The sequence below is a fragment of the Helicoverpa armigera genome, chromosome 4 (genome assembly GCF_030705265.1).
Source record: "Helicoverpa armigera isolate CAAS_96S chromosome 4, ASM3070526v1, whole genome shotgun sequence".
NCBI lineage: Eukaryota > Metazoa > Arthropoda > Insecta > Lepidoptera > Noctuidae > Helicoverpa > Helicoverpa armigera.
This window is the reverse complement of record NC_087123.1, coordinates 55,671-127,759: the sequence shown is the minus strand read 5'-3', so window position 1 is coordinate 127,759 and position 72,089 is coordinate 55,671. Positions and strand designations below refer to the sequence as shown.

The 72,089-nt window shown below is 42.4% G+C and overlaps 2 protein-coding genes and 1 long non-coding RNA gene across 3 annotated transcripts; all 3 read left to right on the top strand.

Annotated features, from left to right (window-relative positions):
* The first annotated feature begins 51,221 nt into the window (after positions 1-51,221).
* On the top strand, positions 51,222-68,745 carry LOC110377956 (radial spoke head protein 3 homolog). Its single transcript, XM_021337014.3, is given in 9 exon segments — positions 51,222-51,617; positions 60,354-60,444; positions 62,190-62,271; positions 62,274-62,344; positions 62,415-62,543; positions 62,627-62,993; positions 63,397-63,483; positions 63,559-63,690; positions 68,520-68,745. Coding segments are annotated over 9 exon segments (1,098 nt in total). The 5' UTR covers positions 51,222-51,489; the 3' UTR covers positions 68,531-68,745.
* On the top strand, positions 51,634-52,934 carry LOC135116692 (uncharacterized). The gene is made up of 2 exons (XR_010276375.1): positions 51,634-52,627; positions 52,695-52,934. It is a non-coding gene; the product is annotated as an uncharacterized LOC135116692 (long non-coding RNA).
* LOC126055999 (uncharacterized) lies at positions 55,000-58,680 on the top strand. Its single transcript, XM_049847282.2, has one exon. The coding sequence runs from the start codon at positions 56,810-56,812 to the stop codon at positions 57,629-57,631; it is 822 nt and encodes a 273-aa protein (XP_049703239.2). The 5' UTR covers positions 55,000-56,809; the 3' UTR covers positions 57,632-58,680.
* Positions 68,746-72,089: the final 3,344 nt, after the last annotated feature.

Here is a 72,089-nt window from a genome sequence, read left to right as displayed (position 1 = left end):
GAGGTACATACACTCGTGCAAGATATTTTCAATTTGCCGTTGTCCGCGCCGGATCAATTCGTTCCGTGGCCGCCGCGCCGCGCGCGCAGATAACATCACATCGCGCACACATTTTACCAAATCGCTCGTTCTTGAGAAATAATTTAATTGTTGACATTACAACAGAACCGAAGACTAATTTAATCATACATGCTCAAATTACACACATGCATAGTTCAATGGGTATTTGAATTTCAGTTTTCCAATAAGTTCTTCTGTAATTTTTATACCCACCTAATGCTTAGTTATTTTTAATGTTATTCTAATGAAGTTGCGTAAGTACCTAATTGTAAATTTTTTAATAAGAAAATCAAAAAATACCTTAAACACCCAAATCAAAAAGAAGGCAAGGTACTTAGTGAACATCTTCCGTTTGAAAAGCTATGTAAGGCCTCTAGCGATATTTATATTGGTACATCCCTGCCGATTTCGGCTATGTTTACTGTTTTCAATTATTATTTAGAATTTATTGTTTAAGCTTCATTTTGTAGTCAATACAACATGTTAAGTTCTCTCTAAAGGAAAGATACCTAACTAAAAGTAACAATACTTATCTGTTATTAAAGAGTTTTTTCGATAAAGGAGCCTATTTCCTAGTTGTTTCCTGTCGTTTCACGCAAATTACATGGTTTCATGTACAAATGAAATGCAGTCCTCGATTTTCTCCGATTGGTTCACCAGCCCATTTGCCAAGTAATGCGTTTTAAACTGAACCACCACAATATTTGTACATATAATATGTAGATGTTCAGATAAGGACATACATACAGATCAAAGGAAAGAAAGGCGCCAGGCTTCAATAATTATCACGCACCATCTAGAAGCACATTAGGAATGCATTTGACTACAATTCTTATTGGAAACAAACAGAATAATCTTCCATTGATCCAGGTACGAACTTATTCATTTGATTGTGGATTCTAAACAAAGCTTTATGAGTAGGTAATTATTTTAGTAACATTCCAGCAGTAGGTATGTATGTACACTTTATAAGTGCTAGTGTTAACGCTAGAAGCGACTACTAAGTTCTAGTAGGTACTTACTGAAGTCCACTCAGGTCTGCGTTTTGTTAAATATTTCCAAAATCCACAAACTGACACTTAAGTATTAGCTCGACTAAGGGGACGTATTTTTATTTCCTACTTTAAGCTTTACCTTAATTTAGTAACTACTTTATTAAATTTCTTAGTTCCTTCTAACTACAATTTAGCATTATCACCAGGACTTATATAAGATTATACTTAATAAAGTATGACGTCACCGCGTTGTTATTATTTTATGAAAGGTGCGTGCGCATGCGCAAAGGGAATCAATTTCATGTGACACGTCGACCTGAACACCACCGATATGAACAGGCGGTAATACAACTTCAGTAAACAACTAGCTAAGTACATATGTATAGCTTTCAGCACTAACATTATACCGGAAGCCTGAATATCTGTCCTCTATAGCTGCTTAGTCATGTGACACAAAAACCAAAAGATTAGGGTCTCAGTCTTCAGGTCTGATGCTGGCACGGTATTCCCTGCCGTCATTAGTTAGCAATACTTACCTCACGATATCTCAATATATTCCAATAAGATTGAAGCGTTACATGCGTATAAGTAGTAACAATAAGATGCATTTAAAAACCTGCAATGTTCTTCCATCTACCCTAAATTGTCATAGGTACAAAATAGCAATGAGAATTCAAGATGGAGGCTCAACGCGTTGAGTACCTGTGAAGTTTGCTTCTTACATGTAGTATTGGTAAAATTCCCATGGTGAATGTAAAGTGTAGGTGGGACATGTAGCAAGTTAGTGTGTCGAGCCGGGCAGCGTGTCCGGCGGGTCGCGAATCAATTGGCGAGGAGCGCGCGTCGCCGCCGGCGCTGACCCCACACGAAGCGCACTCAGTCAGCGTTGCCTAGCGATACATGTCCACCTCCAACTGCACTCAACCGTAACTAACTTAATTACCTACTTAACGGTGTGTTCGTTTTCGGAACAAAATTGTACAGTCATATCTAGGTATAAATTATAATTAAGCGATGAAGTCAGGCACAATTATTGGCCAAATGCTTGATCAAATACTGCAATAAGTGTCACTTTGGTTTATTTTTCTATTTATATAGTTACGCTATGCGTGTTGTTAAAGAATTGAAAGCCTACGAAGTAATTCCAAAGTTTTGAGTAACTTAATATTTCAAGTTCAGCTGCAAGTGTTCCTCACACAGTCGCACTCTGCCTCAGGATCATGAAAGTTTGTAGCGAGATCTGAAAGCTGAGAGATGTGGCCACTATTGGTGGAGTGTGAAGCCACACATAAGTACACTGAGTGTAATTACGCTACGCGCGCTAATGACAGCGCATCGCAGGCGGACATGCGCGCGCGCAGGGGCGGGGCCGGCGCCGCCCACGCGTCATCCATCTTGCGATTGTGTCGCGCTCCCGCCGGCTGCACTATGACCACTGCATCACTGGCGCACATACGGAAGTGTACTACAAGCTTGCCGTTTATCTGTGTCGTCCGGCTGTTGTGATAGACTGCAAGAGATTAGGCATGAGCTCGCTCTCTCAACAGATAAAGGCAGTCGTAGTGGATTTTCAGATTTAAAATTACAATTGTCATATAAGTAAATACATTAATTCAAAATGTGTACATGAAAACATTTTTTCCCCATAGGTATATGCCTGGAAAATTAAATTGTCTAAACTCTTTGAGTAAGTATAAAGTATCCTATCTATCAGTATCTACAAGTTCTATAACTGTGCATGTACTTACCTACATAATAAGGTACTTACTACTTACCTAGGTAGTGGTGAAGTGCTCATTAAACTATATCACATATGAAGGCTGCACGCATCACCGAGTCGTGCGTCTAAGTTTAGCGCAAGTAGCGAGCTATACTTAGCTGCGCCGGCGCCGCGCGACACCGCCGCCTCCCGATGAATTATAATTCATCCCAGTGCGCCTGCGCCCGGCTGCACTTGCCTCACGCTATATAAAAACACTCGCAAGCAGAACTGCCTATACCGGAGTGATAGCAACAACTTGGCATTTCCTTTAAGCTCCACTTGTGAGATTTATGAGCTGTCAACACGTTCGTTGTCATGGTTACGATTGAAAGTGATACTGGTTGTCGTTGACGAGTAACCCCGGCGTGCAGTCATATGACCACTATGTACGTACTGTGCACCGGATCCTGAAACGTGTTTTATCGGCAGTGACAAGAGATCAGCCGCGTCACATGATTAACTTTGTCAGGGGGGATTTGTAAGCATACTTTATAATAGTGGTAATGGACAATAACTGTATAGAGGTATAAACTGCAGAATGAGTATAAAACAAGTTATAAATCATATACCTATGTAAGTACGTAGTTAAGAAGGATGTTATAAAAACTGAATTGCACATATTTGTAGTGCAAGCGTCGTGTATAGTTCATATCTCACGGAGCGCTATTTCTTTCGACATTAGTAAAGGCACACATAGTTGCTGCGCTAAGAATGTCGTCACAGCTGCAGATTACTTTTGTATCATAACGAGCGGTTGCACTGATCTTATCGTACGGAGATTTTCTTGATCGTAATTGCGTGTAGGCATGTGTCCGCGTGGCCGCGCGCGCGCACCTCGTAATTAACCGAGCCCTGGCCGGGGCTGGGCGCCATTAGACGCTCTAATCAGCCGCGCTCACATCATGACCACTGTGCTGCCTTCATCTCATGCAGCTAACAGAGATTTATGTTCGACAGAGACTTCGTTAGGCAACCGTCCGCAGTCGCGTCATCTAGAGACGGTCACGTTGTATGACACATTGCATTGTATCTCGGTTCCCGTATCTGAGAAACCCTGCGCCATTCTTTATTTCAAACTAAATATTTTCGTACCCACTCATCGCACACATAATGATCTAGCACACATCGCGCGAATGTCATCCCGCCTCGTCTGAAGCGATGACCAGAAATGTTCCTTGCATCCGACAAGTAGGTATATTTTGGGACAAAATCGAATGACATCCTCGTGACGCAATCGTTTTCCGTGGACACATTTCCAACAATTTGTACCCGCAACAGTTGCCTCGTGCAGCACTGGAATTATAAGTGAATGAGAAATAATCTTACATTCCCGTCGGCAACTCGTACTTATGGAGATATATTATAGCTCATATGATCACTTGCTCAATTTTGAGCGATTGTCACCAACCTGCGACTGCTGATAGAATACCAATATGTCAGTGAGGCAGTCATCTGAAGTCGTTTTGTCACCTCACGAAAACAACTGCGACATTGGTTTAAATGACCCTAACTAATATGTTTGCAGGAGACTGTGGCGCATTGTAATGAGTGGTCGCGAGTACTGCGGGCTCGCTGGAGGGTAGTTGTGTCGTAATGTGTGTAAACACGATGTTTTTGCGGAGGAGTGTTGGGTAAGGGCATGCGCTGCCTGTCCGAGCATGACATTACGTCGATGCCTGTTCAGTGACATCAATTGCTGCCACTACTTTAATGTTAATTTGCGATATTTGCATCGCATGCGTGTATTGTAAGAAGCTCGCTAGTTTTTCACAATGGTGGCAGCAATATTTTATATTTGTGCAAATATTGTTGCTGTTAAGTTGTCCGTTGACAGGTGTCGCGTGAGTTCGTGCATGCTCGCCTCGGCCACCACTCGGGCCGGTACTCACTTATAATAACCATTTGCCAGTTTTTGTGCCATTCGGCTGTAATTCCAGGCTTGTCATAATAAATTTACCTTCGTAAAATTATTGATCTTGCATTTAATATTAAATGATAGCCTGTAATAAGTTGGTATAATTTACAATTCTTTTGGACTAAGTACAAAAAAATTAAATCAAATAAGTAATTCAGAAGGCTTATAATCCTGAATTAACATAAATAAATAAAAACAAAGTAAGTTAAGTGTGTAGAAGTGCATGTGGCACGCAATCACCGAAACTATTCAACCGATACAAAAGTTATTTGTACAAATACTTATTACTTAGTAACGTGATCCACAGGCGCTACAAGTTATGATCCATTCGCGTTATATCACAGAGGACAGCATTATGAGGAAAGCAATAGTTTATGAGCAATACGTAGACACTACAAATGTGTTAATACTCGAGTGTGTTCAGTTCATATTAGAATGAGGCGCGCATTGTGTCGCTCACTCGTTACTGAGCTAATGACAAGTTATTGGTTTGACCTCATCTCGCAGACACGTCCCGTCACCAATTCCTCACCATTGGAATACCGTGTCGATAGAGAACTGTGCACATCCTCGGCACTGCGGTATACATCTCAGTGTCGATGACAAGTCTCGCTGGTCTCCCGTGGAAACCTTAACATTTCTACACTTAGGTAATACATCTTAGTGTTGTTACCACCCATGGAACCTCCAGTGTTTTTCAGGTGCAGTCTAATTTCTGATAAAAATTAAGTGTGTAATTTTCGTGTCTATCGTCGACAGTTTTTAGAAATATGTCCAAACTCGTGTTACATCTGGAGTATGTTAGGAGACTTGCATTTTTAGCCTGGGTTTCTTCTCCTCATGAGGAATGAAATGTGTTTATGTTATTTATCTGAGCACCATTTGATGCAGGATTTACACGATGTTCATGGCTAAATGGCGACATTTTTTTAAATGATTTCGGTTTCGAGATGAAATAAATATGTTACAAACCTACATTCACATATAAGCTACCTATCTTTTTCTTCAACCTGCCCTGTTCCCAATTTTATTTGAAGACGGCGCAATATGTCTTCCGCTTGAAAGTTTCCCTGTCACTTGTAATACTGAAACTACTTCTTTATCATGTCATCTTTCAGGCGATACATCCATCATTTCTTAGGTCATCATATATCCTATTTATAATCTCCTAGATGTTGGTAGATTCGACCTTCTCGACATTATGTCGGTTTTAATAGGTTCCTATTAAATACCACTGTAATAATAAACCTACTACCTACTATACTTAATATAGGCAAGTTTTATGATTTGAAACTGTGTGCATAGCGACAATGCCTGAGAACTAAGCAGAGCCTTTTAAGCAGATGAGACAGACGAGGAAGCCTAAAGAATGTGTACTAACATTCATTTAATTAATGAGAGTCGTCTCACGCGCCGCATCTCGCACTATAACTTACATTACCTGTGACATGAGATTTACATTTACATGTTATTTGCATCCACATTTAGTACCGACGACACTTCTAATGCAACATCTAATGTCATTCCGTTTACAAGTACCTGCCTATATCCTGCACTCAATTGCAAAGTCGACCAGCAGGGTACAATTTTAAATGAGTTGTGTATACGATCATGTACTCTCATGTCATCGGATTCATTTTTAACTGAAAAAAGCTAAAAAAAAATTACCTATCTTAGTCTAAAAAAATGGCTTTAAAGTCATGATTGGTAGGTAAGTAGGAAAAAAAACAATTTTGAAAATTCTGTAGCGCTAGGTTTTCATATAATAACCCAGATCCTTGGTCCTGATGGCCGTTAACTAAGAGCTCAGGAAGGCTTGTTTAGAAGAACATGTTCCTCGTATAAAGGCAATGCCTGGAGCGGGCAGCAGCCAATAAATTGTGCGTCCGACACCATTACCCCGCGCGTCTGAGCTGATGAGTGTCGTGCGCGCCGAGGCGGGGCCGGCCGCCTCGCGCGGCGCATTCCCCACGACTTCCAACTGCCGGCACTGTGCCATCACAGCCGAACATTCGTGCTGCAAGCTCTGACACCACGAGACGCCGTGCTGCTGTGTGTAACCACGCTCTTATAAGATCTGGTATCAGATGAAGCGGCTAATGCAATACATATTGGGCATTAATATCGTGCATCGACGCATCGCGATTAATTGTCGCCATTTTGCAGTGTCGAGTAGTGTAGGCGTGCGCAAGCCGAATACTGGCGGTGTATAGCAAATTGTCGAAGACTGCACAATATGCACAGAATGCAGTTCAATACATACAGCTGTCAACAAACATGTCATTCATAGAACAAGCACGTATGTTTGGCGGGGTACCATTGCACCGTGAGGAACAGTGAAGTAGCTCGGGTATCTTATCTCCATGTTCAGAAAACGACAGCAAGCCAGCAGTAAAGACGATCATGTTCTAATGGAACATTTCTGTGGAATCTGTCTGCGCTACTCGTTATAATGCTACTGTATCATCTCCCGAGCCTGAATCGTTTAATAGAACGACAGTATAAATGCCACCTTATCACTCAAGAGTAGATTTCAATTTTCATTCTCCCCATAGCCAAGTTGTGACGTTTTGCCTTGGAACGTGTTCAAGTTAAATGCAGAGTTTATTTCATAAGAATATAATTAGTGGGTGGAGTTCAATCAAATAGTTGTTGTAGCGGCTGCCGACCGCAGAATAAATCGAGTCCCGCGTCGGCCGACGGGCCGCGGTGCGCCGACTGCGCACAACACAACATCTCACTACAAATAAGATGATCATATTATTTTAATAACACTGTTTGTGAATCTTACTAATAAATGCGGAAGCATCTATCTCTACCTGTCTGTTACACTTTCACGCCTATACTGCTACACCGATTTAAATACGTAGCAAAAAGTTGGGATACTTCCGGAAAACTACTGAAATGAGCTTACACTTGTCATGCATTAGGTATTCTTGCGATGAAGTATGACTATAATAAATCGGCCGTTATCAATTATCGCAATATGCAGTTAAGAGAACTCGGTAATTGAGCGGGCACGCGAAATGCAAATCTACCAACAAGCGGATATCACAGTTACCTAGAGAAGCCTTACGCAACACATGACAATAATATTGCTAAGAATATAAATTATATTCATTTGAAAACAGGAGCGACCAGAAAACTACCCATCGATGATAAATAATTATAGCTGCGTTTATCCTCTTAGAAGCAATCGGTGGAGCGGCGGCGGGCGGGTGGGAGGGGGAGGGCGACAGGAGGTAATCGGCGGTTCATTACGGCGGCGGTCGCGAGCATGTCGCGCTAAATTGGCCGCTACCCGTCTTACCCGCACTATGATTTAGGAATATTAAGGCTCATCCCACGCGCTGCGTAATTTCGAAGCGACACGACATCGGCACGACTCCGATATTACTCGTTTAGACGTTACGCGTTTTTGTTGCAAATCATTATCTATCATTTGTAATGGAACTGTATGAACAATGGAATGAATAGCTCATTACTGCGCTGTATCCGGCCGTGAGGTTTTTGTTAATGCCAGAAGCAATAAAACATCCGACACTCGTATACACGCTGTGTGGATGTTGCGCTGGAGAAGGTCGCGGCCGCACTCCGGTGACCGCTGCATGTCCACGATACCAGCTAGGTTCATCACTGTCATTTTATGCACAGCCTTACTGAAACAGTCAATAGATTTATGAGTATGCGTATGGCCAGATGTACCCGCAGACGCTATAGCTGCGCACACGTCAGCTCCTCGCCCGGCTGCTGGCTGCAAAAAGTGCGAGCACTGAGTTATGTCCCGCATGCACTAGCGCTGGAATTCGGAGACTATTGCCTCATGTCGCGGCAGTAGGGAGGCCCCGCCATGTGCCTCGTTACTGTCGATAAACGTAAGAGGTGAGATGAGAGCATTAACTACTCTATTCTCTATTCTTTATACTCCTTTTACACCTCCTTTTTTGTCATGCCACTTCCAGTTTTTGTGTTCTCAACATGCTAGAAATTTGCGTCCCTCAACAACCGTCTTCTCCAATGTCCCTCACATCGGACAGATTTCCTTCATTCCTCCTTTTTTGTCCAATCTATTCTAAATAGCCGATTCACTTTCAAATTGAAGCTTCGTGAGTATCTTCACCAGAGTTTGCAGAATTAACACAACTGTGCATTTAATTTTGTGTTATTTATATATGTATTAAAGTTTATTAAATATGATGTATATGTGTATGTATAATAATTATATGTACGTATATATTTTCGATTTTTCTTTTATATTTAGTGCACCTGCCATGAAATTGCTCCTCCACCTAAAGGTTGACTGGTAGAGAACGCCTAAAGCGTTAAGTCCGCCTTTGTACATTGTTTTTGTGTAAAATGTGTGCAAAAAGTGTAATAAATAAATAAATAAATAAACTGATAAGCAACATCTTAGGGTGTTACAACTCCCCCACACACTGTCTCCCAAGTGTTCATGTTTATGTAAAGCCGCGTACGCACGTACGAACAAATTTGTTGCGTTACATGATATGCAACAACTTGGTTCGCACGTGCGTACCACTATCGAACATCGAACACTCTGTTCGTCAAACATGTTCGCGGCGATCCTTGTAGTGTGTTCTGTATGGACGGCGTTCGAAGCGCTTTAATAACTTCACAATCGACCACTTCCAACGGCGCCGTCATGGCTACTGAGATAGAGTTCACGACTGTTGTTCGCGAACTCGACTCGAACTATGTTTGCGTTCGTGTTCGAATATGCCGTCCATACGTCCATACGTTTGAAGGGAGAACTCCAGAGGCGTGGAGTAGGAGTGTTGTCGTCCTGTTCTTCAAAAAGGGAGACAAAACCCAGTTGAAGAACTATCGACCCATTTCCCTCCTAAGCCACGTCTATAAGCTGTTCTCAAGAGTGATCACGAACCGACTTGCGCGAAGACTCGACGAATTCCAACCACCGGAGCAGGCTGGGTTTCGGAGCGGATACGGCACCATAGACCACATCCACACAGTGCGGCAGATTATACAGAAGACCGAAGAGTATAATCAGCCCCTGTGTCTAGCATTTGTGGACTATGAGAAGGCCTTTGACTCGGTTGAAATCTGGTCTGTTCTGGAGTCCCTGCAGCGTTGTCAAGTAGATTGGCGATACATCCAAGTGATGAGATGTCTCTACGAAGCCGCTACAATGTCCGTCCAAGTACAAAATCAGCAAACAAGGCCCATACCGTTGCATCGAGGAGTGAGACAAGGGGATGTTATTTCCCCGAAACTGTTCACTAATGCAATGGAGGATATGTTCAAGACGCTGAACTGGAAAGGACGTGGCATCAACATCAATGGCGAACACATCTCTCACTTGCGATTTGCTGACGATATCGTCATCATGGCAGAAACGCTGCAGGACCTACAACAAATGCTGAACGACCTGGCTGAATCTTCTCTACGCATCGGCCTACGGATGAACTTGGACAAAACCAAGGTCATGTTCAATGAACATGTTCTACCGGAACCGATTGCGATACACGGCGCCGTTCTCGAAGTTGTTCGGAAATATGTATACCTCGGGCAGACATTGCAGTTAGGTAGAAACAACTTTGAGGACGAGGTGAATAGGAGAATTCAGTTGGGTTGGGCTGCATTTGGGAAGCTACGTCGAGTCCTAACATCGTCGATCCCACAGTGCCTAAAGACGAAAGTCTTCAATCAGTGCGTCCTACCTGTCATGACTTACGGAGCCGAAACGTGGACACTGACGGTACGGCTGGTCCACAAGTTTAAAGTCGCTCAGCGGGCTATGGAAAGGGCTATGCTTGGCATTTCTCTGAGGGATCGCATCAGAAATGAGGTAATCCGTCAGAGAACCAAGGTCATCGACATAGCCCACCGAATCAGCAAGCTGAAGTGGCAGTGGGCTGGCCATATTAGCCGAAGAACCGATAACCGTTGGGGTAAACGAGTTCTAGAGTGGAGACCACGCCTCGGCAAGCGTAGTGTAGGACGTCCTCAGGCACGGTGGAGTGATGACTTGCGCAAGACGGCTGGCAGGAGCTGGATGCGAGTAGCCGAAAATCGATCTCAGTGGCGTGCACTTGGAGAGGCCTATGTCCAGCAGTGGACTGCGATAGGCTGATGATGATGATGAACGTACGAACCAAATGTTCGGGTCTGGTGTTTGTGTTCGCTATGTTCGTGTTCGTACGTGCGTACGCGCCTTTAAGCGTACGCGCGTACGCGCGAACATGTTTGACGAACAGAGTGTTCGATGTTCGATAGTGGTACGCACGTGCGAACCAAGTTGTTGCATATCATGTAACGCAACAAATTTGTTCGTACGTGCGTACGCGGCTTAACCATATAACCCTGTACTTATTTACGAGGAACACGATCAAACTATCGGCGAACTAAAAGTCTCAAAATGCAGATTAATTGTACTGTTAGAGATTCAGTTCAAAAATTATGATTTCGTATAAATTAGTATCATTAGTGTTGTAAAGCATTCAAGTCCAACATAGAAATTATCGATATTCGATAGGTACGTTTAAATTGTTTGTAAGTTCATGACGAATATTAGAGCACATGACATAGTTCGGCGCGCCTGCGCAGCGGGTTGCTACATATCAGCCGGATGATGTAGTGCCTAGTGTAGCTACACGTGTGTGTTGCACTTCGCTAAACTACATATATGTTCCAGTACTGACCAACAAGCTATAACAATTATCTTTGATTGCCACGAGGATCTAGAAAACAGTCTCTACTTCTTCTGGACACTCACAATAAAATCTTAAAAAAGAAATAAGCAAGAAATAAGTATTGAAAATACTAGTACCTATTGTTTAAAGAATCAGTTTAGTTAAAACAAGGGAAAACAAATGTATGTCGAAACTGATCAGCTCAACTTATCCTACCCAGATCCTTAATTACTCCAAAATATAACCGCTATGTTCCCGCAGCGGGCTCACAGGAATTACAATATAATGACATGATTACATGCACAATTTAGTGCAGAGCTGTGTCCGCTCCCGTCGCTCCGGATCGCTCCCAATCGCTCCTATTACAGGTCCGCTTCGGAAATTGATAGGAATTATAAAATGGCCGAGCGGAATGCGGCCACCATTAGCGATCACTTGCCATCGAGCCCCACTGCTAACAAGTCGATCCTAAAACATGAACTTAAAGCCTCCAATCCGTTCACAAAACATTGAGCAATCCATTTAGTAGCTGGTATCTTATGCCAGACGTGAAACGCCAACATGTCCAAATAAAACGTCAACAAACATTGTAAGAGCTGCAGCGCCTTCTGACATTGTAGCACGTCACGGCTGTAATCCAAGTTGTGTAGTCGAGCACACCAGAGATCACAGTACAGATCACTCGTCCTCGTACAGCGAGCACCCACTGCTGCACGTCCACGGAGGTTTTGTAAGAACAGTACCTACTCGCTTGCGGTGGATGTTGCAAAAAATATTTTCTAACTCATAAACATAGGGTACTGATGATCCACAAGGAACAACGAAACTTCAAAACAGCATATGCAGTATGATCCTTCCTTTTGAACAACTGTAATATAATAGCGTACATTAAAATATACATATATAAAATAAAAAAAGCTCAGACAAGCTACGCATACACAGGTAGGCAGTTGGGAAGGTAGGTGCGTATGCGCAATAGTAGATACAGGTGATCACGTCTCAACATACATCAGTCATGTCAAATTAGACGGATTCCGGCTACCGTAGCCACAGTGAACATAGCTATTGTATCGCGTCATACCGCAGAGGTACTTTCATTTATAAATTAGGCGAAAATGCTGGATGTCTGGGTGTTGACCAGTTCACTTAGATTTTTGCAGTATTCACTCGAGTCAGCAAATCGAGCACAGCTGTTGTGTCTGACAGCCTAGTCCCCGGTCCCAGGTAGTTACTTGGGCGTGTTCTTTGATGTAACTTCCTAAGCACAGCTTGCGTGCGGAGCTTTTGATTAAAATATATTTATCAGTAAGGTGAGCGTGTGATGCGGCCGACTGGTCGGAGTACTTGTGCGGTCTATATTCGCGCCGCCCCCGGCTCTATCGGATTGCCTCGCGGCTCCTGCGCTCGTAACGGTAATTACGTTATTAAAAAAATCATATTTTTCCACTCTTTGTTTTGCAGCGGCCGGCGGCCGCCACGCCACTACACTTTTGTATTTATTATTTATGAACTTAATTAACGGTTGACTGTACCGACACAACATGAAGTTTATTTATTACTTGCGATTAAACTTCGCAAATATGTGACCGAGTGGCTTGTAGGTACCGCTCCGGAGCAGCTTTCAGTAAAGTACGTGTAATTGAAAAGCCAAACATTATAATAATTTGAAATCGCTTTGAACAACATCGACCCATCAGAAGCCAGAGATTACTGAGAACAATCAAATTAGCGAGCTCGTAATCTCATCAGATGCAATTGTGGCAGCCGTAGTGCGGCATTAAGCGCGCATTAGCGGCGAGCGCGGCGCGCGTATTGTGCCGCGCGATACATATCGAGCCGCGCCGAGCCGCGCCGCGTGCCAGCGACTCGCGACCTTCTGCCTTCAGCTACACGAATTATTTAACTCGAGCACGGCCCGTTAATCTGCCGGATCACGGAGAAATGCGCCGGCGCTCGCCGCACGCGAATTTATTGTTTATGAAATTGTTTTTGCATGTTCCAGATTAGCCCCGTTTAATGTAATATTGTTGGTTAACGTACGCTGAGCACATTTTAAACAACTTCTGTGCTTGTGTAAGCGCGTATCGCTTAGTATACGTTTACAGAATCGTAGATCTCAAGTGTGAGACGCATGACAAGGTAGCATAATATGAAACACAATGTGAACAAAGAATATGCCAACTTCCTAAAGAAACATAGGGTGATTGATCTACCTACATCACATGATCAACCGCAGGTTAGTGGACAAGCGCTAGACGAACACGCAGCTTGCTCTCATACTGTGGTGTGGCCTGTTTTGTCCGTCTTCAGCATTATGTATGCAACATTATGTACAATGATAAATTGCTTGTACTACGGATACGTGCGATAACGCTTGAGAACGGAACGCAAAAATATATGTGAGTGTGTGAAGCGCTCAGATCTGTACTAACTTGAGGTAAACAACTCACGGAAACAAATCTAAATAAGCGCCGCGGCCGGCTCAAAGAGCTGACGACGCCAAAATACGGACACGTACGGTTCAATTACGTGGCACGCTATAAAAATATACAATTTGCATGAGGCTCGGTGCGGTGCGGCGGCGGCACGGCGGCGGTGCGGCGGCGTGGCGCCGGCGGCCGATGTGCAGCGATAACCCGCGACGTGCTCGCCCGCGCACACTCCGCCATGACAACACCACCAGTGTGGACATGCACGCACACACGCACACCCTGCCCAGCTACCAGCTCTACCAATGATAAATGACAAACAAGGAATTCTTTATCACGCTATTTGTCTCAATTTTAGGGTCCAGTTTTCATCACAATAGCTGCGAAAGCTGAAGTTGCGGATGGATCGATGATAAGGTCAAGCAACGCTTGGCACGGTCTGTTCGGGGATGGCAGACCATCTTATCATGACGAGTTCTTCCTTGTTTCGGAAGGCACGATAAACTGGTGGGCCCCGGCTGTCATTTCAACATCTTTGGCAGTCGGTACCGGTAGGCAGAAGCCAGAAAATCTTACCAAGTGATATTGGGCTGCCCAGGTAACCAGGTTGCGGAGGACAGTTAGCCAGTCGCTCCATGCAAAACACCGCTACCTACTCAGCTGCAACCGATTAATCTCGAAGTCGAACCCAACCCAACCGATGAAAGGTTTCTTCGTAAGGAGCTCTGACTTGTCACTTTTTTGAACTTAAAGATAAGTATGTACTTATCATTCCTAGACAATTAAAAAACAGTTGTTCATTAAACGAGCTCTGCACCAGGCAGACCGCTATTTTGGCATGTAATGCACGCCTATCTTTTCCAAAGAAAAATTGCTTCTCATGTGAACTAGACAAAGGAATATCCATTGGTGGTGGAGGCAGCACGCACGAGCCTGTCTGTCAATCATCACGGGCTATGGGAATCCATCACGTGACGCGCACGCAGACATTCGCATGCTCCACACCGCGCCGCGTGCCTAGACGAGCTGCCGCGTGCGTGTGAGTGTCATGTCCTACCCACACACACACACCTCGTGGTAACACAATGAACTCACCAGTTATAGCTAACAAGTGATTTGCCAGATTATATCATCAACATTTTAGAGTGACTTTACTGATGATCTAAGTCGTAAGTAAGTGACTGGACTGAGTTACGGTATTTGTCTGCAGTGAACGATGCGATGTAGAAAGTGGCTGCTGAGTGGAGCCACTAATGTGACACGACACACGAGATATGTGTGACTGGTCGTCACATTCTGCTAAAGTACGTACTTTGAATGCTTTTAACTTGATAGCACCAACATACGTATAAACTGTAGTTTTTGGCTCACCTACGCGACGCAGGAAAGATTGTATCTTTCAAAACATTGAACATCACCAACAGTGACTCACACCCTATTTATAGCATAGATATATGAAAACAATAACATAATGTTATTTCTACTTTTCTACTTATAAGTGGCTGCTAAAGTTAATGGTATCCTTTTGTATCCCATTTACGAAAGTTTCTCTAAACCATGGATATAGGTACAAAAATTCTCCAAACTTTAATTCTGACCAGCGCGCGTCAGGATTGCTGCATTAAATTTTTTATCGCGAATTGAAATGTCGTATTAAATTGAGCTTATGGAAGCTCGAGAAGGCAAGCTAAGGGAAGCTGAAGGATGGACCCTTAACACCAGGGTTGCAGTCGAAGTAGGTTTGTCGAGTGGGCAGCGAGTGGCAGCGAGCACATTCGAGCACGTAGCTACAGGAGCGAGGCACGTACGGACAGAGGTTTCTAACATTGTGAAGCCTCACGGAGGCACTAAAGCGTCCAGCTGCTATGTATGCGGTGCGCGCGCGCATGCCCGCAGAATCACAATCGACGCTCGCGGTAATAACTCGTCGAACGAAGCAGCGCCGGAATCAACAAGCAGCCGCTGCGCAGGCGCGGAGTCGTCCCCGTCGCGACGCTCCACGAAGGCCGTGCTACTACACCCCATATAACAAACATGGGTAACGAACGTATCGGAGAGCGTCTTGGTACATCTCCATTGCAAAGTGATCAATAAAAAACAAAGCAGGTACAGTTACCGGCACGGATATTGAGCTCTCGGCGGAAGAGTGAGGATCGCTTTGCGCACCCTTACGTATAAGCCAATAAGGCAGTAAATCGCTTCTGCGCAGGTGAAGGTCAGGGCTCAATATCCGTGCCGATAACTATACAGTTAAGTTGATTGCATTGTTAATACCGCTAAAACATAGCATAACACATCGTATTGTCTGTATTGTTTCCTCTTTATGTGTAAAGTAATCAATTTTGATCAGCAATAATACATTATACTGCTTTTTCTAAACTAACTTCTCTCTCTCGTCTTCCTGATCCACGATTTGGGTTCTTTCATAAAACGTAACTTATATCTGCGAAGAAGTACACATTCGGTCTGACATTTCAGGTTCTGCTATGTATAGTATTGTGTTAAGACAAAATTTTAGATTGTAGGTTCAAGCCTTACTGACTAATAACTTATTCTATTTCTCGCGGTTCCTCCTGCCTCCCGGTCCCGGTCCCGGGGAAACTTTATGCCATACCCGGGTAGTATACAGTGTAATTATTATATTACATCAATTGATGTCCTCCTAGCCCATCATCAGCTACGTCGGCTGTTCTCCTTTATGGAGATAAGCCACCTGCGCGGAACATATTATTGGGTACAAGCATTTGAGCTGACACAGGTGCACTCACTATTCCTTCACTCTCGTAGCCCGATGGGACGGCAATCCGACACGACCGTAGAGAAATCAGGCGCGGGATCGACATTTACGTGCTCTCCGATGCACGGGTGTATCAATCACCAACTTCCAGGCTTCTGGGCTTCTGGGCTGCTTTGTGAAAGTTTTTAAAACCCACAAACCGATATCGGTCCGACCCGGGAATCGCACCCGAGACCTCGTGCTCAGCAGCCGCACTAGGGACAGCTAGACCAACGAGGCAGAAAAAAACAAGACTTTTTGGGAATAACAAAACAATTTTTGAACCAAGGGTTGAAAAATGCTGTTTTTATGTCGGATGCCAGTCTAAACGGATGTCAAAGTCAAGTGTTTCAAATAGGCATTTGCAGGCTCTTTTGAAACGTCACACTTGCTGCACGGTTCTAAAAAGTTGATCTCATAGAGAAGAGCCGGCAAGAAACTCCATGGACACTCTTTTAAATAAGCAATTGTTCTGTTACATGACTATAGTAACTGGTGAAGTTATACATATAATGCAAATGCAAGGTAAACTGCATCTCTCTATAAAACTAGAAGAAAAAATAGGTTCAAAAGAAATCACGAATCCTATAATTTATTATGAAAGAGATGTGCCAGTGCTTTACAAGGAGCGTCTGCCTCTATCTGACTTCCTCAATCAGCTACCTGGGTAACCCAATGCCCCTAGGCAGACTGGTCGCCAGACTTTCTGACTCCCACTACCCATAACGTTTTTCCGTACTTACATTCAAACGATCGTACAAATGTCGCACAGACTCGATCGTACATGTACAGAATATCGGAAAAGCTTGTAATATCAATTTTGGAAATATGTGAATCAATCTTAACCTTCAAACGTCTTATTAGAATTGGATCCCAAAAGGCTTCGGCCCCTAAAACTTCATCTTAGGAAACGTTCAGAAGTTTCTGTAAATAACTAGCTAGTCGCCGTGGTTTCACCCGAAGCCAGAGGGATCTTCCCGTAATCGGAAGGTGCTGCGTGCTAGACTAACAATGATCCAGACTCATCCAAACTTTCATGTTTATAATGAAGAATGTCTACATACACATATACCTATAAACCTAATAAACCTAATGTGACCACCATAAAATGCTTTGATATCCTTAGTTTTGTAACCAAAAATATGTACTGAACACCAGAAAAATAAAGTCTAAAAATGTAATAGTACCAGCTATTTTAGTCACGACTCCACTTTAAATTGTATTCGACCACCGAATTTAGTAAATGATCACCAACTCTTGACGATCACTGTGTCACTGTGATTGCCATAAGATGTAGGCTTATTACCAAATAAAGTATTAGGATGCCATATTGAGTTATGTGTCCGGCTTGCAATGCATGCGTGAGTGTCAGTATGACGAGTGGCAGGGGAAAATGGAAGAAAATGACATATTGCGCCGACGCCAAGTAAAATTGGGAACAGGGCAGGAGAAAGAAGAAGAAGAATGTGTTTCTCAATACACTCCCTCGAAAACACACTCTTATCGCACTGTTTAGAGGCATGCAATAGACAATTTTCTACCCTAGTGCAGGAAAAGGGTCCCCATAATGTTATTACATTTATTGTATCAGGCCGAACTGATTTTTTTGGAGTCAGTTTACTTAAACAGGATAGCAAGATGTAAAAACTTTGATTATCATTTTATATTAAAACGCTGGTATAATTTTGATGATGATCATTTACTACTTTTGGTGATCATTTACTACTTTTGGGATAACAATGATTTATTTTGGTTATCATTTTATATTAAAACGCTGGTATAATTTTGTTGATGATCATTTACTACTTTTGGTGATCATTTACTAGTTTTGGGATAACAATGATTTATTTGGACGCATTTTGCTTAAATAAGATAGCAGAATTTAAAAACTTTGGTTGTAATCTTACTTTAAAATGGTGGTTTAATTTTGGTTAATATTTTTGGCTTACGCATGATTTATTTTGGAGTAATTTCACTTAAATAGGATAGCAAAGTGTTAAAACTTTGGTTATAGTTTTACATTAAAATGCGAGTTTCATTTTGGTGATCATTTACTATTTTTGTCTGCTATTTGTTACTATATCTGGTGATCAGTTAAACATAAGCCGAAAAAAAAATTGACTAAAATTGAGATTCCTTTTCTTAAGAATCAGTTGCTTAAAACTTATCTACAAGTAAATGTTCTGCCTGTAGTAGGTATGGTGCGGTGTCTTAAACATCATTTCGAATGCAGTATCCATGTGAGGCCGTTATATTTAATCGAAACCATATATTTCCTAGTAATATTGACACCAAGCTAATCACAATTATAATAGCGTTTCTTGCAAATGATGCCTAAAAAGAAAAACAAAAAATAAGAAGAACAAACATCGTTTGATATTCATGCGATTCATGGAAATGTTGTGCGAGCGCAGGCGAGCGCGGGCGAGTCCGGGCGAGTGCGGCCGAGTCCGGGCGACCGGGGGCGACGCACATTATTCAGATGCGATCGAACGCGTCAATCATTCCTCACCTCGCCGGAGATCCATCCCAGTCGGCCGCGCAGCGCAATACCGACCTTAATTACAAGCTCTAAGATACATATTTATAACGCGCACATAATTCGGATGTAAAGACGAAAGGTAATATTTAATAGGTCCATAGTAATGAGGCAGTCGGTGACGAAGGAAACTCCGCATGTATTTATTTAAATTTATGAGGATTGCTTTAAGCGTAAGCTGTTTTCACACTGACCAGATGAGGGGTACACTTCAACTGAATTATTACGTTAAAATCAGACTCTATTCTATAGAGAATTACATACGTTTAAAATTAGTTTTCCATTATACTTGAATCGTGTTTTTCATTATACGTCAGTCAGTACTTCATCTGTTGTCAAATCATCAGTACGCGCAGTGTGTCCTGCAACAATCAATCTATTAAATGGCGTGCAAGAAACTGGTTCGAATAAAAACTGTTTTGTCAATTTAGTGCGTTAATTGTTAATTGATTCAGCGATTAACTAAATTGTTACAAAAACTCTGAGCACGGCGGTGTGTACCCGGGTTTGGCAACTACCGCGCAGTACCGTGCGCGCGCGCATACGCTACATAATTCATTAATTTACGTCGTTATCACAGGAATATGTGTGTTTGTATCATACTGCTACTGCCCCCTCGCCCCCCGCATCAATCTCGGATGCTAATGTGCCGAGGTGTTGACGTAAACAGCTCAAACGTGTGTCAGTCAGATATCGAGGCGACAGATTTGAACTGTAACAAATATACTCATAGCACGGCGCACTGCACAGCTTGTCTATAGTGACTGAAGTCAACGCGCCCCACACTGGTGCACACCTCTAACCTGTCATCATCATATAAAGTATAGTACATAACAGAAAATAGGAAGAGTTAGCAACAAAAATTATGCAAAATAAACCCAGTTGTGTTGTACACAACATTCCAAAAGTTATAACTCCTGATTTCGGAACAGCATATTCTTTAAAGTTCGCGGTTCACTTCGCGGTACTTCTGCTAATCTGCCTCGAATGAATCCTCCCATACATTCGTGCACCAGCAGGTAACTGGAGAAGCATTTCCTCATACAGTGCGCGTGCTCTCCACGTTATCCTATTTATATGCACCACAGACTCCGTATTTCCGAGTGGCTGCGTGGGACCATCGTTTTGTAACAAAAACTCCTGTTTATGTTTCCTTTCCATACATTAGCCGGTGACACAGTAACAACCGCGCACATCGCTAGTGTCACCACGTGCGCCTCCACTCGCTGGACTGTTGCCAGGGGATTGCTTCCGCGTTTACTAATTATTATAATTTTATGTCAGCCAAAGTACCCCTTGGGTGACATTTATATCTTTAAACTCGTATTAGTTCCTATTTTTTGGAAAAAAATATAATAAAGAATAAAATATGCATGTACTTTATGTAACTTTACCAAAACACCTCGATGGCGCAATGGTCACCATGCCGGACCGCCGGACCTGAGGTCCCGGGTTCGATTCCCGGTTCGGTCGACATTTGTGTGATGGGCATGCCTGTTGGCCGTGGTCTGGGTGTTACAATATGTATTTATAAATATGTATATGTGTAGCTATATGTAGTTTATCAGTTGTTTTAGCACCCATAACACAAGTTAATTAATAACTTACCATGGGGCTAACCGACCGTGTGTGTGAAGGTGTCCCGACATTATTTCATTACCTAATACCGCAAATAAAGATTCTTATTCTTCTTATTCTTAAAAAAAAGAACTAAAATTCATTCCCATCGTTCTCGACTGGTAACGCCCCGTACTAAGGGCCTACCCATCTTCCAAGGGAATAACGACATGTTTGGTTTGGTTCTATCTAGTACAGCTGGCACCCCGACGGCGACGGCAACAAGAGCGCAACGTATAATGCCGAGAGTAAATAAATAAATAAATAAATGTTAGCGTGCCGCGCAATACGGCCCGCACTACGGCTGCACGACAGGCCGTGGCGTTAATGTAGATTTTTTTTTCTTATATTCATATCTGAGAGACAGTCCTGTGAGGCCCTTATAAGTGTTCACCCTAGTGGCAGAGTGTGTGAGTGCGGCAGGAAGCCACGTCGCAGTACGTGCCACCTCCTCGTGTCTACACGTGCAGGAAGGAACAGACGTCGCCAGCTATCACTCAGCGCTCAGCACAACTCCTGGCGCCGGGAGTGGTAGCGTCATCTCCGATCACCTCGCAACATAAACTAATTGTTGCTGTCTTCATTGTCAATTCTTAGCTATGAAAAACTTCTGATTCCCACTCGGTTGTGTGACGTCGTATGTGCTGTGAAGTCCCTAAAAGATATTGCAGGCTCTTCAAAGCGGTGCGTGGGAGTTCCCGACAAGGGGTACGTACAGGCTGCGCGCACGTCGCGGTCCCACCGACGCGACCGACACGTAAACTAGTGATATCCGGTGACGTGAGCGTGACGCGCCGATAAGGGTTGCCTTCCCCCACCCCCCGCCCGCTACCCCTCGCGACCCGCTACATCACGTACTGACTACATCGACCGACTCCTAATGATATACTCCATGGTGACAGTCTAGAAAACCATACACATAGTTAATGGCCACAGTTCCCTTTCCAGGTCCATTCGAACAGCATTGTTTTATACAATAGCTATTGGGAGATAAACTGGCCATAGTCCTAATCCAATCAAAGCCACGAAACCTACTCGAACATTTACTTTTGCAGTTTAATACATACTAATTTATTTGTAAGGATAAGGCAAAAAGGATTGCTGTAATCAATACATTTGGATAATGAAAATTATATGTACCCTCCCTCTACATATAATATTCTGGCTTGCTCAGCTATTCAGCTCCAACGGTATCAACTACGACGACTTAGTAATTGCAGCATTAATTAATTCAATGAAACAACAGTTACTACCGAAAATTCAGTTGTCTCAGCAGATTTGATACTTGATATTAGCTAAGAAGGTACCTGCGTAGGTGCCTACGTAATCACCTCGCTCTGAGTAGGTACAACACCTTCCGCATACAAACCGTGCAACAAACTACAGAAGACATACTTCATACATTATAAATAAAGTTGTTAATAAAGTTATGTACATTTCCACTCAGTAAATAAGCCATGCTGTTCCTTATTCACCTAATTTTACTTAAGCAACATACGATTCACATTCAACTGAGATCCAATCACGATCCAATTACGATTGAAGCATATGTGGCATTCCGCTATTTTTTCTTTGAAATAAACGTTTTAATCCTTTTCTGTCATTCAATAATGAATCATTTTGTCTGCAAATGATTTACGATTGCAATATGATTGTAGATCAAACTATCGTACTTATATACCAAAATCACCAAAATAGCAGACCAATCGCAAACCAATCGAATGTCGTTGAAATACGATTGGTCTTATATTAGATAGATAGCCTTAGTGCAATCGATTCTTGGCTATTGTATAACTGCGTGGGGAGGCGCACGTAAAACCAAAATGCTACATATTGAAAGAGCCCAAAGAATGATCTTGAAAGTATGCCTGTCCAAGCCACGATTATTCCCCACTGTGAGTCTTTATGAAGAAGCTCAGGTCTTACCTACACGCCAACTGTAGGTACATAATGCAAACAGTTCTTCTAAAACATTCCACCCTATCTATAAACAGGAGAAAACAAATGACCCTCTCTAGAAGAAACTTCGCCATATTTGAGCCAGCTCGTGTAAATACTTCATTTGCACAGAGATTCTTCACTTTTCGCGGAGGAAGGCTGTATAATAAACTTAACAAAATTCTTAGCATTTCAAACTGTCTAAAAATAGAATGTAAAAATAAAATATCTAAATGGTTACTTAGTCTAAACTATTTACAAACTGAAAAACTCCTTGAGTTATAAAATAGAAGTTAACACAATGCAGTTTTCACATACACACACACACACACGCACAAACACACACGCTCACGCGCACGCACTTACGTGAGTTTGCACACGCTTTATTGAGTCAACACAAAAAGTATTTCGAAACTACGTTGACAATATTGTGACCTTATTATTAGTCATGTAACGGGGGACCTGGAGTTCTAAGATACAGGCTTCGGCTTAGTTTAGACTCCAGATCTCCTACAAATTACGACTGTACCTACCAAATTGTTGTCAACTGATTTTTTTGTAATTTATTATGTAATTTGTGGAGATAAAATAAATAAATTTATTATAGATAGATAAATAGATAGATAAAACATTTATTCAGACAAACGACAAGACACCATAAAGATACACAATAAGAAATAAAACAAAACAAGAAGTGGATAGAAATACAAACATAAAATACAAAAATTAACGGCGTGGTGCAGTGTCTTACGCTTGCACCGAATGGCAGTCCAGCTCAGCATGTGTCAGGTAGAATACCTGACGCTGGTATTCTGCTGGATCCCGAAAATGACGCACCGACGTCGAGTAGATAATTGGTGTGTGCTGTGTGTATTTGAAATAAGTGGTTTATGTTGTGTTTGAGTATGAACTATGTATGATTAATAATGTAGTGCAAAAATGTGTTATTATGCAATCTGCTAGTACTAGTTTTGTCAGACTACAAGTCAACCGGAACACGGCAACGAAACAGTATCACGGCAGGTACCTGCTATCGCTAGATTATGGACGTATTTGAAATCGTCATACCTAGTTTTTTTTTTGTGATGTAATAAGGAACTTTCGTAAGTGTGTTCTAAAGGTACCAAGTGTTTTGAGATTTCTTATTGGCGGGGGAATATTGTTCCAGCATTTAGTAGTAAAACTGTGCGGTTCCGTGGAGAGTTGCTGTGAGCATTGTCGTACCGGGCGATCTCTCTTAGTAGCAATAAAGCTGAGTTTATTATACAAATAGGATGGCACTTTGTATTACTTTGTAACCCCAAAGAGTAGGCAAGCCAAGTGCAACTTGCGGCGTGACTTCATCTTAAGGATGGAGTGTTCATTGATAAAGGGAGTGACGTGAGTTCTTGGTGGTATTTTGAAACAGAATCTGGCGCAGGCATTTTGCACTCTCTGGATTAGATGATTTAGAAGCAGAATGCCCGATATGGTTAAAACTGCTATTGCGATCATATTGCGATTCAATTTCTACCTATTAAATTTTGACATTATTAACTTAGGAGAATCGGGCCCCTGTTTACACAAATGATTTTAAACTGTGCACGTATATAGCACGTAAAGCAGTAATCAAATTCAGAGTTCGTGTTCGGACCAATAAAAATAGCACCTGCGAAATATATGTAGAACAAAAAAATATATGTCGCCGTTCGGAAACGCCATAAAGCAGTCTTCCATCGATCAAGGGAACGAACCAGACATACTCATGAGCTCATAGCGTGACGACCAGCATGCAGCGCGCCGAGTCCTCGCGAACGTTAACAAGACATACTTAGCTATTGATAAACCTCCCCGCGCTCGCTGACCAACACTCTAATTAGACAATTTGCGTTTCCATTTCCAGGTGGTCGCTGCCGTCGGGGCCTAACTGCCGGGCGGCGCGCCATCCCGAACGTGCATCAATCGCGACCATCTTAGAGCAGACAATCGCGGGGATCTGCCGTGTACTTGACAGTGGCATCCAAGACGACGACGGAATAGCTGATTTCTATTGTAATGTATGCTAAACGGGTGTGACCGCGACAATTAGGCTAGGATGTGCGGGCCACGGCCGCGGTCGTGTCTCCACACCGTCACGCTGAATTGCGATCAGCAATTAGTGGCTCATCGCTGCATCAGCGACGTGTTTATTTAATCACGAGCGCATACATAATGCGCGCGCCGCAGACGACGCGTCGCACGCCGCGAATGCTAAGCGCCGGCCGCGGGACGTGGGACCGCAAGCGGCGGCGGCGGCAGCTGCGGCCGTCGCTCATAACGCTTTCCGATGCAAACCATGTTATTAATAAGGCGAGAGGTCGCGGCTCGTGAGCGCCCTCCGCCACCGCGCTCACTGCGCCCGCCGCCGCCGCCAACACGAACAAAATAGTCGAAAAAGGTAAGCGCGCGGTCGTGACGGGAATGTCGCTGATGTTATGTATTTCAGGTCGCACTCATTGTATTTTAAACCGCCATTGTTTCGTATTTCGCGCCTGCGCACAGAATGCTGCGCCTGCGCCTCTACTCACATCGTATTTTTCACGACGCGACGTCACTCACTTGTACTGGGCTTCGTAAATAGAAGTCATTTTATGTGCTACAAAGTGTAAGGAAAGAGGGTGGTCGGTATGAGGATCCGACGGAGTGCAAGTAATGTCAGTAGGTCCCCGGTGGTGCATGGTGGGAGTCGGAGGGCTGCTCCCACGGTCAGCGATTGATTAACGGTGCGGTTCGCGCTAACCGCGGCCGACGTGAGAACACTCGCGCTAATGTGCGCACGCAACATTCGGGCCGTGTCGCCGCCGCGTGACAGAATGGCAAGCGGCCGCCGCGCAGCGCCGCATACCTACTACTTCGCGAATACAACCTACCCCTACACTACACCATCGTACTCTTGTCTTTCTGGAACCTGCTGATCATCACCCCTCGCGGATGGTATGAACCAATAAAACCCCATACAGAAGTCATTTTTGATAGTAATTTTATAAAGACCATCCACTTCACCAAAGTCATGTCCAAGTTGAAGTTCATGTAAACTCATATGATTCATAAACCATAACGCGCATTTTCACTAGTTTTAGGGTAAGCAGCCTCATCTTGTATAAAGTGAACTTTCTAAAGTATTACTTTGTAGGTCTAAGTTCCACTAGATAAGTTAGTTTATTACGCTTCATTAAGTTTTAAATTAAAGTCTTTCCGGCTAAGTACTTAGTCCGCTACAAACAAATGAGTTGATCTGGCACAGGATGATATTGATGGCTGACATCAGCAACAGAGTGGTTGGTGTTGGCGGTGGCGCCGCGCGCAGCACGCCTCCAGGGAAAGCCTCGTCTAGTCTCCGCTGCATAATGATCGACTAGCTTTCAACTCACTTTCCTCGTGCCCACTCCACGACAAATGCGTATGTCTCGTAAACACTAGAAAGTCAAAGATGATGACTTGCATCCTTCCTAGTTTTCATTATTTTGCTGAAACGGAAAGCCTTCAAAAAGGTAACACATTAGTGTGTATTGCCTTTGCAGTGTATATCGCATAATATTACAGTTACGTATAGTACACGTAAGCACAACTAACAAGCCCTCGGAACCATAAAGCTTCTTACCTACCTATTCTTATAAACTAACTACCGGAACTGGAATGTAAATTACTGAAATAAAAAAAAATGAGTTTGAGTTTCAAAAATAAAAATAGATGTATAGTTAACTTATGTAAACCGTCTATTATGACGTTGACATATGGTTCATTTTGCAGCCAAAATTTTATTAGACAAGTGTAAAACAGGGTTTAAAGTTTTTGTAGTAAGGCCATATCTCTTCATTAATCTAAAAAGTCAAATCTGATGAGTGATGTGCCATGTAAAGTACATGTCATAATTAACAACCCACATTTATTTTATACATCTACTTACTACAGTTTCAAAGGTGACTTTAAGCTTCTAGAGGACGAGATCCTCTAGATATCCTCTAAATAAAATAAAATAAAATAAAAATATCTTATATTCTAAAATATTCTAAAATAGTATGAATAAGCATAAGTATTCCAAAACCATAAAAACAAGGAAACCAGCAGAAACCATTACTACAAGCACGTTGAATAGAGTGGCGCCAAAATTGCCGTCGTCGGCGCCCATAAACATAACGGTGAGGTGAGCGCGTCACGAGCACCAGCGCCGGTGCTGGTGTGCGCAATGCTCAGTGCTGCTCTCATACAACATAGGAATATCTCTATCAATTTGTTCCATGAGTCCTTAGGTAAACTGACTGAATGAACCTTCTGATTTCAGTTTGTTAGATCGTTTAGCTATTGTCATAACATCTTCGTTGTTTTGCTCAAAAGAATCGAGTCCTCTATTTATATAAGATCTCTTATTTATTATGTTTGTATGTAGATACACTCTAAGTATAGGTACCTTGGACCCCAATGACTGTGTGTGAGGGCAAACTGTAGCTTCCGTCTGCTATCGAACATCTTTGGCAGTAGTTACGGGTAGTCAGAAGAAGCCAGTAAGTCTGACAACTGTCTGTACAAAAAGGGGCTTTTGGGTTGTCCGGTTTGCCTATCTGACCTTTCAATCCTAACAGGATTTCAGATAGACAGTCGCTCTTTGTACAACACTGGTACTCAGCTGCATCTGGCTAGACTGGTCGCCGACCCCAACATAGCTAGGAAAGGCTCGGGAGATGATACATTTATGAGTTTGTTCCTGAACGGCGGGGGCAACAGCACCTCCGGGAGCAGTGGTGCTGTGGCTGCGGGCTGCTACTACAAAGCAGGCGACGTTGTGAACACGTCGCGCGGTGTTGACTCGCGGCCGCTTTGACCACGACAAACATCGCCCAAACAAAGCTCTTCATATTAGAACAAGCGCTGAACAAACACGCAGTTCCCGGTACCCGCGCCGCCGCCACCGCCTGGTAGCCGCCACAACGCCGTGTTTGCTTATACATACCTGCTTACATTACATTATTTACAATTAGGAAACACGAAAAAGCTGTTTCTCAATTTTAGGAATCAATACGTATCTCGTTAGGTTGAAACTTTTTAGAAAACAGTGGAAGAGTGTAAACTTAATGTATGAGGGATGATGGTATCTCCTAAAGACGCATTTAATGAAATATAGCGGACGCAGCTCCTTAAAAAATGTCCGCGACAGCGGGAACGACGAAATCCTTCAAAAACAAAAGCCGTCCGGGCTCATCATTTAAGGACAGGACAGACGAATCGTATCAATACGTTGATGGAACTTTTAGGGACGTATAAAATACGAAGTCATTGTCTTTTTTGCACGTTCGGTTTGCGCGCGCGACGCGGTCGCGGAATACCAACAAGGTGCGCCGGCGCAATGGAATGCGCTGCCGCCATTCGCGGGACGCCTGTCACACGTCGCTCGCATCGCGACGCCACACGCACACATCGGCACAGCAGCGCTCACTTAGCACACGCTTTCCAAAACTAACACGAACGAAGGAAAAAACTGTCATTCAAACCGACATCCCGACGCCTGACCTTCAACACTACACTTTACAGCGAGCGCCGTAGAGTCCACTTCACATCGTCGTCGCTGCCATCACTCGTGAATGCTGACTGTCTTTGTACGAGTTTTGGACATGGATTTGCTTAGATAACAATCGAGCTCCGACTGAATCTGAAATGTTGATTTCTTTATCAATTTCTTTTGTTTCAAATGTTGTCGAGATCTCATCGACTATTACTTATATGCCTTCTGAGATTTTATCGCAACTAATTAATTAGGTTCATTAATGTTTACGACATTTTATAGCATTTCTTCAACAAATAAATTATTTTCGTATACTGAGTTGTATGCGGCTTTGTATTTATGGCCATAATTCGGAAGAATCGCTAACGGGACACAGAATTCAGGATTCTAAATTCAATAGATTACAAATTCCGCAGTGGTGTGGCTACACACAGGTTTACCTTTGGTTTGCTATGAGGACCATGTATCCTGCATTGTACACTTCATATACACAGGTATACGTATCCTACGAAGCTTGGCACTTCTGATAACTGTAAAGTTTTAAGAGGTAACAACAAAATACGCTTTTCCTACTTTTTATTAGAAATCAGTAATACTGAGGCATGTGCAGCTCTCAGTCAATAAGTCATTAGAAGATAAGTCTTCCAACGTTGTTGTGTAGCATCAGTCCTGAACTCTGACCCGGTGTTGGCTGCCCACTGGGTCTGCTATCGCGGGCGCCTTGTTGACATGAGCTGGGCACATTTGGGGAGGCGCACGTAAAGCTGTATGGAAAGTTTGAGGAGCGCTCGGCAACAACAACAAGAAAATGCACGGCCTCATTAGTCATTCCGGACCCGTCTATACAATATTGATGTCAGTCAGGCGTGTTTTTAGAGCTGCCTCGGCGCACACTCACGTTCACTCGCTCACTCCCGTCGCTGAGTGCAGCTTCTAACTGTTGTCGTGCGTTTGTTGTCGCTATACTCGAAGGCTATTCCTGGCTGCACTACGGTCTGACCACACCTGTTAACTATTTTAGGGTTTGTACCATTCCTTTTGAGGATTTTTGCAGAATTCTGAGACCTATGTGATGCAGAATAACTTGTAACGAGGCAACGACAGGCAAACTCAGTTTTTATGCAGTTTAACTTATTCCCTCTTATTATAAAAACTGCCACAAGTAGTGGTTTAAACCCGACTGAAGACGTCTTGGTTTGTTACGGTACTTACGATAGTCTTGACATCCTTATTACAAAACGTAGACTAAGAGAAGACTGTTAAGTACTTCGATTTGTCTATGGTTCAAATAATATCCACAGATTATAAGCAACAAATATTTAAATCATTCTTTCAATCGTTCCGATTTCTATGCGCCGTTCCTTTTTACATTATTTTGTTAAGTCTATTTTGATGAAAAATAAATAACTATGATAATAAAAAAAAATTCTCTGCAGTTGAAAATATTACTTTTTATTATTTAAAGGTAATTTTATATTTCTAGTATCTTTTAACGATATACATGATCCAATTATTCTCTTTTAAACAACTATCGAGTTTGCGCGTATAACGGAACGGCAGCGCGCGTATCCGAGTTATGTTTTGTTTTTAGGTTAGAAATAATTTGGATTATTTTCATACCGATTTAAATGATTAAATAGTTTATGCGTGGAACATAAACAAACATCCATAATAAAAACTTTGACTCTTATACAATTAATTAGGATGTTTTGGCAACCTACTTGCACTGTAAAGGCTACTTACTTTATGGCGAGCCCAGTTGAGCATCATAGGATCATCCTGGATTATCATCATGCATTCAATTAACTATTATTTCGAAAAACGTAAATCGATATTTATATCGAAAATTGTCGTCAGGTAATTTGAAGAGATTTTGTCGATGACGCATTCTGTTGGGTCCCCGAACACTCTCAATAGTATTCTAACACATCCAAGTATTCCAAATCACACATATTTATATCCACTTTCGTTTTTTTCATCACAAAACAAATAACCTCAAAAGTAAATAATGTCGGAATTTGACGTTTGTCGACTAAGTACTGCAGTTAAACTAGGGGGCTCGATGGTTTATCTTTTGTACTACAGATAGTAATAGGACTTGCGATAAACTGCGTTTTGTAATAACGTTTTTTCAAGGTCGTACTTAAAGGTGGATTAAAGGTAGTACAAAAGCCGATACTTATTTGATACCGCGTTTTATAATAAGAGGGATTATGTCTATATTCACTACCTGTAGGTACTTTATTTGTGAAATGCCCTTTGTCTCTAGCCGTTCCACCATAAAGTTTAAATAATTTGTTAACTATTCTATGTGCAGAACCTAGATCGTCTCTAAAGAAATTATTGTCGATACATCTTTGCATGTTAGCTATTTTATATACGGAAGACCTGGCTTTCTTTTTTTTGTTTATTCCCTTCAAATAAGTAGCCTATTTCGTGTAGATTCCATAGATAAAGATACCCATAGATCACCCTGGTGCTCCGAACCATCACGCGTCCAGTAAGTAATAGCTAAGTGGCCCCTCCTGTTCCCTGGACTTCGTAGTTCCTTCCACTCAAACCTACAGCAAGAGGTGACTCAAGTATTCATGTCTAGTCAAATGTGATATGTTAACTAATTCATGAAGAATAGTCAGTCAGATCAAACGATTTCAATTAAATGTGGATATGGTATGAAGCTGGAATGAGGCATGTGATGTCACAAGATAGGCACCATCCTCTCATACTCGACCAGGTCTGTAGATGAGACGACGCGACGGTGGGAGGTATATTATTTTTAAAAAGAGTAACCATGGAGTTTCCTGCCCGTTCTTCTCCATAGGAAGCTACTTTTGGAATGGGCAACTAGAATCAAACTTAGTTATAATTTTGACGTTCATAAGTGCTTGTAAAGGCCTAAATGAAATAAATGATTTGACTTTGACTTTGGAGTACTATTATAGTTAAAATTTAGAACTTTGTCACTAGATGGATTTCTATTCAATAACTCTGTTACTGTAAAGTGTTAGCCCATCTAGAATATCATTTCCCAGAGCTGGAGTGGCATTATTAAGTTAAAATTCGGTTGACATTTACTTGTTCTCGAACAAGTACCTACATATATTCTTAAATATCACTTTTATTTTTTCATACCTTGACATGAAATCAGCAATGTTAATTTAATAGTAAAATGGAAAAATCTGGTAGTAACAATATGTTTGATTCGGTTTGATTGTGATCAAATAAGATCTTTTTAGATAGACTGCACTCGTAACAAAATAAAACAATGTAGGTGATGTTTCTTTTGTGAAAACAGCGCGTCAGACAGGAGAGCATGGAACAAAAAAATCACGATTATCCTACAAACTGATAATTACCAACGGGGCGAGCGAGGGCATTCCACTCATTAGCATGCATTATTCCTAATGCATTTTCCACCAGAAAAACGCAAGAAAAGTGGTCGCTTGTAGGAATTATGTTGTTCTCCAAACCATACCTACAGGTACATGTTTCTGAAATGGCACAATTTGATAGACGATAACGGATCATCACTTGAATGTAATATTATTCCCTTGTGTTAGCTATTAGTTGCAGTCAGTGCTGGAGCTGCCACCTATTGTGAGGCTGACACAACGGCACGCACACAGCCGCACGCGCATCAATCCGTCTGGCTCACACTAGCGTGTCACTCTGTGACATCGCTTAGCTTTCAATGTATACGTACAGCGAGCAGAACGAGTGCGCCGGCCGTCGCCGCTGCGCCGCCGCGCCCCCCGCGCGCCGCGCGCTGCCGGACCGCGCGGGGCGGCCGGCCGGGCCGCGCGGCTCAGCGTACATCGGCCCTAGCACAATGAGCGGGCTCAAGTGCTGCCCGTGCAACTGAGTGCCATTGTTTTTCATGTGGCGCGTTTTTTCCTCGCGTTTCGGCGGCAAAACTCGTCCAATGGCAGGCGAGCGCCGCGCTCATTGGCGGAGCGCGCGTGGGCGGGACGGGCTCGCCAATTCTCCGCGACTTTTCGCGATATCCTCGCGACGTTTCTGTTTGTTTTTAGAATGCAATATTTTCAAAAATAGGACGAACTTTTATTACCTCAATACTGCAGTGCTGGCTCTAGCCATGGTCCGTGCGTCTGAAAGGACCTAAAATAACTTTTCTAGGATAGGTACCCAATAAGAAGATTGAACTGTTCAATTACTGGCTTAAATGCCTTCGGTACATAACTTTTCTACAACATTATCAAGCAAGTCGTCCAAGATAAGTAAAAAAGTGTGGGGTCGGTAAGGGTAGTAAAGCATAACACAACGTGATTTTTAACTAAGTAGGTATGGAGCCAATCGGCATTTATAATGAATACGTAAGTATAACACATACACGTTACCTCACCTACCTACATAATATAAAGCTGTCAGCTAGGAGATCGGTAGCGGGGTAATAGGTAAGTAGATGCCATTCTCTACTGGAAGACAACAACTATTGATAGCAATTTTTACATATTATTTATAGATAAGTAAGAGTGCTTAGAAATTGGCCACACAAGTGACTTTCCATTTCGAATCCATTTCCAAAAAGGAGGAGGTTCTATGTAAGATCTGTTAAAGTCAAACTATTTTTTTTATTTGCATTCATAACAGCAATCACCGATGTAAAATGCTAAGTACCTATTATCATCATTTTTGTCACTAAAATCAAAGATCTTTGTAACAGCTTCTTCTTACATTTCTAGCGGTGGCCGCCATTTTATTTTGAATTCGAGTTCTTGTTGTTTTCATTTACCTTTTTCTCAGGCGTCAATGATATTGAACGAGCTCCTTCAGACGACTTCGTTGTCTAATATCGCGTCAATATGGAGACAAAGGGAACGGTTTAGCACTCATACTTGGTAAAGAGATGATGCATCCACTGGCGAATATTTCGAGGAAGTTGAGTGAGACTGAAAGGTAATATTCTACGACTGAGACAGAATGCTGGCTTTGTTCTTTGAATTACTTTAGACATTTTCTACGGAGAATGACATTTCAATTTATGAATGCTCATCAAGTTCTATGTTGATTGAGAAACAGAAAGGATATGAAAGGAAGATAAGCCCAGATAGTATTTGGAATTCAGTCGAATGAGGTTGATATTGTGCATGGTGCAGGGAATGAGAATTTGTACTTAATTGCAGGTCTTGAACAGGTATCCACTATGTCAATTCTACCCTCGAGCCTTAAATAAAAGTCAAAGATCTTTCATTCAATAAAAAAAATACAAATAAACACAGCAGAAATGAGAAATTGGCCCTGAATTGAGAAATTTTATTGCAGAAATTGGCCGTGAAATATGAAATACTTACTTTCTAAAGAAGATGCAATCACTAATGTACCTAGTATAGAATCATTAGAATCTGGTGTATAGTTGTCGCGAGGAGACCACACGGAGCAGGAAGCGGCTCGCGGCACCCACGATAACACATAAAGATAACGCCGCGGACGGAGCCACGCGCCGTGCCGCCGCCGCGTCGTGCCGCGCCGCACGACGAATCTGCCGCACCACACTACCTGTTCATGTGCTCTCAATCCTGCCTGTCCACAAGTCACAACGTTCACCCCATTGTCTCTGCGATCAACCATTCTGAGACTAGGTAACAAACTACATATAAACTTTCTTTTAAATGTCCTCCGCCGACTACTTATCCTCTGCTTTTCTTGCTATGTACTCCCTTAAAATGGGTGCAACACGAGTGTTTCGCATTTAAATCAGTGTCGCCCCTTACGACACAAAACAAACTTAATATCGTAGGAGAGTGCTCAGCGCGTCACCCCTCAAAGAAATGCTTCTCCCTGGCTGGCGGGGGCGCTCATTATCCTGGCGCGGCTCTGCACCACTCGACACCTGTACCGAGTAATTGTCTCGTTTGCGCCGACACGACGACGCTGCTGAGTGTTGGCCACTAGTCACGACGCTCCTCTTTGCTGAGGAATGAGAGACACAAATTAATGATATTTGTATCATCTGTTAGTTATACAATGATGTTTAATATCATTCTGAGAATCAGATCTAGTAGCAACACTTTGTGATTTTCTATAGAGCATAAGGTCCTTGTTGACTCTAGACTGCTGACTGTCTGCTTGGTATCAACATTTCAGAGTTCTTAGTTAAAAATGTAAAACACACAGTAAGAGAGCAGAGGTAGCAACGTGCTCGCCCAGTATGTTGGCGCACGCGTCTCGTTCAGTTTTTAATTAATATAATATTATGTTATTTGAACAATCACGATTCGCGTTTGTATGCAAGTATGACCCATCGGCCGCATCTGACGCTTAATACTTTAGAACGAGAGACTCTTTAATGCAACATAAGCAAATTAATTTAAATCCTTTGTGAACTCTACCTGTCAACCACTCCACAAATTGTTCAAACAGTCACAGAATTGCACTATCTACTCACATTCCCGGATTACAATACTTAGGTCAGCTAGAAAATGTCCTGGTTGAATTTATTGAACCATTATGAAACCAACCCAACCAAACTAAAACAAGGCCAACGTCATAAGCGTACTTATGATAAGACAAGAAGATCATCTCTAAATGAATCTGCATAACCTGAGGTCCCGGGTTCGATTCCCGGTTTGGTTGACATTTGTGTGATGAGCATGCTTGTTGGCGGTGGTCTGGGTGTGTCACAATACTTATGTATTTATATATGTATACATATATGTAGCTATATGTAGTTTATCAGTTGTGATAGCACCCATAACACAAGTAATAACTTACCATGGGGCTAACCGACCGTGTGTGAAAAGGAGTCCCGACATTATTATATTATACTAGCTTTTGCCCGCAACTTCGTTCGCGTGGAATAGTGACTACCAACAGATTTTTGATTTGACCAATAGATGGCGCTATATGTCCGTAATAAATTTTATTTTTTGTAATAAAAACTATCATATGTCCTTTCTCAAGTTTCAAACTATGTCTGTACTAAATTTCACACAAATCGGTTCAGTAGTTTAGGCGTGAAGAAAAGACAGACAGACAGACAGACAGAGTTACTTTCGCATTTATAATATTAGTTTGGATTTTGTCACTGCTGTAAGTATACAAGCGGTAACTAAACGTGATGTTGTTGATTCTACATGAGTGACTCAATGAAACTCAAAACGCGTATTGAATGTTTCGTAGTGAAGCGAAGGGTATGTCGCTGGGACCAGCAGTAGTGGCAGTGACTCACCGTCGCCGTTACCACCGACTTGCCTGTCATCGTCATCAGAACAGCACAAACCTGTGCCAGCAGCTGCTATGTGTACTCTCAGTCTGACCGATAGTTGTGTCCGTCTGAGGCAAGTGAAGCAAGGCTTCGTTTAGTTCAAAACCGTAAAACCGCCTAACAGTTGTTGTTGTTAGTGCGTCGCGTGCTCGCGTGGTGGGAGCGCGCCGCACAATGTCGCAGCGGGGGCCGGCGCGATCAAAGCCAGCACTAATGCCATTAAACCGATGCCCTAATGATCCGTTAAACGTCAATATTCATAAAGAGCGCATTGATTGGCGCCGCTCGTACTGACACGCGGATTTGTTTACACGCCACCCTTCCATTGTTTCTTACAGCACAACATCAAACAAACGAACGGGTTCACGTCAATCAATTTCTAACCCTAACCTTATTGTCCAGGGAAATCGATAAATTAAATTCTCAATTTTTTGCAAACATTTCTATTATGTCAATAAGTATTGTTTTTTCGTACCTATTTAAAACCCTATGAAAGGCTACTGCCACTGGCATTCCCTGACTGATGACAATCCCAGTGAGAACAAACTGAACTTACCTTGATAACTCAGTAACCAAAATGAAGGAAGTCATGTAAGTTTTTTATTATTTTCATACCTTCGTGAAATTCACACATTGGCAAATTAATGCCACTCATGTCATGAACACGAGTCGTGGCGGACAATTGTCTTAGTTTTTAATTTGTCGGGAGCGGGGGTGTGCCGGGCGGGGGGGGGTCGGTGCGGGACGGAGGGGTAATCCAGTCGGCAATAAGCCCGGATCAACCGCTCTAATGAAAACTGTCGCCCGGCAAACAAGCCCGATAGATGTCGCCGCTAAATTAAACTATTTCGCGAATACATTACCCGAGCCGGCTCGGACATGCGCCTCCTACTCAATTAGACATTTATTACTTCCAGCCGCCTCACCTCGCCACCCCTTTACATTTTAATTTGCCAAGTTTTGTTAACATCATTATCTGCTTAGCTTTTTCCTTCTATACATATTTGATTGGATGTAGCTATATCAGTATTACAAACAAAACAAACAGTTTTTCTGATAAATGCTTCTACTGCTGTTAATCATTACACAAAAGTACACAAGCAAACTTGACTACATCAATAGATAATGGAATTCTGCTATCGCTACTTCTAATTTGCATATTAAATCTGTGCGCTGCATGTTGTTGGCAAAACATGGGAAGTTTATAAAAATGTTTTGTGTGATGTGTAGGACGTGATGACAGATAATTGGGAGATAACCCTCGAAGCGCGACAATGCCTGCGCCGCGCCGCGAACGCGTAATTAAAACGCGGCGAGGCGCGAGCGCCCTCCACGTCAGGCACACGCTCCCCGGCTCGCCCGCCACTCGCCCGCCACTCGCCCGCCACTCGCCCGCCACTTGGCCAAGCCCCGGCCGCACACACTTTCGCATCCTACTACATATTTCTTCTTAACATTTGCTCTAGGTGACGATTGTCATACAAACATACCCATTACCCATTGCTTGACTCTACACTTTATCATTGATTGATTGATGTTTTTTTATTGGCATACAAATATTTAAATAAGCTAGGTAACCTAGATTAAACTTTTAAAATACTTTAGTTTATTTTTTATTAATTTGATATTATATCCCTATAATTATAGCAGATACAAATTAACACTCAGTCGTTACGCTCGCGTGCTATTAAAACAAACAGTGTTCAACCATTTATGAGTCGAGTTGGATTTTAATTCAAACCTTAGCCACCTTCGATAACAAATTGTTTGACAACATTACCATATCAGTCATGATAGAGCATGAGTGAATGGTTGGTGATGAAATGCAGCAGGTCGCACTCGCAGCCTGTCGCCGCTGATGGAGATGTTTATCTGCATTTCTAGTAATTCAGCAGAGGCTCGTGATCCGGTCGGTGTCGGAGTGCACGTATGCAATAAATCTGCGCAGCGCTGCAGCGACGCGCAGTGACAGCGGCGCTCACGTGGGACACGCCGATGTTATCTGTGCCATACGATCAGTAGGGTCGCAGCTCACTGCACCTGTGTCTTTGTGTGTCATCTTAAATCATATCGTCCACACTCGGCAGGAACCCTTTGGTCGATTCTCCACGGCTGGCAGCGAGCGGCCCACACCTCGTCCTCCGCATTGTTCACGTGATTTATGTGGGACGCGACGCTGAACGCGGTACAAAGCTCTTACAAATAAGTTCACGGTGTTAATGAGCTATGAGAAAACACTTAATAGTGCGTGTAGCTCTGGCCACAGCCTGCTCTGAACCACTCATAGGTATGCGTCAGAGCTAGTTTGTATGTCTGAGCTAATCCTAAGCTGCGACAGCACACCGCGGCGACCTGGTGAACCATTCTCGTTGCAGTGGCGGTTGCTTCATTCAGTTTTAGTAATCTTTTGATACTTGTCTCATTAACTATGGCAAGATCAATGAGTCTGTCATAGTACTTAATATGTGAGCACACTTATGTATTACCTGCATCTCCATTTATAACGAAACTAATAACATTTTAGCTTATGTTTACCACGTTTTTTGCAGAAAACAGAACAGGCAAATAGACCATTAATTACTACCAGCTTGCACATTTACATGTATTTTTAATAGCGGAGGACTTTCTTATAATATTATGAATGCCAAAGTCAGTTTCTATTTAAGAGGACGAATTGGAATTTTTGGCGCCAAGGATGTCAATTTTTCTCAGTAAATACAAAACGGATCAAAATACAACTTGGTTACCTAAAAGTTCATGATATAAGCCTTATTTTGTTAGTTGTAGAAACATGATTAGGTAACTTTTATAACAGAGAAAAATATATCAAACATACCTCTTTTTAAAAAGAGATTCACATATTATGGGCAAACGGGACCGATTTAAGCCTCTTAACTTTTTTAGTAGTTGAGTATATACATACTCTTTAAAATGGTAGTAGGAATTTTTATTAAATTATCATTTCTAAATATTAAAATTACAAAACCATTTTGTCGCTTACGACTTTTAGTTATAAGCTAGCGCGCGTATTGTTATCCTCGCCCCGCTCAGACGCTCCGACCCCTTTTGGCGCCTTAGATGCGCGTGCCGGTTATGGAATTATTGTTGACCACTTCCTCGCCTTAAACAGTTTCGTGTTAAAACTCATGAACCAATTATTTTCGATGGCATGGAGACATGGCGGAAATGATGATGAATGAAATGGTGGAATCTGGCTGCTTCCGAGTGCGGAACGTGGTTCTCAATCAAAATTGGCGTAGAAAAGAACTTTTATAGAATCGGGTGTGTTTCGGCTAGGCAACACTAGGCGCGCGACAACAGCTAACGGAAACAATAGTTCCGCGCTCACTGCAACGCGCTGGGTAGTTGCTGACCAACAGTTTTATATCTTTTCGTATAATTGCAGGATTGATGTCTTAACATTCGCTAGAAATTCCGAATCTAATATGTGATCCCAACAGATAAGTTCTAAGAAATGGCACCGCTTGGAACTTTGAGAAATGGCTGTTATTATTGTAACTAATAGTAATGTGTTGCGAGCGCGAGGGAGCGCGTTCGGGGAAGTGTCCGCTACCTGTCACCAGGCGCTACCTGCTGCTGCATATCTTGCTTATCTGATACAACCTGTGCTTCTGCCAGTAATACTGTTATTCAGTTTTTGCGCAAGTTCTGTGGCTTATAATCAGTGAATACCTCATGATAGCCCGCTGGTGATGACATACAGTGACTATACTTTTGAACAGGTAAATAGTTTGATTTGTTTAGAAAGGTTACGCGGGGTGAGGCAAGCGAGCCGCCAGCCGGGCCGTACAAAGCAACGCGCACAATGCCTGACCCGACCTCGTCTACCTCAACCACCGACCAATTATGTTATAGGCAAAAAACACTTGAAAATATGTGACAGGAGCAATTTCTTTAAGCTGTCGTAAAGGGATCGCAGCGTGATGTATGGCCGGCAGTGGTAGGCGATGATTTATACCGCGCGCGGCTCGCGAGCTGCCGCTGCTCCGGACTAGTGTTGGAGGTGCTGTTCATTCAATCATAAACAATCCCATTTCAATCTTAGGAAGAAAGAGGCTCGATTTCACTGGTTACTGTTAATGTGTCAGTTAGTTATCTGGTAGTTAAATGCTAGCTACTTATCTTCTAGATAAAGGTTGCTTAGGTATAATTTGCGACTACTGTGAAATAAAAAGAAATATAAACCATAAGTTTATATGTAGATCAAATGAGTTCCTGACAGGCTATCAGAGAGACGTTATCAGTAACCGGTGAAACAGGCCAAGAATATTTTGTAGTAGGTGAGTACATTAATCGTACACGTAAGCAGCAAATAAAGACATGAACGTTTGTCAGGTTTACAACATAATCACCGGCGGTACATAGCAGGCGTCGGTACATAGGCGCGCAGTACATAGCGCTGTTATGATTAAGCGGGATCCAGTAAATCAATGTTGTCTTACGTATTGCTCATCTCGATCTGTGATTACATTAGCCGGCGCACATATGGAGCGGATGATAACACCGCACTGTCAACGCAAATGTTGGGAAAAATTGTTGTGGACATAGAGTCAAAATCCGTCATAATCCCTGGAAAGGGGGAAAAATCAATGGGAAAAGATAGAGTTATGTCATGTCCTAGATAGTAAAAGAATCTAGTTTTTTTTCAGTCCAGATCATGCAGATTGAGGAAAAACAAAGTCGTTTGTGATTTTGAACAATATTGGCGCTGCGGTACAGTACATCAGTTACATGTAACATGTGAGGCGATGTTGTCTGAGCGCGGCGGCGACGTCGCACCGGGTGCATCAGCTCGGCGAGCTCCGCGCGTCGAGCCACATCTGTCATGTGCGGGGGGAGGGGGGAGTTACTGCCTGCCTAACTAACTATAAATTACAAGGTCACCAATTAAGATAGCGCTCGGCGCTCACTGCGGAAACTGCAGCAACCAGCCCGCACCTGCTTTATACGAATTTGCGAGTTTTGTCCAACAGTCGCAACGAGTCGCAGCCGACTATAGATGACGCTATTATCGTCCACCAGAAAAGGGATGTCGATATCGGGGCATAGAAGGTAAAATATCCCTCGTAAGGTATGAGTAAACAATCGACAATACCTTGGATTTAAAACAAAAACATGAGTTATATGAACAAAATGGTCGGCGTTCATTGTGCGGGTGGTTTGGGAGCCATAAGTTACATGCGTATGAGTCGCGCCAGAAGCCGCGGCGCGTTTCGTTATACGAAATAAAAGAGAAGCGGCGGAACAATAGCGCGGTCAATACGGTAGCCGACATTTGCATATCGCGCATCGACTCCCGCGCACAGGGCTGCTGCCCCGGCGCCGGCAGCCTGCAGCCGGGCAGCCGCTGACACCAGTATGCTTAGCTACTGGTTTACACACTTAACAAACAAACTCAAACTTTGAACTTCAAATGTCGTTATTCCCAGGTTAATATTTATGGCCCTACTTGAACTGATGTAAGTGTTCCTATGTACCTATGTGTAGTTGGTACATATGTAGTTATTATGTCGGAGACGGTAGTTATTGACGTCACTGGTGTACTGGGCGAGTTTGACAAAGAATGACAAGCACAGGACCGGCCGGTCGCGCCAGCCCTGCGCAGCCGCCGGCGCACACAAATACGACAATTGTTGTTTATCTCGGAGCACACGATATTCTCACTAGCTTTGGTTCGCTACCTTAAATTTGTAGTATTTTTATTACCCTGCAAGTACCTTATTTATAAATAGTTTCATTAGAATATATTAAACTACTATCTGTTTATTTATAAGCAAAGTACCTCAGAATAAATTAGTCGGTAGGTATGTGGGACGCTCAAGCTAGGTGAACCCAAAATATGCTGTGTGATTGTTGGAAAGGGTTACCGCGGCCCTGGTAGGTACCTACATAAAGGCTCTAGATAGAACATAAAGCCGGGTTTTATTCAGTAAAAGTTCTGTACTCTCTCCCACTGGGGATGCTGCGGGAGGGAGTGTCAAAATGTTACTCATCTGATGATTTAAAAAATGACACAAAAAAGGCTAGCCGGGAATATGTTGTGAATCTGCGAAGTCCGTCATCTTCCACTCATTCGAGTGCACAACAAAGACTATTCACAGTATTCACTCGGCAGTCTTAGGACTGTTGTTATGACAAGACAGTGCACGCAGCACGAACGACGTACTTATCTATCACGAATGGGTAAGTAGATAGTGAGGAATTACTCCTATAAATTCAAAAATTTATAGAAGATTGTTATGATATTTGTTCTAGAAACATGTTTTAACAGCTCTATGAGATGAGCTATGAATATGGAAAGTATATAAATAAGACAGAATTTGGAAGAAATGCCAGTAGTAAAGCAGTAGCCATATAGTAAAGCAGAGGATTATTTTGTTATAATAATAAGCATGTAATAAGGAGGCATGAAACGCATGCCACAAAGCTATGATGCTAGAGGATGGATGGACAGACAGAGGTAAACCTAGAAAACATGGATGGCTTGTCTATGATGTAATGTGAATAAGAACGGTGTGTAAGTTTAGCTGTAAGTTTAATATTTGTATCAACAAATTGTAATTACACACAAATTGAGTACTGAAATATCTGGACGATCCCAATGATCTACATCTTTTCTCTCAAAATATGTATTCTACGGAGGATTTTGTTCGGCAAAGTCTGCTCATAACAAGTGAAGAGCCGCAGGACAGACATTGGATGAGACTGCACGACTGTGGCGTGGCTGAGCTCACAGCGAGCCAGTCGAGCCGCCCAGCGACTGCTGTGCCCAGACATGTCACCGGGCTCAATAAAATATTACGCGTGTTTTTGTCACGTGTGCCAACGTGACACATTACCATTCATTTGAATTGAGTGACAGCGCGCGGAGATTTTCCAGAATAATCCATAATATTCCATAGGCATGAGCAGAGTCCTTCAAATACCCGCTACGTGCCCTATTTGTGGGGTGCCTACCTCGCCACGTGACACAGCCTCTGACGTGCTCGCACAAGTAGCAACTGCTAGTCCAACTACTCACACCACGCAGATTACAATAAACTTTACCCGAGCTAGTAAAAAAAATAGTAAAAACATAAGAAGTAGAAACAGAAAACTTATTCTTCTGACATTCCAATTAAATCTTTGTCCGTTCATTCAACCCTTCCTAATAGCTCTGATTCAACCTGTTAGATTATAATATATAGGCTTCATATTTGGTTAGTTAAGATGTCCGTGAAAACTCCGATACCGCTGTACCAGCTTACCATGTAGCTACTGATAAGTACCGACTGGGCTCGAAAATTGGTGAATAGGTATTGGAGTCGCGAGGATGTTTTTGCCGCCCCTGTCTCCGACTGTCCGCCCGTAATTCCCAAAATGGCCCCTACTCTAATGTATAATTCAATTGATTTCATTAGTTGAAGTTTTTTAGCGTCGCCGGGTCACCATAACATACATACATATGTATGGGCCGCTCTAATAAATTGGTCGGAGCCGAGTTTTTAGCGAGTGGTGTCGCGCGTGGCTCCCGTATGTTCTGCTGGTGATACGGCGGCGCCGACTGCTGTCAGCAACACACACGCGTCCACAGGGCACAGCACTGCCGCGGCTCACGGAGACAGATGTGCTAGCGATCGCACTGGAACTAGCGTTACATGTCCCAACCATTGTACGAAATATATAGCGAATAACTGCAGATCGTTCCCATACATTTTGATAAAAAAAAAAACTAAACAAACATTAAAAGGTCCTCAAACGGAAAACAGCAATAAGGGTCACGTGACCGACGGATGATCCAGCGACTTTTTTACGACAACAAAACATTGCGGAAGTTATGTTTCAGGGGCATTACGTACAGATCATTAAGCCCCACTCTCCTGTAGTGAGTAAAAGCGCGACTATATTTATTAGTGCACGCTTTGGCAACCCTGTCCGGCGGGCGAATGTGGACCCCATGCGCCTCGGCACAGGGTCGCGTCTCCGCTGGCTCCTCCGACACGTGCTCGGAGGGTTGTCGCCGGAGAGAATTATCTGGTGAAAAGTTATATTGTCATTATTTTATGACGTCTTCATCGAGGGCCGCATTGGTCACGGCGCGCGCGCCACTCAGCCCCAAACTTGTAAATTCATACTAGAGTAGTTCCAAAGAGGGCAGAATGCCATCATTGTTTGTTCCTTCGTGTACCCAATGTCATAAATTAATGTCTATGAGCTTCAGGGCAAGTGAAACGACTGTAGGGGAAGCAGTAGTTGCATGTCCTTGTAGCACATCTACTGGAAGTAACTAACCAGTAGGAGAGGAGTACATGGCTATCACAAATCGTAAAATAGAAACAGCCAAATCAATATTAGAAAAGCTCCTTTAAAAACCCAGCATTGTGGATTACCTGCTCTAAGCATTGAATAGAATATTTATATGTACGTACATACAGGAATTAATTTTATTCAGCAACTATTATTTTATGTACTAAAACACAACAAAATAAAAATATACCTACGTATCTATAAAACTTATTTAACTATAAGTTGACAAAGTTTATGCACTGAATACAATTAATTCCTGTATATATGAGCACTAGGAGGGACGGAACCCTATCAGTACTTAACAGATTCAATAATCAAGTTTCCTGCTCTGTGAGCTTGCGAAAACTCATTGTCAGATGTGTCACGTTTGTTTTCATGAAGCTTTGAAATTAACATCATTTCAGCCAATACAAATAACAAAATTACACATTATAACAAAAATCAAAATACTTACCTTTATTTTCAGGCTGCACTGACCCACAGTTTTAGGTGCACCAACCATTCGACGACGGTCTGAGTATTGTCATAGTAACTATTATAGTAAACCTCGTAATGTAGCAAGATCCCAGGGCCCCCAAAACTTACTTATTTTCTGAAGGACAAAACATACATGATAGGTTAGTATTAGTGTGTTTAGTGCACGTACACAAATACCTGCTAGCTTAGATCGACGGCCAATTCTCAGGTGCCAGGTGCTACGGAAAAATTCTACTCACTTTACTAACAGTCTGAGGTCTGATCTTTACGTATGTTGTAGGGAATAATGTAAACAATTTGGTACCTGAAAATTGTCCCTCGGTCTAACGTTCCTCCCTGTACGTTCACTTTCACTACCTATACACACTAATACTATCCTATCATGTATGTTTTGTCCATCAGAAAATAAGTAAGGTCTGGCGGCCCTGGGATCTTGGGGCTTGCAAAGGGCTTGGAACTCTCTCTCATAAAATATCTAAAACGTTGAAACACTCACTACCCCCTGAACTTAGTTTTACAATCAACAAAAATCAAAATCAAAATCTTTTTATTTCACATAGGCCTTTGCAGGCACCTATGAAACGTCACATTAGTTGCACGGTTCCAAAAAGTTGGTCTCATGGAGAAGAACCGGCAAGAAACTCCATAGACACTCTTTTTAAAAAGTAATATAGTCACAGTACAAACAGTCTATTACATAACAATAGTAAGCTCACAGAATTATACAATGCAAGAAAGTTAAACTGTAAATCTATACAATGCAAAGGGAGAAGAAAAAGTCGTTTAATTGCCAGGGAAGCCACACATGGAGAGATGAGTTATCGCCATATAATACCTTTATCGTCAACAAAGTCTTGAATTTTATAATAAGCTTTTTTAATTAGGGTGGATTTTAAAGTGTTCTTAAATTTTATATCCGTGAGATCGGTTACACACTTAGGCAGCTTGTTGTAAAAACAGACACAATTCCCTAAAAACGATTTATTTGATTTCGTTAATCTGAATCTCGGAACTACTAGCTTGTGTTTGTTTCTTGTATTAATGGAATGTATATCACTTTTAACACTAAATTGATTTAAGTTTTTGCGTACGAACATTATATTTTCTAGTATATAAAGAGAAGGTAGTGTCAGTATGTCAATTTCTTTAAATAATTCTCTTAATGACTCGCGAGGGCCGAGGCCATAAATTGCACGAACTGCCCTTTTCTGGAGAACGAAGATTGAGTTTACGTCAGCCGCTGCCCCCCACAGTAAAATGCCATAGGACATAATGCAATGGAAGTAAGCGAAATACACGAGCCTAGCAGTAGCAACGTCAGTAATCTGTCTTATTTTTCTGACTGCATAAGCTGCGGAACTCAGCCTCTTTGACAGTGCTGAGATGTGGGCACCCCATTGCAATTTAGAGTCAATGGTGATGCCCAGGAAGACGGTTTGACTAATAACATCTAATTTATTATCGTCCAGAACGATATTGAGCCCTACTGGTGTTACATTAGGTAAAGAGAATTTAATGCATTTCGTTTTGGAAGAATTAAGAAGCAAGTTATTCGCGGCAAACCACTTGCTCAGAGTAACCAAGCTATCGTTTACGTCTATAGGACTAGATTCCTTTCTGTTAATTTTGAAGACAAGGGAAGTGTCAACAATAGGCAAAGCAAAGGTATACCAGAAAGATAAGGAATAGAGATACAACCAGCAGTTTTACGTTGACCATGCCCGTGATGTCAACTGATTTTCAATCCTTAATAAGAATTTAACAAAATCTATTTTTTTTTTAATCTTCTGAATATCAACTCAAACTCATTTGCAATTAAATTCAAAAGTATTTGTAATAAATATTTTATGTCATCATCGTCGTGTATTTTGTGTCGTCATTAATGATGATTTGTGGCAAGTGCATGTCACCAATACCTAACCTAGGTAGGGTCAGCCAGGTCAAATGAATATGTACTGGCGCGGCGCGAATACTGCTTGACATGTCACTACACAATGTAATAATTGAACTATTTGTTTATTTACTTTAGCGCAATAGTCTCAGGGGGTCCGATTCGAAATATTTCTTGATTTCTTCAATATACCTAACCCATTTATTTAATTCACAAAGATTACTTATAGTACCTATATGCTACATATTTTTAATCTAAGTACACAAAGTAGGAGAGTGAAAAGCAGCATAATGCTGCACGATTGTACGTTTACTATAATAATAATAGTACTTAACTTTATAAAACAGATTATGTTAGTAAGAAATATTTTTAACTATAAGTAGGTACCTATAATATAAAACATTTGCATGACTAAATTATAAGTCGAATATACCTATAGCGAGAGCATATTTTTATTATATCGACCATGTTATTATGTAAAATAATAATGGTCTTACTACAAAAACTTAACCATGTGTCAAACACTTGTCTAAAAAAATTGTGGTTCCAAAATGGACCTTATTTCAACGACATAATTTGACATTTTTTTAAGACAAGTCTTAAACTGACGTTTTAAAGTTTTTGTGGTAAGACGGTAAGTATTTTATTATTCTGGCAAATAAATAAACATTTGAAGTAGTTACCGCGGGACGCGGGTGAAACCGCAGGAGGAAGTTAGTTATACAGGGTAGTTGGTAGGTGTAGACTACCTACATATTTATAACCATTAAACCAAAGGGAATTTTTGATTAAGTGTTAGACAGGAAAAAAAACATTTGGTTACTATGTGGGTAGATATAGCTCCTATCCCTACTAATCCCTACTAATATTATAAATGCGAAAGTAACTCTGTCTGTCTGCCTGTCTGTTACGCTTTCACGTCAAAACCACTGAACTGATTTTAATAAAATTTAGTACCTTCAGAGATAGAGTTGACCTTGAGAAAGAATATAGGATAGTTTTTATCCCGGACTTTTGAAACGCGTTTTCGCGCTTGGAAACGCGATATAACCGAACTCTACGCGGGCGAAGCCGCGGGCGGAAGCTAGTTAAGCTATCCGTCCGCGCATTTGATATCTCAGAAGAATGAACAATATCATCACAATTATTTTAAAAGTAATTCTCTAGATATAAACTGCTGTTCCAACTTCAATAAGTACATTATGAAAGAAAACAACAAAAATATTATACTCTGTGCCCTAACTGTTCGCCTCAACGACGACGGTGACGACTCAAAATCTCCAATAAATTGCGAGTCAAATAAACTGCTGGACTGATACAATACATTTTGCCGAATAAGGCAAAATGTATTATTTTATTCTTTAAACCGACTTCAAAAAAAGGAGGTTCTCAGTTTGACCTGTTTGTATGTAGGATGCATGTACGTACATATTTGTCCGCGATAATCTGGCGTTTGGTTAAAGCAATTTGGATGCGGTTTTTGGCATTTTTGTGTTTTTGGAAGTCGGCTTAATTTTTTTGTAAAGTTTTTTTTTATTTCAACATCAATAAGAAATTATCAATTTTTTGAGAGACTGCCATCTACCGGCAGAATCGGTAACCTCATGAGCTGCTCGCTCGCAGCATGTGACGCGCGGTGCCTCTCCGCGTGCTCCTACAGTTACTGTGCTGCAGGTGTAGATGGCGCTAGTTACACTCTGGCTCTCTCTGTGATGATAACGATGGCCCATGCTGGCGAAACAAAGGTCTTGTCAATAGGGACCACTTGGTCACCCTCTGTATTTTACGATTGTTTTGAACGAGTAATAGACGAAGTGTAGCACAAGGTTATAAATTCAATTTAATATGTACCTATTTATTGCTGAAGACATTAGGTGATATGATAACTTATTCAAATGTTCAAAGCTATGCACACAAAATATTTTTTTTAGTCTTGCTGGAGAAGCTATTCCTGACACCTATTAGAAATACTACCTCTACGGCAACTGACCTAGAGAACAGGTATTTATGATAAAGATATAATTGGGTAATGTTCACCCTCTAACTCTCTAACAACAGCTTTGCAGCAGCAAGTCACACGCGTACATATTATTATCACAATGTAAGTTTCGCTTGCGAACGTTGCATTTCCTTGTGTTCGGCCACGGCGCGGCGGCTGTTCTCTCTAGGAGCCAGCTGCTCGGTACATATTTTCTAGCCTAGTGACTAGTGCACAAACATTTCCGGCTACTTTGTGAAAGTTTCAGAACCCACGCAGCTATTTCAGCACAGGCGCTCTGAGCTTTAAAACTAAATACCAGACCAGCGAGGCGGTTTACTTGTCACAACTGCCTACTAGGGTATAAGTAATGTAATCCTACTAATATTATAAACGCGAAAGTTTGTATGTATGGATGTATGGATGTTTGTTACTCTTTCACGCAAAAACTACTGAATGGATTTTAATGAAACTTTGCATCCTACTAATATTATAAACGCGAATAATATTATAAACGCGAAAGTTTGTATGTATGGATGTATGGAAGTATGGATGTTTGTTACTCTTTCACGCAAAAACTACTGAATGGATTTTAATGAAACTTTACAATAATATAGCTTATACATCAGAATAACACATAGGCTACAATTTGTAAACATATTGTTCGAAATACTAAACCTGCGCAGACGAAGTCGCGGGCACCAGCTAGTTTTGTAATAAGTAAGTATGTGATACCAGCATACAGCATATCTACTAGTAGGTATCGGTGGGTACAAGCTAGATCATGGCTTGCAACACGCGATCACGCCATCCGACACACGAGGTGTCACTTTTTCAGGAGTCTGTCGGGCCACGCTGTCAGGTTCCGCAGTTGCCCGATTATAGCTCATACCTATCTCCCCCATCAACCCAGACAGAATCTTAACAGCGCGAAGTAGTCTAAAGTACAGAGACATTTTTTTTTTAAATTTTCTTTTCTTGGCAAATTGGATCACTAATTTGCAAAAACTACATTATTACTTATTTACCTAGCCGTTTTTCCGCGGTTTCACCCGCGTCCCTACGGGACTACTGCCTGTTCCGGAAAAAAAATAGCCTATGTTTCTCGCAGATAATGAAACTTTCTACTGGGGAAAGATTTTTTTAAATCGGTAAATTAGTTTTTGAGTTTATCTGTTACAAACAAACTTCCTCTATAAAATATTTGTATACTTAGATTAGTAGGTAGTTATTTTGGATTGCATGCACAGATTTTAATAATTCTTTTTGTTTTTATTTGAAAGAAGGCAAGGGATTATAAAAGCAGCCATCTAAGCTGAATTAAAAAAATGCTTGTAAGTGTTTAGGAACGGTTAAATTACCTACGATCTTAGTTCAGATAACATTTTATCTAGACACACGGCAGTGTGTCCGCCAAGTTCGAGCAAAAAAGGCGACACACCGGCCGTGGGTTATATTACACGAACCATTTCGGGCCAAATTCGACCCCCCTGTAACTCAAAATCTATTTTATTTACGCATATCAAATTTCTAGTATCTGTTGAGACCCCCTCACTTATCTAAAATACAAAATTTCATTAATATACCTATTGTAGGTCTTGAGATATTGACGTCAGAAAATCGCTATTTTTACTATACACTCACTGACTGATTCACTGACTCACTCATCAAAAACCTAGACCACTTCCAATGGTCGTATTGACTTGAAATTTGGCATGGAGGTAGGTCTTTATGTCAAAGTAAAGGGAAAAATCTGAAAATGGCCAAGTGTGAGTCGGTTTCAAAATAATGAAGGTGTAAAATACCCAGTGTAAATTTATACCCCTAAGGAACTAAAACGAACTAAATTTATCTATATTTATATAATATATCTTCGAATGATCGTACCGATCTGAAATTCGTTACAAAGGTTTGTATTTAGTCAAAGTAAAAATCTGAAAACGGCCAAGTGTGAGTCACTTTCGAAAATAACGAATGTGTAACTTTGATCCACGAACATAATATTTGATAACATGTCATGTCAGTCAGTTGGTAAATCTAGTCCATTTAGTTAATCTAGTTCATTTCTTTGTAAGAAGCATAGTGCATATTCAAAAATCTGAAAGATAGTATAAATGAGACATTTACTTAACTGACTTAATCATAAGAAAAAATAAAATAAACAACCTTACAAAAATAAATGAAATCCCACCCAAAACAAAAATGTGAAAGACTGCCAAGTTCGATAATATGGGAATGCTTCGCCTATAAAAGAAGTGAGATCTGAATAAGTACCAAGTTCCATACACATACCTCAGTTAAAAATAGTTACTTTTTAATGATGATTACTTGGCAAGTTTTAATAGAAAATTAAATACTTGATTCATTGCGTTTAGTAGGTTTATAACAAGGTGTATGAAAACTTGCCAAGTAACATCATTAAAAAGTAACTATTTTTAACTGAGGTATGTGTATGGAACTTGGTACTTATTCAGATCTCACTTCTTTTATAGGCGAAGCATTCCCATATTATCGAACTTGGCAGTCTTTCACATTTTTGTTTTGGGTGGGATAAATAATTACAAAAACTGTTCAACCAATCAAGTTCAACATATTTTTCTATCTATAGAAAGTATTTATAAAGTTCTTTTTTAAAATTAAAGTTATCATTCAAAAGTTAGAGAGGGGGACACATTTTTTTCCAACCTTTGGAGTGATACTTTCCGAAAATCATGAAGTACCTACACATTTTTTACACATTATCAAAAATAATTATCTTTGTGTTGCATTATTCGTATTCAAATATTTGTCGAACAATATACCTATGACACGTTGGGAATAGCATGCAACACTCCTTTACGTGTAGCCTTGAAATGAAACTTTTGTTTCCACTGTAGGTATATAGATGCCAAACAGCTACCTAGTCCTATCGGTCACTGAGATAAGCCGCGGACGGACAGACAGACATGGCGAAACTATGTATATGGGTTCCTCGTTGACTGCGGAACGTCACCGACCGCTTTGCCACCGCCAATGTGCCGGCGTGAGCACTTGATTCGCCGGCGCAGTCGCCATGGCAACAGACAAACAGGACACTGACTTGTCAACGCTTGATGACCGGAAACGTATGTTTAGGTGTCGCCATGGTAACTGCTACTTGTTATAAAGCTTGCAGTAAAAATAAAAACAGTGCAGGATGGCTGAGCAGCGCGGCGCGGTGGTCGGCGCAGCAGCCGGCCGGGCGGCGAGGTCGCGCTGAGGCCGGCGCGTGCTGGCCGGCGCGGCGGCCGCTGACGTTCCATATTCGAATGCTGGCGGTGACAGTGGGCGCGCATGTGTTGCATGCTGCTGGCGGCCTGCGAGGAGTGCTACCTGGCGGCGGTGAGCGTGCTGCAGCGCTGCTCCCGCCTGCGCCATGAGCGTGTCCGTACGATCCGTTTTGGTGGAAGGCCCTCAGGTGCCAAAAAACAAGGGCCCGTTTACATATGCTAACACGCCCAGAGCGCTCTACAACAATGCCAAACTCAAGACCAACCCCTCCTGGTATGTGCCTACAAGACATACTTATATATATCTGCTTATTTCTGCCTAGAAGTTATCTCTAATCGTTAATACTTATGTATTTTTACGTAAAAATATTTTGGCATTTAGGTAAGGTTATGTTACGAGATGGTTACGGGCCAAATTTCAAGGTATAAACAATTTTCCTTGAATTATGTTACTTTTCACCGGTGAAATGAAACATTACTTATTTGGGTATTTGTTACCAGAAATTGATTTTTTATAAAAAAATCCTATTGTGATAAAGTGTTATATGACTAAGAAACTTGACAATAACGAACATAGGAGCATGAGATGCAGTTGGTGAGATGTTCAGCGCTGACCTAGAGTTGTGCAGCAGTGACACCGCCACTTCCATACGAGTCATTATCCACTTGGAATAGAACATCGCTTACCTACAAAAGCTGAATCACTCGAACAGCATAGGTTGCAGAACACAACCTCAGAAGCAGAGAACTTTACATCGCTTACTGTAGAAAGAACGGTTGCCTAGCTTTTATGGAAAAAATGTATCCGAGTTCTTCCTCGGCTCGAGCAGTCCAAGTGCCGGTGATTTTATTATGACACAAAGGATGAAAACCTTATCTACTAAGAAACCTACGAGCTAGGCGGCTAGGAGGCCATCTAGTTCCTGTTATTGCCCACTGTCTGTGTCCACCAAGGCCCTGGTTCCTCATGCAGCGCAGTTGTTGAAAGGTGACGGTAACTACATTATCAAACAATACACAGACACCAGTTTGAACTTACCATTATCAGTATTAATGCCTGGATAAATAGATGAACCCAGTGTCACGTCGCTCATCGATTTTGTTATCATAATGATAACAGTGAGGTTGGCCGGTTTTCCCTTCATAATTAACGAGTTATTAATGCATAAAAGTAAATGAAGCAAGAGATTACTGTGATCGAGTAGGCCATTAGCGGCGTATATATGGTAGAGGAACGCGGCTCCGGCACTCAGTCACTGATCGAGCTGCACAATGCTGAAACACGTAAGTACTGGCTGTGTTATTGCATTATCTGAGGACTGGGCACAGTGACGAGTGCGGCGTGTTGCAGGCGAGCTTGTTGCTGCTGCTGCTGGCGGCGCTGCTGAGCGGCTCGGCGCTCGCTAAGCCCTACCTCGGCCTCGGCTTCGGCCTGGGGGGGCTCGGTGGCTACGGTGGCTACGGTGGCTACGGCGACTACGGGGGCTACGGGGGCTATGGAGGCTATGGCTATTACCCGCCTATTTACTATTAATTACTAGATATACTGAGCTTGATTCTTTAGTCACTGAATAAAATTGATTACTTAAAATCCAGTTTTAGTTAATCAGTGTGAGTATTGTTATGTTTATTGCGCGGTGAGTAATCAGATCGAGACGGGTGCAGCTTTACGAGGGCGATGAGTATCGGCGAGTGCAGCGACACCGCGCGCGACCAGACCGACCCGCGCGAGGGGCGACCACTGCTCCAATGTGGAAAACTATTATTTTATTATTTTTGTAAAGTGTCCATGAAATTTCTTGCCGGTTCTTCTCCATGGGATCCACTTTTTCTCGTGCCTTGACTTTCATAAGACCCTGCCTATTGGAGGCCTATTTGAAATATAATGCTTTGACTGGTGATACAGTTCAGTATTCCTACCCTATTTAGCGGAAAAGTTAGAATTAACCTTGACCGTATGTACCATTCCTTCCGTTTTGTCTTTTACTAGATGTAACGGTGATACCTCAATGATACAAATTGTGAGTCAGTGACATAGCTATGCGATTACTACCACTGCCGTTCTTGTTGAACTCTACTCAGTGTCCAGCGGGCGCCGCCGGGGCGTGCGGGGCGCGGGGCGGAGTGTGGGGGGGGTGTCAGCGCGTGGCTCCGTCGCCCGGCAACCGACGCTCCAACTTGCGCGCCGCACCCCGCCCTGCTGCCACTACTACACCTAACCAACTTACGAAACTGCGACCATTGTTTTGGCAATGTTTCTACAACGATTCAACAATGATGTTTAACGGAATTTGACTCGCAGAGAGAAGTTCCAACACTATTATACACTTATCGACTTATTATAATGATTTAAACGCTGTATTTGATAGCCTAATACTTAACAACAAGGTGGAAGTGTATTGAACTCCCCTCGTATATGTTGTTTATGTAGGTATCGTGTGTGCTGACAGATTGTCACAGAACGAAACGACACCGAGAACGCCCGAGAAGCGTAATGTAATAAGTATGTCTTCTCGCGCTCGGCTTTCTTCATTTGCCTTAGATACCATTTCGGTTCGCGCGCAATCTCTCGGCGATACTTTACACATGAGTGTGTAGACATGAAACTGGTTTTCTCAAGACAAAAGCTAGAATAGACTTAATAAATGAAGTTAGATTGTATCACACGGCTCAGTCACAAAATACATAGGTACAGAAGTCAATCTCATGTATGTACTTCACTTTTCATGCCTAAACTCGGCGGTCGCGCTAGGGTTGTCAACTTTTTTATGCGCATAAAACTAACGTGGTAGTGGTACTCGTATCTAATTATTTGATGTATTGTTGAGAATAAAACAGGAAAAATGAAATATAAACCAATAATAATCAAAAAATTAATGTGGCATACAAGAGGTTAATAAACACTTTCAACGGAAATTCGTTTGAACGAGATACCGAACTTTTTCAGAAACCGCAATTTATAATTTTGTTATTCATACATATATACTTACCCTACTCTTTACTTGTGAAAAAAATATTTTTGTATATAATGGGCTGGTACAGTCCCCGATCTAAGCTTGCTTCTACCTACAGAAACCTTGATGTGCGAGTTTTATTTCGTCTACCTTACAACATACTCTCGCCATGATCACAAAAATTATCAACTCCTACTAGTAATAATCTTTGAGGGTAGGTAGGCAGGTTTGCCTGGGTCGACACTAGCAAAACTTATTACGGCATTGGGCCAGAGGCCTCCCCGGGGCGCTTACCTACCCACCTAACTGTACCTACCTACTGCGTTTATTAATCGAACCATCGAAATATGAGAAAATAAGTAGGTACATAGGTACTAAAGGTAATACGGCAGGCTAAAAAAAACGACATATCACTCTTTATTTTTGTATAAAAACAACCGTCCACTGAACAATTATAATACGACTTTTTGTTGCTCCATTATTACTTTTTCTTTTGTTATTAAAATTAAAAATATTACAGTCAATTTATCTACCTTGTGAGTGACGCGCGTATCTCAAGAAAACGGCAGCCGCGCTCGCACTGTTTTGAGTTGTTTTGAGACAGCGCGTCTGTGAACACGCACACATAGACACCTATGTCTGCGTGACTCGAACGCGCTTTGTATGTAGATTGACTTCTGTACCTATGTATTTTGTGGCTCAGTATTGAGTGTCGCTGGCGGGCGCGCGGAGCTGAGGGTGGCTCCGGCTGATGTAGATAAGGCAAGGCCACACGCACGCCGCGGGCTCCTGCACACCTCAGCCCTCGCCGGACGGCCAGCTCTCGCCGAAATATATACTTAGCTACTTATTTATAGTTATTTATTTGGATTTCATAATTTTACAAACGGCTAAGCGAAGGGTACACTGATATTGACCCTGATGGGGCACAGTAAAACCCGCCGCGCACAGCTTCAGTGCAGCCGGCCACATGCACACTTGATATTATGATTTTAAAACATTCAGCTTTACGAATTTTTATACAACAGCCTTTATATCTGTATACCTACTTTTATCCTTTTAAAATTTTTTAACATAAATTAAATATGAAAAAAAAAACAGTAAAAAATATAAAAATAGTGTCCCACTGGCATCTAGGACATGGTCCAAGCTACTTACGATCAGGGCTCCTGAGAGAGAAACCTCTTGACGATGCGTACCGTGGCAAGTAGTATAGCCTCGGAGGAAGGAAACATAGCGGACATGCCGTAAGGCGTGATCAGTTACTAGAATTAACGAGACGTTTGGATTTCTTGTCTAATCAAAACCAATATGCCAAAGATTGGTCTTGATTGCGTGATAATTTTATTTTGAAAGTAATGTTCTATAATAATGTAATAATGTTCAACAATATTTCATTCATTTTCATTTCACATAGTAAAAATAAATAGTTCCTAAAATATTATATGTGTAGCACATGAATACGATGCAATGTTTCAAGACAATATTCGTAGCTAATTTGTAGCAACATGACCGCGTAGCTATTGTGCGTAGCGTGCTACGAGCGGCTACGTGCGCCTACGGCTATTATTAAGCCGTAGCGATCAGATGGCGCTCGTCCTGAGTACTGCTAACAATATGTTTGCTGAAGGTCAACTCGCACAACTAATACATCGCTGGGCGGTTCTCTAACTTGTAGGTATTATAATATTTGGGATGATTATATAACCAAGCAATGTTACGTAAGCCTTCCAGCACGAGGCCTCGATGGCCTCGTACGTGTAGCAGTTCCTAGCAGTAGTGGTCAATGATAATTGAGTTTTAGGCTTCGATTCCCAGGTTAGGCTAGACTTAATTTGTAGTTGCAGGTATTGCAGGAAATGCAGCCAGAGTCCGCTGGGTGGCACCTGACGGCGACAGCTCACGGTAGCTGCGTGTGCTCAGTGACCGCTCACAATGATTGCATCTATGCGAGTTCTTGAAACTATGTTATCGATGCTGTCTACAACGATAAAACATCACTTGTCGAAAACATATTCTATTCAACAGCTTGTACAAAACCAATGGTGGTTTTGTAATACAATATAAAGTTGGTTTCTGCAATATCTAAAATCGAAACAAACTTAGTCTTATTTAGAAGTAGGCCTAAGTTTTGACTAGCATTTTGTGTTTTATTCTGTAATATATATTTACCTGAATGTTTCGTGAGGGTACAATACAAATACCTACCTAAGTGTTCTACTTATGTATGTCGACGTCATCGACTCATGTGACAATTGATTGCAAAACAACAATGCAAGACGCGTATCGATTGACAAAGTGACCCATTACAGTCAGCGCGCCATGGCGAGCCATTCAAATTTTAATGGAACACTAACTGATGTGAAGCGGAATCTACGAAATTGTCTTGGAAGGCAGACCAGTGTTTACCCTCGTAGTGGTGCAGGTGGCGCGTGCGCGATAATGTCCGCAGTAGTAGCGCGCGGCGCGCTGACCAGTGGCCGGCAGCACGCGCGGCCGAGCACACGGCGACATGCCGCCCGCGCCGCCGCGCGACGCCAGCTTCACGCTGCTGGGCCGCGAGCCCGCGCGCCCGCCGCCGCACGTGCACGTGGTGCAGCCGCTGCAGCGCGCGCCGCCCGAGCCCGCGCACTCGCTGCTCGACCCCAAGTTCTCGCGCGCGCTCGACTTCAAGCTGCGCCGCCTCAAGGAGAAGGAGCTCCTGCAGGCCAACCTCCGCCGACCCACGCGGCACCGCTCCCACAACGGCGCCCTCGCAGCCTCCAACCCCAACATCAGCCAGCGGGAGCGAGCGCCGCCCAAGATGTTGAGCCAATCGCATCCGCGGATCAATATCATGGAGCCAGATAGCGACAAGAAGATTTCACCTAAAATGGACAAGTCGCCGTCGCCGGGGCGCAAGGTTAGGTCCCGGAACGCGCCATCCACGGACGGAGACAAGCCCCGGTTCGTGACCACGGTGAAGAGCGGGCAGTTCCTGCTGCCGCCGCCGGAGGTGGCGCGGATACTCGGCCTGGAAGCGCTGTACCCCACCCAGGAGAGAGACAAGATAGTGTTCTCATACTCGAGCAAGCCGAAGGCGGTGGCTCCGCGGACGAAGCGGGCGCTGGAGGAGCAGGCGCCGGGCAGCCCGGCCAGCAGGCGGCGCGTCGGCGAGCTGTTCCGCGGCGTGCGGGCGCTGGCGGCGGGCGCGGCGGGGCTGTCGGCGGGTTCGCTCGCGTACGTGCGCCGCTGCTGGGGGCGCGCCGCGCCGCTGCCCGCTGGCTGGCGGCGGAGCGGCGCGCAAGACCACAACGCCTATTCCGCTATCTTATCAGGATTTCAATTTGTTTGATTGCCTCGACTCATTTAAATAATTCGTCGAAGAGTTTATTTTTGTATAGCTATCGAAATCTAAATACCAGTTCAAATTTGGTCTGTAGAAGCGTATTTTGAAAAACAATACAAATTATGAATAAGGTGACTGACGGGAACACAATCATATTCATTTTCTTTCGAATGTAAATCAGATGTCTTCGACTTACTTGGCGTCCGCCGAAGTTGTGATCAAATCGATATAGGCCAGATCATTAATATACCAAAAATGGCATATAATATAATGTGAAATTGAAATAATTGCAAGTACATACTGTATATAGTTATATATGTATATATTTTGTTCATTTGTTTATTTATTTCTCAGCATATTATTTACATTTTTAAATAGGTATTAAATTATAAAAATAAAAAAAAAAACATTTAAAAATATAAAAAAGTGATGGTCACCGATATAGTGCACGGGTCCAAGGTACCGGTGGTTAGGGTCCCAGAGACAGAAACCTCCTCATAATACGCGCCGTATCAAGGAGTACTGCCTTCTGAATCAGTCCCTTGATCCAGCCGCTTAACGAGAGCCTCCTGAGGTGTTGATCGAGGCTCTTGGCTATTAGACCATTGGCCGTAACGACAAAATAACAGCTGTGTCGACATTCCACATGGCGACAACCTCGTGCGCTAAGCCGAGCGAGACCCTTTTTACAGTTACATATATTATTATTAATTTATTTGTGTATTGTAATATATGTAAGCATACGTTTCATACTAGTTCTCTGTTTTGTTTGCACCTACCAACGCTTTCTCTCCACCACCCAAAGGTAGAGTGGTAGAGAACGCCTAAGGCGCTATGTCCGCCATTGTAGGTACTGTACATATGTGCAAGAGGTATTAAAGATTATTTAAAATTTGGAAACAACCTGACCCACGGTCTTATTGGATTTGATCCATATTTCGAGAAACACTATACTCTTCTGTGTAAAATTGTGTAATTATGGTTTACCCACCTCACGGTTTGTACGTATCTATATAAATTATAGCTGTTTCCTAGTGTTTCACCAGCATCCCGGACTTCTGTTGTCAGTTGTCAGTATGCCAGTATGTTACTCGGCGATAGTGTAGCTTCCCATCCCATCACAAAAGATTTTTTCAAGTTTATATGAAGTAATTTAGGTACCAACTTACTGGGGATACTTGTCAGAAAGAAGCCCCCTGAAGCTCTCATCCGAGTAGAATGTGATCGAGAGCCAGCGACCGCCAGAAATGCATTATTTTATAAAGCCTAAAACTTTGTGTGTACATCTACCTTACAGTGGGTATAAACTATAGAGTACTACAACGTTTGACTGACGACGGTGGCTTTGTAAAATATTACAAAAATACTTTACCTAAATCAATATAATTTTTTTGCAGTCGTATCCTCCTTTATAATAAAGATTATATCAATACGGATAACTTTTTATATGAGAGCAATTGTTGTTTTTAACCCCCGACGCAAAAACGACGGGGTGTTATAAGTTTGACGTGTCTGTGTGTGTGTGTGTGTGTGTGTGTGTGTGTGTGTGTGTGTGTGTGTGTGTATGTGGCATCGTAGCTCCCAAACGGATGATCCGATTGTAATGCGGTTTTTTTTGTTTAAAAGGTATGTCAGTCGGGAGTGTTCTTAGCTATGTTTGGTGGAAATCGGTTCAGGTCTTCAAGGTCATCAGCTCGTTTGCTAGATGTGATAGGAATGTTACACGCTCTGTTTACTTGCAAGTATATGTGGGATCTGAAATTTGAAACACTAATGTCTTTTGGAACCACTGAGCTGGTCTGCTGTTAGGGCACGAAGGTAGGAGACGTAACCCTGAACTGCCTTTTAGTAAACCCATCGAGTTTGGGCTCGTTGAATTTGTCTTGACGAGTTCTCTTCATGTTTCTGATTGACGAGAACCTAATGCTGGAAATGGGATGTGGCGGATGAAACCCTGAAATGCCGAAATGAAACGGATAAACCGATTTATATTTTTGCTGAAAATCTAGAATGTCCAAAGGTTAATCTTTATTGTTTTTCAGTTTGTGCAATTCTCCCAGAGCCAGTTTGTCATGAGGATTGTTAAACAGCTTCCTTTGGCCGAGATCGCATATAGCGACCCCATCTTAAGATAAAATAAATTAAATGAAAGAAGGAAAAATTAAGGAGCTCCTTTAAAAAGCATGAAATAAAATTAAATTATAAATTTAAAAACCCCGACCCAAAAAGTATGCAATAATTATGACAAAGGTTAAAACGCTAAACCCTATAAAAGCAAAAATAACTTTTAACACTACGTAAACTAAATTTTGACGTGTCGGGGGACCGCTTTTTACCTTCATAAATACTTACATAAATAAAATGATATTACAACATTCGTTTAAAAAAAAAAACGCGTATCTAAAGTAATGAATTAGAGCGGTCCCCCGACACGACAAAATTTAGTTTACGTAGTGTTAAAAGTTATTTTTTGCTTTTTATAGGGTTTAGCGTTTTTAACCTTTTGTCATAATTATTGCATACTTTTTTTGGGTCGGGGGTTTTTTTAAATTTATAATCTTACAGGAGAATCTCTTATCTTTTCTCCCACATGAGATGAATAAATTTCCAGAGCTACCGTCAGTCAGATGCGCACACAAAATTTCAGCCTTTATAAAATAACGGCAGGTCTGGCAGTGGCAGGCTCTGTGGCTGTGAGTAGGTGAGAACAGGTTGTGTTGTGTTGCAGCGGCAGCACCGCGGCGGCGCCCTACGCCAACGTGATGTTCGAGAAGCGCGTGGTGCGCGGCAGCACCGTGACCGCGCACCCGCACGCCGCGGTACGTACCACGCCATCCTGCTGTAACACCATTCCTTAACCAAACTTATCTAATAAAAACCTTTGTTTGACATTGCACGAAATCCCCGATATGGTCGTTTCCCTTGGACATATAATCATAACTAGATGAGTCATTTTTATTCGCGTGTGATTAGTATTCGGCGGCAGCAGTTGACGTCAGCAGTGCCCCGAGCAGGTCGTTCGCCTGCGAGCCGCCGGAGCGATGCGTGGCCGACTGTGCCGCACTCCTCTCTCTAATTACAATACTTCGTACAGTAACGACTCTCTTCGCTCGCACATGCTGTTACTGCGAGCTGTTCCGTCTCACGCATAGCTAGCCATGCATATTTTAATTATGACATGACCTACAATTTACAAATTATTATAAATATTTCGACTTCCATATCGAGATATGCAAGGTGAGCGGTGAACACAGACATACTTATATTTTTCAATGTACATAGTTTAGAAGAAGGTCAGATTGAGCGCATGTGTCGTGTTCCCACGCGGCGCGGCGCGGGCTCGGCTTGTTCTATGCTTAAGTAGCTCTCCGCCTTCCAAAAGCGTTTCTACAGCATACCGACTATCATATTATATTTTACTTCAAACGGTTCTGGCGTTTTACCATGAAAGCCTGACAAACAAGTAAATGTACAAAACCACTTTCGCATTTGCATTGTTACTAGCGATCGACCCGACTACGCACTATTTATTGTATATTATAGAGTAACCAAGCAGGATTTTATACTATGTACAGTCAACTCCTAAAGTCAATGATGAAACTGCTGTACAACGTCAAGACCAAAAAATAACATCAGAAAGTAGCGGAACGCTCAATCAATTTGCAATTCAACTATGATTGAACTTTGTCCAAAAAAATCACGTTTGTTGTATGGGAGTCCCCCAAAATATTTCTTTTATTCTAGTTTTTAGTATTTGTTGTTATAGCGGCAGCAGAAATACCTACATCATCTGTGAAAATTTCAACTCCCTAACTATTACGGTTCATGAGATACAGCCTGGTGACAGACAGGCGGACGGACGGACGGACAGAGGAGCGAAAACAAGGGTCCCGTTTTACCCTTTGTGTACGGAACCCTAAAAAAAATCTGAACTATTTGAATATCATCATCGTCTGTCTGTAAAAAAAAACTTGGCCAACTGTTTGGTCTGCAGTGTGCGGAAGCGCTAATCCTGTCTGCCAGGCTCTCTAGCTCGCGACTGCCTGCCACTAACAACTACATTGGCCCATGGCTATATATGTATGTACATACTTTAAAAAGCGTTAAGCATCAAATGCCTGTAGTGACGGGAGAAGAGTTAACCATGGGTTATGTTTCACTTAACACCAGATAACATAACAGACAAAAATAATAAACGATCACCAAAATTAGACCCGCATTTCAATGTAAAATTATTACCATAACGTTTTTAACTGCTTTAAGTAAAATTATTCCAAAATCTTAGCATTGCACCGCCTAAATAAATCACCGTGATTTCCACCAAATTTTATGATGACATTTTAAGTTGTCTTTACATTTGTTTCTTATAATTTAAAATTTATAATTTTGTGATCATTTAATATTTTTGCTTTTTAAATACAATTATTAGAAGTGACTAAAATACCTCATACTATTGTAATTTTTTGATGTTAAGTAATTATTTTTGGTTACAGAAATAAGGGTATCAACATTTCATGGTGGTTATTAAATTGAATCCCGTTAAAAGTGACGGTGTCGGTTGCAGGGCGACGGCATCGAGAGCGCGGCGGCGCGGGCGGCGCGCACGCGGCGACGCGCGCTGGCGCGGCGGGCGGCGGCCGCGCGTCTGCGCCCGGCACGCCGCCGCCCGCGCCCGGCCGCCGCCACCACCCCATACAGACCGAGTACTACCTCGAGGAGGTACAGCCCGCTCCAAGTAGCGCAGACACACACCCCGCTACACAGTGCTGCAGCAGACCCTGTGTTACAGCTGTTCGACAAGGGCGTGGAGATGGAGGTGGGCGTGCAGACGGACCTGTTCGTGGACCGCCCCGCCACGCCCGTCTACGTGCCCGCCAAGACCGGCGCCGACGCCTTCACGCAGATCTACCCTGGAGACGTGAGTGTCACTTCCTTAGGCTGTGGCCGTGCTACAGTAGCGCGCTGGGCTGTGCGGTCGGACTCACTCGCTGTATATTGCAGCTGTTCGACTTCGACCTGGAAGTGCAGCCGGTGCTGGAGGTGCTCGTGGGCAAGACGACGGAGCAGGCGCTGGCCGAGGTGGCGCAGGAGGAGGAGCTGGCCACGCTGCGCGAGCAGCAGCGGCGCTACTGCGAGCTGCGCGACGCCGAGCTGGCGGAGCGGCAGCGGCTGGCGGCGCACGACCTGCGCCTGCACCAGGAGAAGGAGCGGCGCGTGGCGGAGGCGCGCGCGGCGCAGGAGGCGGCCACCGAGGCGCGCGAGCGGGCCGCCGCCGCCGTGCTGGTGCAGGGCTACGTGGCCGAGCTGCTGCCCTCCGTGCTGGCCGGCCTGCGCGACCAGGGCTACCTCATGGAGCGCATCGAGCGCGGTCAGTGCACACTCTCTTCAAAGTACACCCAGACGCAATATTCAATCGCTCTTTAATTTAGACTGATAAAAAAACTAGTTTGCAATAATTGCTGCCCGCCTCAACCCCACTCTAATAATTAGAGTGGGGTTGAGGCGGGCAGCCGGAGCGTATGTTTATGGTATCCAGCTCCCCGGCCCCGCCGTCAATGTCTAAAACCTTGTGTTTGTGATATCCGATAGTGTATTTTTCACTCTCATTGTTCACCTCATTAGTTCAGCGGTCGCGACTCAAACGCGAATGCTGTGCATGATGTCTATACCCGGGTCGGGCCAAAATAGCTTTGTTTGTTTGAGAAACTTATCTTTGGGCTGCTTTGATATTCTGTTTGAAATCTATTAAAACCATGTCTTCGTGATTCCAGGTATCGACGAGGAGTTCATGCCATGGCTAGTGGACGAGGTGTCGAAAGAAATCGAATCTATCATCACGAGTCGAGACGTGATTATAGGTAAGCAGAGAATGAGGAAGGAATGCGTTGGTTATGTCGCGAGAGAGCGCTGGTGACGGGTGTGGCGTGTTGCAGAGATCGTGCGCGACGTGGTGGAGGCGCGCGCCGAGCTGTACCGCGCGGCCGGCGAGCGCGCCGCCGACGCCGCCGCCGCCGACGACTCGCCCTCGCCCGGCGACCTGCCCACGCCCGAGCACGAGGAGGAGCGTGAGTAGCGCCGTCTGTGTGCCGACCCACGACCCTAGCCACATGTACCAACTTCAACCTACAAAAAATAGACTATATTGCGTACGTCGTAGTGTTCAAAGTTTACGCGCGGTACCTCCGTATCATCAATTTGTGCATGCACTTGTGGCGAATAGAAAAGGGGAATAAATAATGCTTTTGGAATCGCGGTCGCAAACAATTAAGATTGATACGGTGTGATGACATTATAATATAGTTTTGATGCGGGGCGCATTTGTATGAGTTAGTTAAGAGCATTAGTTATGTTATTTGTGACAAGTGCGGCGCACGTGCGGCGTCGCGCACCACGCGCCCGCAGAGAGGCACCTGTGTGCCGCCCGCGCCTGCGCTTATTGCAATGCATTTACTAACTCGTTACTGACTTTCCCGAAGCTTTTTCATTGGAAACATTCATATATACTTATCTATAAAGAGTGCATACATAACGTCCGATATAATGACGTTTACTGCTAGTTAAAGATGAGACTTCTTTCTATTAGGTTCAACCTCACTGTGCGAAACTTTTACCTTATTACAAACTAAGTGTGAACAAACATGCGTAATAATTTGCTGCGCACGTGTTTTTATTTAGTTCGTCACATAATGTGATTAAAGGCGAGATGGTACTTAAGATACGCGCACGTTAATGTTGTTTAGTGCAACATTGCAATCAGCAGATTTCATCGCAGTGCACGTGTTGTGCACAGCTCCCTCGCGGCGGCCGCCCCTACGCCCCGCACCTCGATGTGTGTTTGATTGCTTCCCGAATTTAGAGTGATATAGAATAAGTTTAAACCTTTTTCAAAAATTAACCAAACAAATGCATAGTGTTATTCTGACCCGCACCGAGTCGAAGTTCTCTACATTACGTCGGGGCGAGCACATTAGTGCGCCTTTTAAATAACAATTACAAGCGGCACGTGGTGCCATCCCCTGCAGCTCAGTGGAGCCGCGTGCTCCCGGCCGCGACCACTCAATAAGCAACTGTACGCGCTCAGGAACACGGCTCAATTTGCTAAACTACTTCTGGCGGACCGGTATTTATGCAGCTGTGTTTTTTTTCATTTGAACGTTGCGGATATCTGGTCTATACAATAATAATGTGAAGAGATTAAATGTAACAATTTAGAGCACTCGGTGTGACTGACATACGTTGAGCGTGACGGCTGACGCGTGCGCGAGTGAGACCGCAGTGACGTGACGAAGCGTCGCGGTGCTGGGCTCGCATCAACTGTAGCTATGTAGTGAGTATCCTTGCGTGGAGCACGAGGTCACGTCACCACTCTGCTGAGGTCGCAACGTATAGGTACCTATTACTATAAGGCCTCAGCCTCGAATTTTGCGGGCAGCGGCGGCTGCTGTATTCGAGGGCCGGTCCATTTGATTATACGCGTAAGATCCTGCCGATCCCGCGCCGCCGCCGCTGCCGCCCCGCTGCCCGCAATATTCGAGGCCGAGGCCTAAACGAATAACAAACTTGATTTGCATCCTTGTCAAATTGCAGGAGGTTGACATAAAATACGTTATAGGGACATTTCACGTGAAGCGGACAAGGAAAAAAAAGTGAGGTTCTGAAAATCGACCACATTCGGCCCATTTGTACTTCTAGTAGGTATGAATGTGTACGCAAAATATTTTTTTTGTGTAGTGTATATTTACCAAGTTATAGGTTTCAAAAGAATTGTCGTTGATTGGTACTACAATTTTTCGAAAGTAATTTTTCGAATATAACAAATCTACTAAAAAATATTTTACATAGCGATACATATTAAAAATATACTGTTCTTTTTGACAGTAAAAAAAAAATCAAAAATTAAAAAAAAAAATTGATGGCCAAAACCGGAAGTAAACTTTTCAAACCAGAATTACAGTCACTTCGACCAATAAAAAAAAAAAAAAATCTAAATATAGCTTAAACGATAATGAAAGTACACTAGAAAATTTAAAATGGGATCTCTATTAGTTTAGGCGGTACGTTGAATAATATACACCCGCGTCGCAAGGGGCGTCATATGTAGCACTTGCAAGGTTGAGCAGTTTGCGCGATATTGCAACTTTATTAATATTCTATATCGTTTTAGCGTATATTTAACCTCATTTAATGATATGAAATAAGTTTTATTAATTTTTATTAATATAATATAAAAATAGGGAAATTATAAGTGTCGCCACAAAATTATTTATTGGACACATGTTTAAATTTCTAATTTTAATTAAATTAGATGACAATGTATAAATTAGAAGGACAAGTTACAATAATTGATGATCTTTACTTGAAGCTTTCTATAGAATATTTAGTTGGCGTTGTAAAAAAGACGAATTAGTTTATTAGAGGCTATGTCATTTCCCCGTTGCTTAGTTATAAAATTAGAAATTTAAACATGTGTCCAATAAATAATTTTGTGGCTACACTTATAATTTCCCTATTTTTATATTATATTAATAAAAATTAATAAAACTTATTTCATATCATTAAATGAGGTTAAATATACGCTAAAACGATATAGAATATTAATAAAGTTGCAATATCGCGCAAACTGCTCAACCTTGCAAGTGCTTATTACCTGTATATTATTCAACGTACCGCCTAAACTAATAGAGATCCCATTTTAAATTTTCTAGTGTACTTTCATTATCGTTTAAGCTATATTTAGAATTTTTTTTTGGTCGTCGTGACTTTGGTTTGGTTCACGGCCATCAATTTTTTAATTTTGATTTTTTTACTGTCAAAAGAACAGTATATTTTAATATGTATCGCTATGTAAAATATTTTTAGTAGATTTGTTATATTCGAAAATTACTTTCGAAAATTGTAGTACCAATCAACGACAATTCTTTGAAACCTATAACTTGGTAAATATACACTATACAAAAAAAATATTTTGCGTACACATTCATACCTACTAGAAGTACAAATGGGCCGAATGTGGTCGATTTTCAGAACCTCACTTTTTTTTCCTTGTCCGCTTCACGTGAAATGTCCCAATTCAGTTGAAAGTACGGTATACGAGAAACTGCTGACATGAGCTTTTTAGGGCGGCTTTTTAGGGTTCTGTACCCAAAGGGTAAAACAGGACCCTATTGTTTTCGCTCCTTTGTCCGTCCATGAACCGTGATAGTTAGAGATCTAAAATTTTCACAGATGATGTGAGAATGTATGGATGTATGTTTTTTATCCTTTCACGCAAAAACGGCTGGACTAATTTGATTGAAATTTGGTATGTAGGTGATACCCTTGAATCTAGATTAATACATAAGCTACTTTTTATCAACACACCACGCGGGACGAAGCAGCGACCGGAAGCTAGTTATCCATATAATGTATATGTAAGACACAGTACATCTTTTTAATATAAACACATGTTGCTGTGGTAATAAAACATGATGGAGTGGAGAATACACTTTATCATAATTATGCAATATAGCTCTTGTAATATAATATCAGAATAAGAAGTAGGTAATTTCTCGAGATGCTAGTGACTCTGCGGGGGATGGTACCTGTTTGTTTAAACAAAGTACATATGAAAAATTATGAATATACATATTACAATGAAGCAGCGATTAACCGCACTACATACCGGTGCAGTAACTAATGCGAACTGCTGTCTCACTCTACTCGAGCTCGCCGACGTATGTGTATGTACAATTGTACATATTTCGTCTTTTTGTCTGTTCAGTTTGTGTTTTCATTGAGTTCATAGAAATCCAAGTAGATTGAGCTCGTGGCTAACGGCCACACGGCTGGTTCAATCATAAAAGGTCGATCAAATCTAATCAATTTTATTTGTTAACACAAGTATAGGTAAAGGTCTAGGTAGGATCCGTGGAATGCCGTGGATTGATCGTCTAATGACGAATCCATATATCAATTATTTCAAATTTAATCTCTAATAGAAAAACAAGTAATGTATAGGTTATTATAGTCCGAAGTGTGTCATGAGAAGTACGGCAGTAATTGGAAAGACGAGAGACAAGTAAGGTGGATCTCGGCAGTCACTTGAACATCTTTGGTAGGTAGTCGTTAGGGTAGCCGAATCCAGAAAGTTTGAAAACCAACCAGTCTTCCCAAGGGATATCGCGTTGCCCTGGTAGCTGGGTTGAGTTGTTCAGATAGGCAGTCGCTCCGCCGTACTGATACTCAGATTGGACAAGTAAGTTGGGAGCCGTTTAGCAAATGGGACAGGCCGATGATGATGCAGATCAAGAGCTGGGTGTGATACTTCGGTACATAATCGACGATACTAACAAAATAATAGTGCAAGTTCAGTCGCCCGCCCCACGCTCCACGTAGCGTAGCTATCTCAGACCAAGTCCATCCGCGCCTACGCTCGTAGCCTAGGCGCCGCGTAGCATCCTGTACTACGAGCTACGCCATCCCGTAGTCTCGCGATTATTGTGTGGTATGCAAGGCGACCGTTTCACTTTGATTAATATTACTAGACATGGGATAATAATGCATTTTCATATTTTTTATGCATTTACTTGATTCATATTTTGCTAAATTCTAATAATATTCCAAATACAAGTCATTTCGAAATAATTGCAGTGCGCGAGTCTCAGGAACACTCGACCAATGGCTGATTGGAAATATGTAATATTTCTGTGAACTTCACTACACCATTTCTATATAATTTGAGAAAATAAATATGAAGTGCATTTTATGGTTTTCGCATCATATACATACATATATTACATGCATAATGCAGATCCGACTGATATAAAACTTACATGACTTTTCATTTAATTACAGGTGAGAGCTAATTTCCAATAGCCAATGGATTACTGACTGACAACAAAATGTTTTATTGCAGCTGAAGAATAACAGAAGGTGAGAAGGCGCCCGCGCCGGCCTTGTCGTGGCGGGACGTGGCAGCGCGTGGTGGGACATGGCAGCGCGTGGCGGGACGTGGCAGCGCGTGGTGGGACGTGACAGTGCGTGGCGGGACGTGGCAGCGCGTGGTGGGATATGGCAGCGCGTGGCGGGACGTGGCAGCGCGTGGTGGGACGTAACAGTGCGTGGCGGGACGTGGCAGCGCGTGGTGGATGGCGGGACGTGGCGCGTGGTGGGACATAACAGTGCGTGGCGGGACGTGGCAGCGCGTGGTGGGACGTGACAGTGCGTGGCGGGACGTGGCAGCGCGTGGCGGGACGTGGCGGAACGGGAACGTGCGCCACTAAAATCTGTGAAACGTGATGTATCCGTTTGCATATCACTCGCTCGCATTCGACGAGAACGTTTGTGAATATTTAGGCTGTTTATCCACCGCCGCCGTCACCGGGCCGTCACCGAGAACGAGATTTTTTCGGGCAGAGTATAATATCGGCGGCCGGATGACGGCGCTCTGGCAACGGCCGTGCGGTGAACACATGGCGTAATAGACGTCAAAGTTGCTACAATATATACCTACTAGCCAGCGGAGAACTTGTCATCTTATATCTCGTCAATTATATAAATATTGTACGTACGCAGACGTTACCTGAGACTCTTCCTGACAAAGGTAATGAAGATAAATTCCAAAACGAATGACTTGAATGAATATGGCGAGCTCACCGCCGGGCGGAGCCGCGCGCACGCACTCTGAGCGCGTTCTGCTATTTTGTGCAATTTGTACATTATTATTATTATATGTGACCTATTTGGTAAATTATGTTTAGTCGATAAATTCATATTTACCGGGAGTTTTACTAATTATTTAGCTGTTTTAGAATAAAAATAGTTACTTAAAATTATTTTATTTTTTCATTGAACATCCTTGGCTGTCGTTACGGTTAGTCAGATGCCAGTAAGTCTGACACTAGTCTAACCAAGGGGTATTGGGTTGCCCGGGTAACTGGGTTGAGGGGATCAGATAGAGCAGTCGCTCCTTGTAAAGCTCTGGTACTCAGCTACATCCGGTTAGACTGGAAGCCGACCCCAACATAGTTGGGGAAAAGGCTCGTAGGATGGGATGTGTGTTTTATATCTTTCTGAGCTCTTGTCAAAGTTTCCTTAAATATCAATTGTAAAAATTAAGTGATTGATTTGAATACTCTTTTCTTAGGATAAAATTTATAATCTAGGTAGAGTCCTACCGGAGGACTAAAAATATATGAAAAAATATATAATAGGTAACTACTTGAACGTCCCGTTGATCAAGCAGTCGCATAACGCAACGGCCCACTGGATCTCGGGTTCAGTTCCCAGGCCAGGAAAAAATTGTAGAATATATGTAGAAATAGAGAGTATACCTATGTCTGCGCAAATGCGTGCTTCAAACAATTCTTCTTCTTCTTCTTAGCGTTTATCCCGTCTTGTGACGGGGTCCGCTTACGCAATTGAACCCCTTAAGGGTCGGTTCATATCTGACGGAAGATGCGTCGAGCGTATCTTAAATGTATGATCGACGCACTAACGCATCATCGGTTAGGTGTGAATGATTGAATGTTTTACCGTATATTTGTCAGTTCTGGCGATACGCGACTGATAATACGTGACGCATATTCCGTTAGATATGAACCGACCCTTAGGTTCATAACGACAACTTCCCAAAATGTTCACACTCCCAAAATGTTCATCTTTTTAATTTGACATGTGTGACGTGCGCGCCATTTTCTTTTTTTGAGTTTAGAAATTTCCTCGATGAGGTGGGATGAAAAGTTACAAAGCACTCGAGTGCAAAGATTTTTCACCTTGTGCTCTTTTGCTTCCCTCGCTTTCACACGTCGCTACGTTCGTGTTTCAATTTTAGAATCCTTCGCTTGCTCGGTCATCAAAATTGAGCCCGCGGTTAAATAGCAACTTTGCACTCTTGTATAACAAATAACTATTAAACCTAAAAATAACCAGCCATAGAAAAGGGATACATACTCTACGCTAAATTGATAGGTACCTATTACACTCAGCGGCACGGAATTTGGCCCAAGCACATTTGGGCCTTATAACCATTATTTATAAAAAATAATAGAACTTTTATTTTAAAATTGTTTAATTTACTCATTTTCCAAAAGAAAATGACTAACAAACAACAGAATTGTGAGGATTTTCATTAAGTTTCATTGAGTTAGAAAACAGTGTCCTTTACCGCAATAATCACCATAAACTTAAATTTCAACTTTAATAATGGGTGTTTTTTCCTCTTGATCTGATGACTGCCTGCATACGATCTGGCATGCTCTGCATGATGTTTTTTCTCTCTCCACCTGAGAGATCTCCTCCCAGGCAGCTTTTCAGTTCACTGAAAGTCTGTGGTGGGTTACGAGTTACGACTTGCTCGGACCTGTCTTTTAAGCATGTTTCAGACATGTTCTACAGGATTCATGGATGGGTTTCTTGCAGGCCAGTCCAATTTTTGAATACCGACCTCGAACAAGTAATCAGTTACGCAAAGAGCTGTGTGAGGTCGAGCATTGTCCTGCATTATACGGAATTCTTCACTTCCTATCCTTCTCTGACAGGGTAAAACATGATTTTGAAGGATCTCTTCAATATACGGCACTGTTGTCAGATGGCTTTCGACAACCAATAATTCAGCACAAACTTATGCCTCGCCAAACCAAGATGTACCCACCATGAAAACCAACTGTTTGCTTGGTAGTGGTGGGAAGAAACCATTCTCCGCGCTTTCTTCATTCATGTTCACGGCCGTCTGGAGCTTTTAAGATGACTCTGCATTCATCGGTCGATAAAATTTTACTCCATTGGTCATGCGTCCAATTTGCATGTTCTCTTGCAAATCTAAGTCTGGCTTTGCGATGGTGCGGGAGAAGTTCCGGGCCTCGAGTTGATCTTCGAGCACGCAGATCCCGTTCCTCCATCCTTCCTCTTATTGTGCGCTTACGGACGTTGACTTCTCTTGCTGGTCAACGCCGACGAACACCTTACACCCCCACTTTCTAGTCTTCTTGTGTAAAGGCCAGTCTGGTCATACATTTTCTATGCATATCTTTAACTTGTACGCGGTGCACTTAAAGTTTCAGCCACCTTCCGCTGCGTACGCCCTTGACGTCTAAGCAACACTACTTGAGCAACTTAAGCTGCAGTGAGGGTAATTTTCAGATCAAATTGTGAAAAAAAGAGAAACAAAAAACGATCATAATCATTATTTTTTTTTGGAATGTGCTTAGTACTTCGGCAATTTCTATCTGAATTTAAACTTAACTTTCTGTTTTGTGTTCCAACAACGGAATCTGTTTCTAGTGTTATAAAAGTTAAACAGACACACATTTTTCTGTACTTTAATTAACAATTACGAAAGGACTGACAATATGTCATTATGAAATTAGTATTTACAACAGCTACCTGGGCTGATATCTACTTGAGTTTGTTTGGGCCAAATTCAGTGCCGCTGAGTGCATCTTTTATCGATCTCAGTGGCGTGCACTTGTAGAGGCCTATGTCCAGC

Coding starts and splice junctions, on each gene's coding strand:
- LOC126055999 (XM_049847282.2), top strand. CDS start 56,810: ATGCCGCCCGCGCCGCCGCGCGACGCCAGCTTCACGCTGCTGGGCCGC.